This window comes from Epinephelus lanceolatus, chromosome 18 (genome assembly GCF_041903045.1).
Source record: "Epinephelus lanceolatus isolate andai-2023 chromosome 18, ASM4190304v1, whole genome shotgun sequence".
Taxonomy (NCBI): Eukaryota; Metazoa; Chordata; class Actinopteri; order Perciformes; family Serranidae; genus Epinephelus; species Epinephelus lanceolatus.
The window spans coordinates 16,197,826-16,258,773 of NC_135751.1; the positions used below are offsets into that span (position 1 = coordinate 16,197,826).

The 60,948-nt window shown below is 41.7% G+C and overlaps 1 protein-coding gene across 1 annotated transcript; it reads right to left on the bottom strand.

Moving 5' to 3' along the window:
* Nucleotides 1-22,516: 22,516 nt before the first annotated feature.
* On the bottom strand, nucleotides 22,517-60,391 carry mrc2 (mannose receptor, C-type 2). The gene is made up of 29 exons (XM_033645616.2): nucleotides 60,058-60,391; nucleotides 51,223-51,627; nucleotides 48,098-48,271; nucleotides 47,793-47,957; nucleotides 44,579-44,692; nucleotides 44,156-44,299; nucleotides 43,855-44,046; nucleotides 41,810-41,964; nucleotides 41,548-41,652; nucleotides 36,482-36,597; nucleotides 36,231-36,379; nucleotides 33,173-33,390; nucleotides 31,903-32,045; nucleotides 31,714-31,810; nucleotides 31,490-31,619; nucleotides 31,195-31,227; nucleotides 30,899-31,065; nucleotides 30,462-30,630; nucleotides 30,234-30,376; nucleotides 29,192-29,300; nucleotides 28,709-28,875; nucleotides 28,515-28,623; nucleotides 28,187-28,425; nucleotides 27,912-28,074; nucleotides 27,658-27,807; nucleotides 26,642-26,755; nucleotides 25,928-26,107; nucleotides 25,592-25,615; nucleotides 22,517-25,020 (listed from the first exon to the last, which is right to left on the bottom strand). The coding sequence occupies exons 1-29, from the start codon at nucleotides 60,182-60,184 to the stop codon at nucleotides 24,800-24,802; spliced, it is 4,422 nt and encodes a 1,473-aa protein (XP_033501507.1). The 5' UTR covers nucleotides 60,185-60,391; the 3' UTR covers nucleotides 22,517-24,799.
* Between the last annotated feature and the right edge of the window lie 557 nt (nucleotides 60,392-60,948).

The window sequence follows — 60,948 nt, forward strand, 5'->3', positions numbered from 1 at the left end:
AAATGTCAGATTATTCAGCTCGTTTTTGAAGTGTAGCACCAGAAGCAGAAGTATAAGGTCTCATCATCATCATCACATCTCCGGAGCGATTGAGCTGTTGACATTTGGGATGTTTGAGCCGTCAGACAGTTTTGTTTGGAGAGCACTGGGCTGTGGGATCAAGTGTCAGCCCAGGTGACTGCCTTTCCTTTCCTCACAGTAGCTCACCCATCCCCTGCCCTACACAGGCACCCTCCTCACCTGTCAGTCAACCAACCCCCCTGCTGAGTGACAGCTCTGTCAGCTAGTGGGGAGAAAGGGGAGACTGAGCGAGTCCAGTCACATCTGTTGTTTTACAGGCAGCCTGCGTTCAGCCCCAGGGATCTCATTATAACCCGGCCTGTCGAGAGAATCGTTCATGAAGCACTCAGCAACACAATGATACAGACACGCAAGTAAGACCGTGTGCTTTAAAGACAAAAACGCAGGCATATGTTGTCGATGTTCACTCAGTACAAGCAGGTTTATCCAACATGCCCACCCACACATACATATAGGGACCAAGGAGCCAAGAGGATGACGAAGCAAAGAAAAACTGCCACTTCAGTGCAGCACACGCCGTGCAAAACAATAAGTGACACCTCTCAGTATTCACCGCTTGTATTCTGCTGCGCAGCTGTCGATTGGGATTAAACTTCGCCTGCAAACAGACACTAAAGGTGAACGAATGCAGCCTTCAAAGTCAAAAAGGCAGCAGTCAGGAGGCAGTGAGGTGCTGCTTCAGACTGCCCACTGGCTCAGCGTCACTTCTTGATGAGACCAAATAGGCTGATTTGCGTCACAATACTGTTTTTCAGTAGCATGACGGACACGGTGTTCCATGCAAATCGACAGCTAGTTTTAGTGTATGTGTGTGTGTGTGTGTGTGTGTGGTTTGTGTGTGAGAGAGGATGGAGAAGGAGCAAAAGAGGAGAGAGTAGGAAAGGGAGGTGGAGTGTGAGGGATAGCATGAGTAAAAGCAGCATGCATGCTGGGATATATATGTTGATGCAAGCCATCGTGTCACTCTGGCTCTCTGTGAAGGCAGGTTGCCCATTTGCCCCCCACTGTTAATTACATCCTTCACACACACACACACACACACACACACAAATACACGAGCACGCATATATACACCCAAGCACTGCCCCCCATCAGCAGCTTTGTCCTTCATTCAGCTGTTATGGTGCTTTTCTATTTCACAAAATTACAAATAAGGGGATGTTGTCAGTTTCTCACATTTGAATCTTTCCTCATCATTTCCATCATTTATGATAACATTGGGAACATTACAGCATTACCACAGTATATCTGTATGTAAAACCAAAATTCACTAATGTAATCTTGGTAATAATCCTTCATCGTACATGAACACTGTGTGTGTACAACTACAAAATAAGTTTGGCTAACCTGTATGACTGTCTGTTCAACGTGGTCTCATGCGACATTGTCAAATACAGCCGCTTTGTAGGTGGACCGAAACACAATATGATACGCCAGGTAGCCTCCTGCATCACTTTAAGAAGCTCACAGATGGCGTCTCAATGGGTGCTTGTTAAATGCACTGTGTCTTTTCAATATGCATTTTCGTTTTCACTGGAAATGTTAAATTTCTGTTGTTACATGCACACAGTCTTTTTCAAAAGGAAGGTAAAACACTCTGTTTTTAAGTTTATTTCATTAAGCTTAGGCAACAAAAGCACGTGGTTAGGTTTAGAAAAAAAACGTCATGGCTTAAAATACAGTTCTAACTAACGTCATGTCACATCACGTTACATACATCATGGGATATAAGTTAATACTGTAGCATGCTACACGTACTAGCTCACTGTGTTGTTATTAAAGTGACTCTTGAATTTTGGTCTCACAAACAGTTGGCTGAAAGTCACCAGTGAAAGTCTGGTGTTTGTTTGTCCCATCTGCCGCCCCTCCCTCCCACCCTACAGGACCTTTCTCCCTCTTTATACAATGATAGTTGCTGGCAGCATCAGTGCATCAGTGTGTGTCACCATTATCCATTGACAAAGTGGCAGTGAGTTGGGTTGAGAAGAGGCTGGTCTGTTTTTGCTCTTTTAGCTATTTTAGCTATTACTGATAAAAATAATATCAAAAACTATGAATCTAAAACCCAATTTTTATGAAGTGTGAGGGGATGTGTGCCTTGTAAGTTAGGCCGTATGCATGTTGCAAAAGATTCATTCAAAAGAACAAATCTTTGGGGTGAACAAACTGGACTAAATCTCTCCCCGAAATGATCTGTTCATTTCTCAGTTCAGTTGAGCTCACAGTCATTTGTGAGCGAACGTGCAGCGACTCACTGAGTGAGTGGTTTGAGCCTGAGACTCTCACGCCATGTTCACTCTGGACGTGGATATATCAGATATCGCGCAGCAGGCCGTCAGCGGTCACCTGTCAGTTCACACCAGGGCGTTCTCTGTGCCGGTCAGCAAGCAATTCTGCTACTCTGCTCTTTTCTTATCACATGTAGAGCTCTGTCTCTGTCTGTGTTTGGATGTGTGTGTGTGTGTCTGCTCGTCTCTCTCGCTCTCTGTTTTGACATAACTGACAAGTTTGTGGAAGCACTTGATGCATATTTTATCATTAATCATAATCAGATCATTCATTCATGTCTAAAACATCATCTTTATTCTTCATAATAGATTAGCAGTGTGGTTTTTTGCGAGATTCGCTTGCAGCTTGTGAGGAAAAATAGACCAGATGCCAAAACTGGCAGCTCTGGGCTGCGGCATGTTCAGTGCGAACAGCTCAACTGGTTAACATGGGCGCCGAATGGATGGACAGCGCTCCATGGAAAATCAGTGCACTTACTGCTTCCGAATCCAGTGTGAACCCAGCTTCAGATCCTCTGGCTGCGAGGCAATGGTGCGTGTTGGGTGATTTGTTAACTTAATATACAACACAATGAATGCGTGCCGTGACTGAGTGAAGTAGGAATTGCTAGCAAATATTTTATTTAATAATTGGGTGTCAAGGAAATATATGTGCTGTATATGGTCGGACTTGAGCTTTCTGTTTGCAAACATATCCACCTACATTATCCATTCTCAGTTCCATAGTTACACGTAGCGAGCTAAACTAAATGTTCAGCCATGCTTCAGGTCAGTAAGTGGGACTACACGCAGTTTGGTGAACAAATCTTTTAATCAATTGTTTTTTAATCAACGGATTCTAGAGATTCAATATACTGAAAAGAACTGCAGTGCCCATCACTACTGACTATTAGTCTTGATACACTCGAAAAGAATCTATATTATTCACCTCATATGTCTGGCATAGTCCCCACACACACAATCTCAATTTTCCCTTGATTCTGACTCCATCTTTTTTCACCACTCTCCCTCTCAATGTCCATTAAATTATTCAGCACGCTCCTCGCTTTTAGTGATCAGCACCGACCCATGCTCCCATGTGTCTGTTTTATTGGGACACCATGCACATGCTGGGAAAGTATGTCAGTGTTTTTATAGTGTTTGAGATTTTTCAGTCTAGCCACTGGGTCAAGATCAGGAGTGGACATTAAAATTCATAAAGGGGCGCCTCGATTCAAAGGCATGTCGGGAGCCGAGAGAGGAGATGAGATGATAAACACATGAGCCTCGGGTTGACATGCACAGACAACAAGCCCCGGGCCAAAGCAAGGCCACTGTCTTCTCATTCAACTCACCTGGGCTCGCCGGGGGCATTTATGTCCACACAGACTAGTCGACCTGCCTTGCAGAAAGCTTAGAATCAAATGTTACTCCCCACATTTAACCTTTCCTGGGTATTTAGAACGACACTGACAACACTAGGCTTACTTTGGATGCTTTGATAGTTCTGCTAGTCGAGCTATCTACTGTTATTAAGGGAAAGAGGAGTTCCTGACGGCTGCTGTGCCCCAACTCCAGCAGATTAACCTGCTTGTCCAAGTGAAGAGGAAGAGAAACTTTGCGCGGACTAAAATCCTACTTTAAAAGAGTTTTAATCCAAAAAACTATCTTAATAGTGTACAGGCTGAAACTGTCCTTGATCTGATGCATGGCTGCGAGGCAGGCTCCACCACAGCTTCCTATTCCTAATGTAATCTCTCGCCAAGGGCTGCACACCAGCTTAGACAATCCTTTTTAACCAGCGTCTTATCCAGCCTCTTGTCCACCCCGCGACAGTCATTAAAATGCTCTCTGCTTACTCCTCTCAGAAGACTTTTTCTGTAGTTTTTTTTCCCTGATAATTTTTCCTGAGGGACAACATTACTTCCATTTATAGAGACAGAAAAGAACACTATATGCACGCAGAATGCCAAACTGTGGGCTGGACAAATGAATAGATTACAGTGAAACATTATTAATGTCTGTCAGAGTATGTCGGCTGTCAGGTAAACACACACCTAACAGTTCAGACTGTGTATATTAATGTGACTATGCTGTGTATGAATACGTTCTTCACCAGTAGCAAATGTTGGCATTGTACTTCCTGCAAAGCATGACAAAGTTACATTTGTACGTTTCATATGTTTCATATCCATCCTATTGTTTCTTGAGTGATGTAATATATAAGCTGAGTGTCTGGAGGTGATGATGGACAAAACCAGTTGTGATTTAACAAGTCATTGCATTGTTTCAAGCTGCTTTTTAGGCACCAAACATTGTTGTTTTCCCAGCAGTGCATGAAAAAACAGTTGTTTTTTAGCCTGGTGAAACCATCCTAATCTCGCGAGCTCATATTCTATTTCGCTCCGCAGATCAGTCTGGCCATGCAATCATAAAGGCGCATTCTGGCATCGGTTAAAGCTTACCGGGCCAATCACAACCGTTTATTACTTTGGGGAGGGCACATCATCAGAATAGGAGGAACCAACATGGCTACTGATTTTGAAACTGCTATGGTAAATGTGTTGAACGAAATGGAATATACATTTTCTTTAAAAGCAGAGCAAACAGCTGCACTGAAAGCTTTTATTGAAAAAAAGGATGTGTTTGCCGTCCTTCCTACGGGGTTTGGTAAATGTTTAATTTACCAACTGGCTCTGTTGATCGGAAAAAAGATGGGACTCGGTGAAAACCCAGTGGATATTGTTTCTCCACTAGTTGCTCTCATGGGGGAGCAGGTCAGGGAAGCGACCAAGCTGGGAATCACAGCCATGCAACTCTGAGTCCACAGTGAGGAGGAAATCCACAAAGACGGCAACACTCTTTCCCAGACATCATCACAGCTCATCTCCGCTGCAGCTTGCTGGTCTGTTTAAAGTGGCGTTGTGCAAGCCTACGTCATACATTTCGTTTACTCTGATTGGTTTTCTGTCTTTCAAATTGCGTGAAGGGGCACAGCCATTGATACCTCCCCTCGGGAATAGAGGAAATGTACACTCTGTGTCCAGACCCATTCGCGTTTTGCAAATTGGTCTGGCAACGCCAGGCTAGTTGTTTCTATGGAGATATCATTGCTTTTCCTGCTGGGATAGTTGCCCAAAAATTGTTTATTTTTTACTAAGACTTTACGGCGTTTTCTGCCGGGATAATGTCACAAAAAGCAGTTGCTTTTTAGTGAGACATCCCTGCATTATCAGCCATGACAGTGTCAACAAAACTGGGTGTTTTAAGCCAAAATGTGATCTTTGCCTAACCATATCTAAGTGGCTTCTTGTGCCTAAACCGAACAACATGTTAAAAATAGCATTGTTCAAACTTTGTTTTATTTTTTTTCACTACATAATAATGTGCAAATTTAATGTATCCATGGTTTGCAGTGACATACAATGCAGGTGGTGGCTGTGGCTCAGAGGTAGAGCATGTTGTCCACCATTCGGAAGATCAGTGGTTTGAACCCCAGCTCCTCCAGTCTGCATGTTGAAGATACTGAACCCCAAATTGCTCCTGATGATGCTTCCATCGGTGTGTGTGTGTTAAAAGCTGTGTAGCAGGTGGCACCTTGTATAGTAGCCTTGGCCACCAATGTATGAATGTGTGTGTGGATGGGTGAATGTGACTCACAGTGTAAAAAGCGCTTTGAGTGGTTGGATGACTAGAAAGGCGCCATACAAATGCAGGTCCGTTTACCAATATTTTTTTTTCTGGTAATTGGGTGAAAGCTTTAAAGAACACAGAAAAAAAGACAAATACAATGATTAAAGCACCAATATACTGGGTATCTGACATACTAAGTATAATTATGTGAAAAAAGATTTTGAACAAATAAAAAATAATGTAAATGTTTTTTATATTTGGATATGACTGTTACTGGCTGTTCGTTTTGTAGAAGAAAAAAAAACTCCAGATGGAGGAGACAGATTTACATAAAATACGACAGTGTGTGCACTAATGTGTGCTGTCATTATCTCAGTTGCAGTCGGTGGTGCAAGAAAAAGAAAATGTAGCAATAGTATATATATAAAGTAAAGCATATATATACAGTGATAAAGTCTTGCATGCACACTGATTAGTCAAATATACAGTGCAGGCACAGATAAGAGTCAGCTAAGAGCCTGGGAATGTGAACATAATACTCTTATTTTTAAATAGGATCCCTCTGCAGTTGCACACACTGCACAGAGTCAGTTAATATTATATGTCAATGTGCTGCTGTGGAGGAGACTGTGAAATGCTTCATCAGTTCGATTCATATTCACCTTCAAATTCTAACATTTTTCAAAAAAGGGGTCCAAGAGAGCTCATAAAAATGTCGCACCAGTGCACTAAACAAGCCATTCGATTGAAAATATCTGCTCCATTCAAATACTAAAATAAAGCCTTCACCTTTCTCTTTCACGGTCTTCTTTTGAAAGTTTTAAATGGCTGATGGATCGATCCGTCCTGCATTTTTGCAACAAATTGAATAGTGGAAAGGGATAAAATAAGTCGAGGAATAAGCCTGGTGCTTTGGCGCCGCATGAGGCAGGGCCGTGGAGAAATTACCTTTATTAAGTCTACAACGACCCTATTGATTTTCTGCTGTGTGTCTGCCATAATAATGAAGATGGCGGATGTCAATGCTGCCACAGTGTAATCAGCGTATGCTCTGACAGCCTTTCTCCAAGTGATGAAGAGGAGGAAGGCCAGGCTGTGACTGCCTGGCAGTCCTGCGTGTTTACAGTTAATTTGACCGCAGACTGGAACAAATGAGTTTAAATGTGTAACACAGATTAAGATGTTGTCTGTGTTTGCATTGTAATAAATACATGGCGTCTGGGTTTAAAGCTGTTGAAGGTTAAAGACCAAACCTTTCTTATATTTATGTTGAAAAATCAACTTTTGTTTTTTTCAGGGGATCAGTATAGGATTGTTTAATTTTTTATTACAAATATTGGTCATGTTAACAAACCTCTGACAGCATTAGAGAATATGAAATCTAGTTGTTGTGTAATGTTAATCTGTTTATTTAAATCATGTGCTTTTTTAAAATTTTGTGGCGGGATGCACCCTTTTGTTTCTAGTTAAATCATGAACTTAAAACACGTAAAATGTATGAAAAGATCATTTTTGCTTCCCCAACTTGTGTCTCATCATAGTTTAAGTTCTGACAGAAGTTTCATTCACCAAGGTAAGTGCCTGACATCGCTTTAACACACTCTGCCAAGGAGAGAATTGGATCATCAAAGTGAAGCTGTAAACATGCCAGCCATTTAACCACATTATCTAAACCATTTCATTTGAAGGTGAAAACGAAAATGAGCACACACTGAAATGTCTGTAATAATCCCTAAGTGGACAAGAAAACCATTTGCTTGCACAGTGAGTGCAGTGGGTCAGTAGGTTGGACTGTCTGACTGCTCATGTTTTTGCGCTCTGTTCTGTTTAGCAGTGACGCTGTGTTCCTAGATGTCAGCACTAATTAGTGTCTCTGATTTAATAACTAATGAGAATGAGGGCCAAAGCTGTAAAAATAAGACACAAGTTGTGATATAAGAACTACACTTTAAGTGATGTAATGAAGACTCTGGTTGCTTGGTTAAGACATTCTGGTTCGATTTCCTGCCAGTAAATCATTGCATGTTATTTCCCTCCCTTTGTCCTCCTGTCCACCTTTTTCCTTGTCCCATGACACTTGCGTGAATTAAGGGAGGTTATTCCTTTCACCGAACTGGTGTCTGCAAGAGCTGTGACACAGGTTTTATTAGACGTTTGGAAGGAAATAACTTTTGTGGCACACAACTTGCTCATTGTCACCGAGGGATGGGAGGACAGCAACATCTTTAGAAATCTGCATCAGAAACAGTTTTATTGATAGGTAGGTTTGCACATATAAGGAATTTGTCCTGGTGTTTAATAAAAAAGCTACTTTATTGGTTCCATTTCTACAGATTATGACGTGATGAATCAATTCCAATTTTGAAATACTGTACATTTTGATAGAAAAATGTTTTTGTTATTATTGTGTTGTGAGCATGTGAGTGTATTTATCTCAGCTGTTATCTCACATAAATCAAACATTTATACAGACACATGCAATGACTAATGAAAAAGCCTACAGTCTTTGTCTGTGTGCTGTAGGGCATCCGTTTCCCTGTCTGACAGCACTATGTGTGTAATATGTTCAGATTTTCACAAAAAAAATTTGCGGAAAATTGTTGCCGGATTAGGCATGAATGTTAGCTTGAGTGGGCTGACAAAATTATGGCCTGGTTTGTCATAGTGCAGACGCTTTATTTATTTATATTCATGTTCTTTTCTGAACCAACCTGGCAACACTGCAGTAGCCAGTGCTACTTGACCAGGCTGGTCAACCACCAGAGGCATGTCCGCTAGCTTTTAGCTGGTCAGACTAGCTAGTAGCAACAACGGTCAAACGTGTGACAGGAGACGTTGCAATGTAATATTACAGTCCATCTTTAGCAATATCCTACATATCAATTTGGGTACATTTTATGAACCTAAAAATATATGGGGATTGTTTAGCGGCATTCCCCTTGGCCCTCTGTGCCCCTGACACGGCAGACCGCACAGAACTTAGTACCACCACATAGTGGTTTGTGTAACATGAGAAATACTTTAAAAATACTATTGTTTAAAAATACAAAAAATGGCCAAAATATACAGAGCCACCTGTTGGACCATGGCCCCCACCTTGTGGAAAAGTCACACTACACCACTGCTAATCTAAGTTCAGTTCTCCAAGTTGTCCTCTTATCCTTCTGTAGCAGGCAGAGGAATGATGGGTATTATGGGGCTAGCAATAAGGTGGATATTTCCCGTCTGTAACTTCACTGTCAGACTTTCCAATAAAGGTGAAAAGGCCAAAAAAGATTCTTAAAAAAGTGATGTAGTGAGCCATATGATTGACTTCAACAATCCCCTCTAAGTCTCTAAGTCTAAGTCTCCTCATACATACACACATGTTCGCCACACACACCTTTACTCGCACATACACACGCAAATACACTCAGAGGCAGGAGAGCGTTATGCAGGCACAGATACATGGCAACACAATTCTAAATTTGTGGACTCTGATTTGATTCCTTACACATTCATATCGAGGGGCCTTTTCTATGTAAATTCACAGCTCTTCTGCATCCCTTGACATTGTCATTCACTGCTCCGGCAACACTAGCCACAGGACAAATTTTAAAAGCAGCCGAGGAGACTTTGATCCTGCTGAATACAAATGATGACACGGCTCGACAAAGAGGCCTTTCACACGGACTCCTCTGTCACGCCAGGCTGTTGCCTTGAAGGCACGCGGTGGTCAGATTAGCCACGCTTGAACCTGCTAAACCCCTAGGAGATGCATGCAAAGATGCACAGAGCATGTAAAGACACAGCAGCACTGTTTCAGATACTTGCATGGATGAAACTTAAATCAATAAAACTGTGATAATCAAATAATAATTCAATTCAGGCCTATTTAGCGAACAAAATTTACATATATTTGCTTGTTGATTTTTTAAAAACTACTCTCTGACATGAAAATCAATAACTGACAGATTAATGAGTCATAAAACAATCATCAGTTGCAGCCTTACTCGCCTACAACTCTATTTTTGTCAGTGCCAGATCTAAGAGAGCTAACACTTACAGGAAAGATAAAAATAGTGACCTGTTCTTAGAAAGTTCTTACACATCATGATTTAACCTAAAAGCCAATGCAGTCTCTTTTGTCTTTAAGTTCTTTGAAGATAACGTGAGAGGAGAAGATGACCAGACACATCGAGGCCTGTTGGACGCTGCGCGTAAAGGTTCAGAGAGGGGTGAAATATATTCACAGAGATGTTGGCTCTGTGTGACTTATTGCTCCTCTAAAGCCTTTTTATGTTGTGAGAAATCTCCGTGTCTGCTACCTTGATGTGCAGCGTGCCGGCTCTCTGGGAGATGATGGACATTCGTGTCTGTGAACCACAGGCAGCACTTCTCTGTTCAGTCTCAGCTTCTTGGTTTCGTGTTATTCATCTCTTTAGCTCTGTGGTCTCTGCAAGAGGGAAGCAGTGTTGTCTTTCATTGTTACTTTGTTCTGGAGATGTCAACACTTAACCATTGATTGGTTAACAGCAGAGATTATTTTTGACTAATTATGCGTGTCAGTCTGTATCTTAATTTTGCTATCCTTCAATTAACTGCACTTCACACCATCTGGGTCTGGTGGGAGCTAGCTAGTTGGCACTGCTAATTTGGCAATTACAGCTATGCTAACACTGTTTAAAGTGTTAGCACAGTGAGTGGTGCTAACATACTGTATTTTTCCACTCATGTGCATTACTTGTAATACTGGTATACCCACCCTGGGGATGCACCAATTTATTGTCCACACATCGATATCGGCCAATATTCGCCTTGTTGACTGCCATCAGCCTATCAGCAGTGGCCAAAATTTTTCTGTTGTGTCACATCAATTTTGCTGTGGCTAAAAAGCAGGGCTCAAAACTAAGCGTCCCAACGTCTAAGGGACAATAGAAAACGTGTTTGGGCAGAACAGAGATATTCGCCAGGACCCAGTAGCAGATCCTGATATGGGCCGAATGGGCGTTTGCCCAGGGCGGCACTTTGTCACGACGTGTGGGGGGGCGGCAGGAGTGGCAAGTGCTGAAATTTGTAATTTATGTGACAATGCCTGAACGCAACACAGACTCCGCTCCAATTGACTGTGTGTTCAGTGCTGTCACCATAGGGGGGTGTTGCCCAGGGCGCCATTTGGGCTAGGACCAGTGGTTTCCCTAGTAATGCTACATTATGAACGACAAATGCGTGTTAAAATCTGGGAAAGGACAGCTAGTTAACATTAACTGTTAGCAGCCATTGGCTGGAACTAACAGCTGACGGAGGTTGCATTGAGTTACATTATGATGCATTCAAGCTCTAGTCAGTAAAAAAAAGAATTGAGCAAAGGTAAATTACAACGTTCACATGAAAAATTCAAATGTCATCTTGAAAATTGTAGTTTTTGGTGAAAAAACAAATGAATACAGTTGTTTGCTGGAGGAATTTGTTGATGTTTCCGTAGTAATTATGATATATGATATATATTAAAAAAGCTTTTGAAGCAGTTTATTTATGTTTTTATTTGAAAGAAGGTTGTATTAAAGTTTGTTTCATTGAATTTGTGCTCATTCAAAGGTAATGTAATTAAGGACTGAATGACTTGAGAACAGTTCAGTTATTCTTTTTATAATGAAGATTTCTTTGTTTCCCTGGTACAAAAGGAGCAGTAAATGACAAGAAAAACAAAATAGTGGAGTCAGTGAAAATGTTACAGTGGTTACTTCTTTTTTATATCTCTTACTTATTTAGTCTCTCTTAAACTCAATGCAGACTAAATTTTGGACAATGCTTAACAACTGCTTGGACATTGATGAACGGTATTCTGTGGTGGCCCCATTGCATCGTGTTGGCAATGGGGCTCAAATTAGCACGTCCAACCAGGTGATGTATCTCCATCTCTGTCAATCAAAGCTGATTGTAGCTAGAACCAATAAATACCCATCACTACTGCAGAGTCATTTGTCCTGGGAGTGAATGCAGATTGTAAACTTTCCCATTAATTACAAAAGCCAGATGTCAGCTGGTTGATGTCCAGTGGGAGGGGGCTTATGTGAGTGGTGAGAATGAACCATGCAGGTAAACTGAGGGCTGGAAGACCAAAATAAACAGCTGAAAGTCACTAAAAACCTTCTCGGAACTGAGGGGACATGCAGAGATGAGTGATAAATCTCTGTGGCTTCATCATTTGAAACAGCCCCTCCACTTACAAGTGGTCATATGATCCATGGAAGATATAAAAACATTGCTTTAAACCATGTAGGAGGGCCAATAATCTGTGCCAATTTCCAATAGATTTATAGCTGAACCAATGTCAATCATCTAGCTGATCAACCAAAAATTGACTGAGAAAAAATTGTCAGTTGACTTTATTTTGATTATTTGGTAATATACAGTAATCGATGACTCTCAGTCGGGGCTTTGGGAAATTGTGATTGCCATCACTGAAAAAACAGCAACATCATTTGATAAAATTAATTTCTCATTTAGTAATAAATAAGTGCATGTTAAGTTAGTCAATAATGAAAACAGTTGTTACAGCAAATGGATCATATTCCCACACATACTGCAGCAGCCTACTCCATTTAGCGATACAATATCTTGTACAGTGCAAGACTCTCTCAGACACTGAAAGGAGAAACAGTTCTCCTCATGAAAGAACATCACCTCATGAAGGTAATCTACCGTCAGATCATAGCTTGATAACTTTGTACCTCTGTAAATATCTTTAAGCACCACCAACACCACCAGCATCCCTCATTTCTCCAGCTCCTCCTGCTCACTCTCCTCTCCACTTCATGGCCCAGCCCTCACTCTCAGACAGAGAAACTCATTATAGCTAAGGATTAGATCGATCAGTATGAGGGGGGAGATGCCCAGTGGAGAGGCAGCATGCCTGGGCCAAGCAATTTATGCCAACAATGGAGCTCATCTCTGCATATCCTGACTGCTTCACAGAGGAAAACACTCACCACTGGGTGAAAAAACACACACACATACACACACACTGACAGAGAAAGACACAATCACAGTTGCACGTTTATTTTAACTCGGTGTATTTCAAGCAAATTGACAACTATACTTATTAGTGGGAATTGCTGATGGTAACTGAGATGTGACATATTCATGATTTGCTAAAAGGCAGGTCAGTAATGAGATAAAGAAACTTTCTGATTAGAAAGCAGTGTCTCACACACACAAACACACAGACAGTCTGTATAGTCACATTGTGAGAGATCTGCTGCACAAAGAGAAAAAGCTCCCATTAATGGAACGCTTTTCCCTCCACAACATTTTATTTTCAAGGCCGACATTTTCTCCTCTAAGTGGGTTCGCCTCTACACGAAAGGCAGAGCCTCCTGCCATTGCCCTGGAAACCAGCAAGAGTAAACACAAGTGGGATTGGGTTGTTGCTCTTCAGAGTGTCTTCATAGTAGCCTCATCTCACTCCTTCACCACCTCAGCCTATCTTTATTTCCCAGAGGGGTAATATTGGCTTCAGTACCTGGTTCCCCTGACTCAGGAATCCTCAGCTCTTCAAGGTGTGTGTGCACGACAAGGTGTGCGCGCACATGCATGTTCATGTGTGTATGCCCAATGTTGTGGAGGTTAATAATGGATTAAGCATCAAAGCAGCAAGCATCGGAGCAGCCGAGCTTTCCATAAATTAACTTCACCTTTTGTCTCTATTTCCTCCCTATTTGTGCCTCCTTATTATTATTTTCGGGCAGAAAACCGTGCGAATAAGGAGGTCTAATTGTGTCCCTGGTTAGAGGTGATAATGGCACCTTTAGTTGTTTACAGTAAGGAATTATCATTGGGCATGTGGAGGAGTGGACACCTTGTGAAATGATCCTGTCACTGCTATTTCACTTTTCTTCATGTCATTTTTATGGCAGCCCAGTCGCCGGCATGGCATTATACGTTTCTGCAAAGCACCAATACATTTATACGAATCATATTACCGTTTCTAAAGTGACTTATTATACGAGCTGCATTTGTCATCATCCAAGTAGAGGGGACAGTGGATGACTTATCAGCTCAGGGAGACGGTTGCCAAGCTGCAGGCTTCTGTTCAAGATCAACATACAACAAAACCAGTTGTGTCCTGGTGAATTATTACGGTGTTTCCATAGGCTTTTAGGTTCCAGTTGTGCATGTTTTGTAGGAACCCACTGGCAAGGATAGTGACACGAAAAGCTGTTGTGTTCTACTGAGTCATCCCTGCTTTTCTTGCCGGGACTGTGGCTTCCAAACTGGGTATTTTAAACCAAAACAAGATGTTTTCCTAACCATAACCAAGTGGTTTTTGTGCCTAAACCTAACCACACATTAACCACAGTGTTGTTGACACATAAAGTTTTAATATATCTACTACATACTAGCCAAGTAGCAACCTCCTGGGCTGAAAATGACGCAACATCTAAGTGCCAAAAACTGCAGTTCCGTGAATGGCCACTTGAGGCTGGCTCCAGAAGCCAGTCAGTCCCCATAGATCCCCGTGTTAAAATGACCAACTTTACAGCAGAGATAAACATGTTTTGAACCAGGTCCAAAAAAAACGGATTTGGACTCTATAGCTAATTTCAGCATTCATGACAAGTGTACAGAGTCGAATTTTTGAAAACTCACCCATAAACATTTTACTAAGGCTTAAAATTAAGCACATTTAGGGGCGGGTGTGAGTCACAGGCCATCTGCGAGTTGTCACTCAGTCACTCCACAGCTCCACAGCTCCACCCTCTTGTCCAAATATGGTCACTTGTGGCTCAAAAAAAAAAAAATTATGACGGCCACAATTTGGAACTCCAGGCTTTGAAACCGCAGTCCACAAACCAATGAGTGAAATTATGGTGACTGCATACTTCATTTTATACCGTCTACGGTAATAGCATGCAAATGTAACGTATCAATGGCTTGCAGAAATGTTCAATCGCAACATTTTTTTCTGGTAAATGGGTTGTTTATGGTGGCCTCTGCCTTCAGTGTATGAATGTGTGTGTCAATGGGTGAATTCTGGCTTGTGTTGTAAAGCGATTTGAGTGGCCGCTAAGACTAGCAAAGTGCTACATAAATGGGGCTCATTTGCAGTCCATTTATTTTGTGACTTTGGCTGTAGTCCCAAAATAGTGCAACAAATTGTGTCTTAGGGGCAGAAAATTGGAATAAAAAAAAAAGAAGAGAAATCAACAATCTTAAAATGTTTGGTACACAATGAGGGCTGTTATTCAGTCTCTGAGCAGCGAGACACATTTTCTGGCTAAATCTCAGCTCCCTTATCGATTTATCATCTGTACATAAAAGCGTTTGCTTTTGAAATTAGCACAAGCTGTGCAGGCCCTAATTACACCCATTAAGGATGCTAATTACATACCTGAAAAATGGCCAACAAACAAGACAACCAAGTGCAGATCCCGGCTTCCCCAAAGGCAGAGAGTGGGAACAGTGTGCCCATAATCCCTTTCACCACACGGATGCTGTCCTTGGCCTGAGAAAGAGCAGCATCCCGCAGGCAAAGACATGTTCTCATCTGCACAGAGGAGATAACTGCACCACACCCAGCCTCCAGTCCTCCGCGCTCCCCCTCTGCCACCACCAACCTGTCTCTGCACACCATCCATCCTCTTGGCTGTCCAAGTTTTCTCTGTCACAATTGTCCATTGCAGCACACACACACACACACACTCACACAGACACACACTCAAGCTGAAACACAACGCACTGCAAATTTAAAGAAAGACGAAAAGGGAGAAGAAAGACGGGAGTTGAAATTAGTTTGGACAGCAAAGTGAGAGCAAAGCGTTTTTTTCCTCCCTTTCCTCCTGCTCTGGCATTGCTGCTCTGTGCGTATCTCTGCTGATCCAGTCACTTTGAAGTGTGCAGCCTTTGATTTGGACAAAGATTAGAGAATTTGATCCCCGTGTTAAAGAAGCTGGCACACAGGGGTTGTTTTCATGGCCATAAAAAATCACTTTGACTAAAAATCAATGGCCGATTCCAGATGGGGCCTTCTCTGCTGGGAGTGAAGTGCACCATTTCTGGGTCTGTCAGTGCGTCTGCAAAGTGTTTATCAGGCGACCCACTGGCCAAGGAGATTATTATATTGACTCCACACTCACAGTTCAGAGGGGTTCGTTCAGCAATGACAAGCATTGCATTGCTAACAAGCATTGCTAACAGTGACAACAGGTGGATAGAGAGCTGTCATACTGCATGATGACACACCAGAAGCAATCTCAGCCAAGAGCTCTTACCACTGCAGATAACAGGGACGGGGACATCATCATCTCTTTGGTGCCTCGACATAAAATGAAGCAGGTGCAGCGCGAGTACGCTGTGACCACTTAAAAGCAGGATATTAGAAATGCTCTCAGATGAGTGGTAGTGTGGTTCACCCAAATCTCACACCAAAATATGTTTTCACACTAGCTCCCTATCGAGTCATCCAGATAGCTTGGATTTTGTTTGATGAGGTTTTGACACATCTGTCAGATATTTTAGGGACAATTTGTTCAGGAGAAAGTAGTCCCAGTGAAAACTGTTTACAGCAAGAAATCAGGACTTTATTCTTAAAGCTTTTAAGTGTTTTCATGCATCAGTTTGCAATGCTTTAAGCACAAGAAACCAGATTTCATTCACCTTTATCATGATGTATGAGGCAGGACTGGACAAGGATGAAATGAGCCAACTACCAGAGATTTTACTGTAGAGTTTATACTGAAGTAGCTATCCCTGTAATATCTCTCGTATGAGGCCATTGTGGGCAATGCTGCAAATTAATGAGTAAAATTGACTTATAGCAACATTGGATGTAATGAAATACCTTGATCTAATTCGTGATCTTCTGGTTATTTTACTTTTAAACTATTTCTCACAATATTTACACGTACATCATAATACATTATATATCATCAGGGCTGGAAAGAATAGTAGAGGTAAAAGAAAGGGGGTGACAGGTGGTTAAGCTAAAATTATATGTTGATGACTTCATCTGATAGACCTAATAAAATAAAGAACATATATATTGGTTACAAAATGCAGCTCATTAGGCTTGTCAGTGTATCGGCCTACACATCACAGAGCCCTTATGTCCAAACCATATGTTCCCCTTCTAAAGACAACACTTTTCAGCCTGTGCATACAGCTGATTATCAATTACACAACACCTTCCTCAGGGTAACCTCACTAGAATCATCAGAAAATATACAAAACTCAGACAATTAAACAAAATCAAGGGACAATAGATAACAAGTGGACCCCTTGACAGGCGCATCAAGCATTATTAAGCTACAGAATTTCAATAGATAGTTAAAGACAAAAGCAGAAAGCATCACCAAGGGAGACAGCAACTCCATAGTAGCTGCAGCTACAAGCACACATATTAAACTTCAATAAATTAAAGCAAAAAGAGAGCTGCACATTATGTGGAGTTTGCTCTTCTACTTACCTTTCTGAACGTCATTCTGTGAGCACCGCAAAGTCCTCCTCGGTCTGATCCGGATTCAACTCCTCTGCTTGTTCATTCTGAAAATATAACCAGTCCACTGCCTCTCTCTGTCTCACTGCACTCCTCAGTGTTTTCAAACACTTAGAGCTGAATGAGGCTCTGCAGGCACATCAGGGATTATTGTCACAAACACCAGAGAGGCCTCGCACACCTCACTGGAGGTGAGGATTCTCAGTGAACACAAAATCACTGTGATCCACCTTGAGCATTTTAGCATTTAGCATATTAGCCAGACTCACCTTTTCGTGACACAGCGTCTTGGGTGTGTGATTTGGGTCACTTATACTCACCGGGTGGTGCATTAAGTCACAGCTTAAAGGGATGCTTTGCTGATTATCAGCCAGCTCTGTTTCATAACAGTGTGGGTGGTATGCATGGATGTATTAAGAGACCTGGAGAGGTATGTGGGCCTAGTGTGTGTATTTTCATTGGCTCAGGTGCTTAGAACAGTGGTTTTTAAGCTTTCTGTGCCCAAGGCACACCAAAGGGCACACCTGTATTCACATCTGTGCACAATAGCTTCTATAACGTGTGTTATCACGACAGAAGACAATAGAAATAAGAAAAAAAAAAAGACAGGTACCTTTTGTGATACTGTCTGACCGATTTTTTCTTCCTCTTTTCTTTCGGTGTTAGGTTGTCTTTGCTGGTGCTTTTTTGTAATTTGCTCTGTACAACAAAGTGGTCCATTGTCCAACTCACTGCTTTCTCCTTTTGAATATTATCATCCCTCACACTGGCTGCCAATCAGGGCTTTTGATGTGTCACACACCAATAATTCATATGCACGAATGGTGACAAATAGGTCCCTGTTAGGGTTTTTTAAATTAAATTACATTTTTAGAGTTTGCCTCTCTTTCAATTGACAACAGTCAATTAAAAATTCATCCATAACTCTTTGTACAGGCCCAGTTGAATATCAGTAATAATGTGTGGTTATCACAAAATCTCACGGCACACCTGGATTTCCATCACGGCACCATTTGAGAACCACTGGCTTTGAACGACCAACTACAGACTGTACTTGTGTATTTTGAAATGCCCATCTCTGCGAACACAAAGAGTAAAGAAGCGGATCGAGAGAGCAGGCACTTGCAGGTAAAACCAAAATGATCTGCATGGCAAGATACCAGCGAGGTAGGGGATGTGATTTGGGTGAGCGCACCCTTTATAAAAAGCCATTATAAGTACAAAGAGGAACAGAGAATGGACTTGTTTTTTCACAATGAAGAATGAATAAGACTTAACATTAGGTCAGACATTGTGTCAAGTGCTCAGACTTGAGCAATTACAACTACAGCAGTGGGAAAAAAACAACAAGTACCTGAGAACGCTAGGTTACATCTATGTCCACCTCCATTACTGCTGTTGAACTGCATTTTGCTGCACCCTGGACGTTAATCAGTACATATTGTTCTGTAAAGGACAATTAAACGAAAGTGCCTTGTTAAAAGCATGAGCGCTTTGCTGATAAGCTCCATAGTCCGTCTCATAGATCCTATTTTGGACCAGCAGCATTAAAAGACATTGATTATATAAGCCAACAGCAATTCTGAGGGCAGAGCAAGTTTTTATTAGGCAGCTTCTTTTCAAAAGAGCTCATTCCTCTGCTGGTGTTCAGAGGGAAGAGTTCATGATCCTATTCCTTTCAAAACTCTGAATTCACTTTTTTGCTCTTCTCCTTTTCTCTCTCTCTCTCTGTCTCTCTCACTCTCTGTGTCTCGCTCTGTCCCCCTCCTCCATTGCCAGCCTAACAGCTGCTTCTCCTTTGGCCAGCCTCCAAATGGATGACTGAGGAGAGTGAATGAGTTTTTAATTTCACTTGTTAACGCAGCTTTCTCTCTAGTTCTCCTCCCTCAACCTGCAGTGCCAACACTGCCAGATAGGAAGAAAACTTGGAGTGGGAGGAGGGGGAATAAACAGCAGCTTGTGAAAAACACAAGAGCCTGATCTGAACATCAAACCTTCAAATTAAGAGGACATTGATTAGGCATGAGCTGAGCTGTTTGAAGAGTTTCATTCTCCTTTCTCTTTTCTTTTGTTGGTTAATTAATCATGAAGGGTTTTACTCGAGTATATCAAAGGAGGCGGGAAGGAATGAAGCAGTGATATTGTTCTGTAACTCCCTGAGCAGAGACCTCCACCGCCGCTGCCGCTGCTGCTGTTGCTGCCTGTCTTTAAACTCCAAAACCCCAGACAGGTGCATTCAAGATGCCTCAGGCAAGATGGCTGCTGCTTTAGCTATGGCCGCTGTACATGTGCAAACAGAAGCCCACAGGCCACCATAAAATCCTCCCCATGATCCGACCCTTTTCACCTCACGCTGACACATTTACATTACCCATGTGACCTTTCAGTGAGCCATTACTGCATCATCAAATGAGGAAATAAAAAGCAGAAAGCAGTGCAACTGCTGCTGGTAAAGAATGCTAATAAACTCAAGTCATTAAAATGAAAAGTAGGTGGTGGAATGCTTCCGAGAAACATCTCAGGTGGATAGGTCAGGCCTCCTTATCACGAAAGGGAGCGGAAAAATTGTGGCACCACACACACACATACACACATGCACGCATCCCCCCCCCCACACACACACACACACAAGCACACGCACACACACACACACACACACACACACAGGCACATGCACACATTTTCAAACTGTAGGCAATAAAACATTTTAAATTTGCTTCAGCTGTTGCCAGGGAAACATTTCAATTAAATATGCTTATCAGCTGTCTTTTTGGAGTGCATTCAAAACACTCAGGTAACTAGGAAGCTCTGTGATAAATATTAAGGATGACAAAGTAATAAAACATTAGTACAATTCAGCGAACGATAAATACAACATGACAATTTATTTACACTACAGGTTGCAGCCACAGCATACAAATAATAGTGGGGATGTTTAATACAGCTAGAGCCGAGTCTGAAATTCAACAGACTGAAAAATGGGCTGTTTAAAGAGTAAGTTAAAGTTCCTAGAGGATAGTTTCCACACACCAGAGGCACATTAACAATGACAGGCGGCGGGGCTGTGAAACTTATAAACAACGGCTGGAGCACATAACCCCTGGATGCTTTAAACTGAGTGCCTGCGGCATGTAGTTGGATGAGTTGTGACATCCATCCTAAGTGAGATGGATTACAGAGAGCCAGTTTGATTTGAATAACAAGCAATTTACTGGCCGGGATGTGATGCTGCAGAGGTGCAGGTCTCTGGCAAGAAGAGACCACAAGCTCCCATTACACCAGGTGTTGAGTTTAAAACATGTACTTGTCTCCATGTTGGTGTGCCTGTTTGAACTTAGTCCAGCTGGAAAAAGAGGGGGTGGATTGTGGTGTGTAGCTGCTTTACTCTAGCAGCATCTTATCACATTATTTGCATAAAACCTTTCAACTGTAGACATGACTGCGAACACAACGAAATGCAAATTCTGCCGTTGGTTGCAATGTAAAACTGGCAGGTGTAGGTTAGATGAATACCTCTGTAGCGATTTACTGAAAAGTCACAGTGACCTGGGCTGTGAGAGACAAACGGTCAAATGAAATGACACCATGAGCAGCATGTTTCCCATACAGCAGGCAAGGTGTGCCCTCTTGTGGAACAGCATCAACATTGCAGTCCACATTTTACACATCAATTTCCCAGCTCACTGACTTACAAAACTCACAGCAGGGAAAACTTACCCCAAAGTCACAAGCAAACAGATAGTGAACTGTTTTTCTCTGAGACAGTAAACAGGCAACAATTTCACATGAGAACTGACTCCACAATTAAATATAAGTCAAAAAGGTACGGACTTGAGCAACCTGACTTGGACTCAAGTCAGAATCGAGTCACAGATTTGATGATTTTAGACTTATCTTAACAAAATTTAAAAAGACTTGCAACTTGACTGACACCTAAACACCAATGACTTCACCTGGACTTGAGCCTTTTGATTTGAAACCATGTGATACCTTCAACCAAGCCAGGGAAGAGAAAGTTATACACAAGACAAAACTGAAATATACAATATTCATTCTAGTGTGGTACTGGTTAACAGTTATTTTATGCTGTGAAAGTGTGTCAGCATCATTTTTCTTTTAATTAAGAAAATGTAGCTCCAAAAGGAAAGTGCTGTCTGACAGCAAGGTAAAGTGGTTAAAATATTGTAAATAAAGCATCCACTTGGACTGATGTTAATTTGTTTTATAGGTAGGCCTTTTTTTAAGTGTCTAAAATACTTTTGCTGTCAACTCTAATCCACAGCAATAGCTGAGCTTCTGGGGTGTCTGTTTCTGCAAACAGGGAGCACACAGACGCCATCTTACCCTCCTAAGACCCTGTATATCCTCACTTGAAGACATCACATTTTGGGTTTAGTGGACCTTATACTTCATTATGCTTACTTTAGACCTGTTGTCCTCATTCGTGGACACTTTTTTGTGCCATCTAGTGGTAGCATAACCACAATACACTAATCCATGTAAAAACAAGATGGCAGCCATCTCTCTGCCAAGTCAGTCTGCAGCCAACCCTGGCACAAAAGTGTACAAGGTCCAAAACATGCTTAAATGTAATGGCTGATACTTGTTTATTTATGATTAAAAACAGCTGTAGTTTGATGTGCTGTACAAACTTTACCAATTTTAGCAACAATAACAAGCTAAGACGTTAATTAGAAAGTCTACTTTGAAGATATTGGGACTTCATTATCGTTGACAGTGTTTAGATTTTTATACTTATTAGGTCCTACTGATCCCAAATAGCTAGGAGAAATTCAAAATGCATACTATTCCTTTAAGGACTATTCCTTTAAGTTCAGTGCACTTGTTTTAAAAATCTTGCACTTGTGATTTTTGTAAATTGAATATATCATTAATCTGTTGTGAAACGGCATTGAATTTGGCAAAAAGTGCGCTATGACTTGTTTAGGACTTGAAATATGAAGCTAGGGATCTGGGACTTGCCTCGGGACTTGTGACTTGCAAAGCATTTACTTTGTTCCAACCTCTGAAAAGCCATAAATAACTGTGAAAGCAGAAGCTCTGAGAACATAGACTTTATTTATTTCATATAAAAATGACACAAAAACTTCCAAAAAAAAAAAAGTTGAACAGGTGCTTCAGCTAATCTTCACAGGGACAAGAGCTGGCCTGCCTCACAGACATGATCTCCCTGGGGAACACACAGAGGGTCGTACCACTTTCACACCATCACCTCAATCAGCTCACATCCACTGCATACAAAGACAAACCTGTACAGTGAAACCACCAGCAGAGGCCGGGTTAAGCCTGGGACACACCGCTGCACCCTTTACACTCCTCCTTCCTCTCTTCCTACATCCCTAACTCCTCCTTGCACTCCTCCTTTTTCCCCCTTTTTTCCTAAGTCTAGGTTTTCCTTTTTTCACCCTTCTTCTTTTTGACCCTTCTTGTCCCTGAGTCCTCCTTCTCTGATTGGTTCCAGACGTGCCACTGAGCTCTTCTTGCCGACTCAACATTCCACAGCTGGAGACTGCACACACTGACACACGCACGCACACACACGCACTCACACACACTCACACTTCTTCGTAGTCCCTCTCCTCCTCCCTTCCCCCTCTATCTTAGTCCAACTCACGGAGCAAAAAAAGCTGGGTTTTTTTTTCACAGCAGCTCTGTGAGACACCAAAAGCCTCAGACTGAAACGGCTCCAAAGCATTCCTGCAAGCGGAGAGACAGAAATGCACTCAGAGGCAAGAGCTGAGGGGGAAAAGGAAAAAAGAAAAGTTTGAGGAGGCAAATGAACTCTGAAAAATGCGGTCATTACGCCACGCAAATGTGAATGAAATCTTAAAATGACGTAGAAAAAGAATGGAAGGAGGTTTTCTTGAAGGAAATAGTGAATTCACTTTTAAAACATTCTTTGGCTCTCATATATATACAACAGTGTCATTCACTCCAGGGATGTTTTCTTTAGTGGGGCAATGAGAGGTTCAAGTGTTGGCAATTATCCCATAAAAGTAGGAACGTTTCCAAATGTCTTCACCACTCGTATTTAAGTCAAAACACATCATAAAACCTGCATCATTAAAAAGACAAAGAGAGAAAAATATCCAGGAGATAAAACATACAGAGAAGTGAGCTCCATAAAAAGATGAATCAGACAAACCCCTTTACACGGTGCATACAAAGAGAATAACTGCCCTTAAAAATTGCTGAATCAGCACCAGATGGTGACACGAAGAGCCAAAACAAACAAAAACGTGCCTTAAAGGAATGACTAAAGGCAAGCGGATGATTAAGATTGAATACGCTCAAGATAATGGTAGAAAGTGCCAAAATGTACACGGAGCCCTGGAAGTTGAGAGTCAGCCAACCTCCAGTCCTGCAGTACCAAAAAAATAAAACAATGTAGTCTCCTTAAAGACCACCTTTCAATACTAAGTACAGCAACTTAGTTTAATGTGCACAATTCTAGTGTACTGCCCTCAGACGGTCACCACTAATAATGGTCCCTGTCACCCTCCACACATTCACATTTGGACTTCTTCCTCCTCTGCTCGTTCGACAGCTGGTGCTGACGTGTCAGATCAGAGAGGAGGAGAGAGGCAGACTCACAAAAACCGCACATGCATCATCAGTATCAGTTCTCTACAGCTGCACAGATCATGACAAATCAATGGGAAGGACATGAATGCGACAAAACAACAAAAACACACCTCAAGTTCAGGTAAATACTGTCATGGCAATACAGAAAAAAAAAATTCAAAAAGTGACTTTGGTCCTGAAGAAGACTGTGGCTGTGCATTTAAGAGACAAATGGTTTTAGTTAGGAGTCGATCTGCGGCTGTGATGGTACATTTTTTGCTTTGTTAGTCTTTCAATCAAAGTGGGAACGAGAAAGCAAATATACACCGAGTAAAACTTTACATTGGCACCAGGGAAGACAGCAAGGAGTCATTTCATAAAACCGATTTATGTTGAACTTTTCCAGCTGCGATAAAACTGACTTCCCAGTGGATCCATTTATGGCCTTCATGGATGTTTTTGGGGCAAAGCTGTACATATGGAAGGATCTGATTTGTCTGGAGAGACATTGGTAGAGCTGTTAAGTCTTGGCAAAAGAGGATTGAGAAGGCGGGGATTCAATTTAAAATTAAACATCTGCTGCGCTCTACACAGCCCTTCAGCACTTTAAAAATCTTTTTTTTTTCGTTTTTTGGTTTCAAAAGAGTCAACAAAAACATAAATGCCACAATGTGTATCTGAGTCAGCGCGTTAAAATCAGCCTCTCCTGTTTCAGTTCAGGTCCAGTCCTGGGTTGGGTCGCTGCGAGGCGGCTCTGCTACTCCGCCTGCTCGTTCAGCTCCATGTCTGACACCAGGATGTTCTTCTCAATCTGCTCTGTGAGGCTGGAGTTGGTGCGGCTGTACCGGGCCCCTTCATAGGAGCCCCGTGACCCAACAGTTCGCCGACGGTACAAGTAGATCACGCCGACGATTAGCGCCACCAGCACCAGAGCCGTCACCAAGACAACGATCACAGTGGGCAGGTGGTCGCTTTGCGCTAAGGAGAGGTAGAAAAAGGATGCCAGGATTAGTATAATTTATTCACTAGTCAAACACAGACATGTATATTAAAGGCACAGTTCACCTCAAAATAAAAGAATCATATTTTTACACTTACCTGTAGTGCTATTTATCAGTCTACATTGTTTTGGTGTGAGTTGCTGAGTGTTGGAGATACCAGCCGTAAAGATGTCTGCCTTCTCTCCAATACAATGGAACTAGATGGCACTCAGCTTGTGGTGCTCAAAGCGCCAAAAAAATACCTTTGTAAAACTCAACAGCAATGTCTCTTCCCATAAATCATGACCCAGTTACTAAAGATAATCCACAGACCTCGTTGTGAGCAGTTTCATGAAGGAACTATTTTCTTTCTTGTGAACTACACACACCAACGACATCACTGCGCAAAAGGAAGCGTGCATCTACTTGTAAATTCTCCTCAAAATTCAGCGTTATCTAAACTGATAAACAGCACTACAGGTAATTTGCATTTTTGATTTGGGGGGTGAACTGTCCTGTTTAAGTTTTAAAGTGAACAGAACAACATGGCAGCAGGTAATCATACTTACATGTTACAGCTGCGGTTTCAATACCTGCAAATGAAGGAAGGAACGGTTAGTAAAACTGATCACTTTAAGTATTTGGCAGTCATTTTAATAGCACTTGATCTCATCCTCCTCTGGGTGATTTTCTCTCAATGCTACAATCTATTTAAGGGTTTATACGTATGTATAGTTTGTAAATCTCTTTGAGTTGATAGGCCATATTTGATTCATTGATTGGTTTGATAAGAAATTACTTAATTTGCTCTGATCTCTTTGACTAGATCTCAAACTCAACAACTCAACTTGATCTGATTCTGAGAGTGACTGTCTCATGACTAAAGTGGTTCTGTGTGTGCTTACTGCGAGGCAGTTTGCAGATGACTCCGTGCGTGCGATTTCTGCAGGAGCCTGGCTTCCACAGGCCGCTGTTGCTCTGGATCCAGAAGCAGGAGTTTGGAGACAAAACAGAGAGGGCCACATCATGCGTCTCCCAGTTGGTGTACGACATCTCCATGTCCTCGCTCCACACTAGACCTCTACCTGCAGCAGGAGCACATGCACACACACTCAGAGGAGCTTCAAGCACACTTAAGCAAAACTGTTTCCTTAGTTGTATCTTTAGGAGAGCTAATTTGTCATATCGTGTTCTGCCTGACATCTGTTTAGTCATAGAGGTTTCCAATATAGATTCAGTTCTTCCCATTAGCTTACTGGGTATATTTCAGGGCAATTCAGCCAAATTATCTAATTGCACTGGCAGATAATAATGCAGCTTAATGAATTAACTTTCCTGAGATAATGTACCTTGCTTTATCACATTTTTTTGACACGAGAAAAACAGTCTTAATTAGGTTTCCTCTACTTAATTAATTGTTTTATAATTAATATATATAAGAAATCAATCTGGTAAAACTCATTAAATTAATAGAATTATCTGCAAACAGAGGAAGATAATTTCACTACAAGCAGCCTCAACATGGATTTTTTTTTTTTTTCTTAATGAAAATCTGAGGGTTTTAAGTTTGCTGCTGTAGAGAGAGATGGAACGGACTGTCTGATGCAATGTTGCTGGACCTTTCACGCTGATGCCCAGCCAAGCTCCATGTGCCTGCTCTGCATAGCTCTGGATGTGTTCCCATACAAATCCGTTCTCCGTCTCATCTAAGATGGAGAGAAGTTCAGCTCCCGCTGGAAGAGAGAAAAATAAAGAAATACACAAGAGATGGGACAAAAAGAGAAATGAGAATTGATCATGTTGGAAGATTTAACAATAGTGCAGACAGTGAATAACACCTCTAAGTTTAGATATATTGATGCATTTTATCAATTATGTTTGCAGCAGAGATGGTCAGAAGTATTGCACTTCATTGGCTTTCAAATCAGTATCATGAACTGTACGAGCAGTAGGGCTGCTCAATTACGACAAAAGTAATAATCATGATTATTTTGGTTAATATTAAGATCATGACTACTCAACAACTTTGAAAACATCATGCATTTATTGAGCTTAAAACTTCTTTTTAACTGTGTATTTTCCTTAACTTTAAACATAATTCAACTGAAAATCAAATAAAAAAGTAAATGTACAAAAATCAAATAAATAAATAAAATAAATAAATAATATATCATATATAAATGTAAATACAGCCAAGAGGAAAGGGAGAGACCCTGCGCTGCTGGCAGATGAGCTCTGGTCTGTGATCACTCCAAGCAGCATGCATGGTCATGAATTACAATATAATATGATTGAATATATTCCAGACTTTTTCCCTGATGGTCTGAATAAGTTGCCAGATTTGTTTTTAGTCGCTTTTTAGAAATTAAGTCACTAAGAGGGTCTGAAAAGTTGCTCAATCTAGCAATAAAGTTTACAAGTTGGCTGCAAAGGCACTGGATTTTTGACACAAGACAAAATGAAAGCATCCGTGTGAAACAGAAAGTGGCACAAAAATTGAACCTCAATTATCTTGTTATAATAATCGTTGGAAGCCAAAATCATGATTGAAAATAAAATTTGACCAATTAACCAGCCCTAATGGGCAGCACAGCAGGAAAACAGCAGAGGTGTGAAGGGGTTTCTGAAACTCTACCTTTTTTACAGGATGTGCGAGCATCCTGCTGCAGTCTAAGAGTTTGCAGGTTGAAGGCGTAACAGTGGTTTCTAAAAGGCACCCACGCCCACTCTCCCAGAGAGTGAGGGCACTGGCCGGGGTAGATCCACTCGTGAAGCACAGGCTCCTCTGGCAAAGTAAAAATAGCAGAAAAGATGTTTTCAGTGATTTGTTATTTGCATTTGTGCAACAAGTTAATTAGCAGGTATTGCTGTTACATCACACACACATACCACCAATCTGACAGATAGCAGCCTCCAGTTTAGCCTCACAGGAAGTCATAGTCCACTGGCCAGTAGTGGTCATGTGACCACATCCAGCCGTCTGATGGGGCTCCCCATCTTTCCAGTTTGTATACGACAGTTCTTCTTCACCCAGCCAGGTGAAGCTCCGTCCCTGGAAACATAAAAAAAGCTGCTGTTAACTGCAGTTTCCCTCAGCCTGGAAAACAAAATCGCACTTGTTGACCTCTGTTAATATGAGATATACTGTAAATTAATAGGCTTACTCCATAATTGTAGATACCGATCCAGGCAGGCCGGCGCAGGCTGTTGATCAGCAGTGTAAGGTAAGCCTGCTGGTAGGGATCCCTCACCATGGCCAGGGTCCCATTCAAAGACTCACAAAGGTGCAGAGCCCCGGTCCAGTCCAGACGCTTCTCCACAACCCGGTAAGTCACTCCACCCAGTTCCACAGGCTTTGACAGGGAGGTGGGGATAAGAGCCGGGGCCGGAGGGATACCTGAGTCTGAAGAAACCACAAAGTCGTTTGTTTGTGGTGCAAATATTCTTCACTTTTAAAGCAGACATCGTTGCGGTTATTACTCAATATCACACCTTGTTGCCTCTGACAGAGGAAGCCATTACTTTCCATCTCACAGGCTCGCGAGGCCCACATGCCCGTGTTCTTCTGTGGGTTCCCATGAATCATCGCCACACAGTTTCCCTGAGAGGTGACAGTGAAATGAGAACAGGAACACATCGAGGGCAAAAGCATGACACATGAGCTGATAGGTGAGTGCTGTGGGTACCGGGGTCCTGTTGTGGTGTGGTCCGCTGTTGTCGAGTGGCTCTCCGGGAGCCCAGTTGGTGTAGCTGAGCAGGCTGGCCTTGGCCCACTGGAAATGACCTTTAGAATCTGAGGTCAGACCCACCCAAAGGTCAACACTGGCATTGCGAAGCAGGGTGGTGACAAAGGCTGTGAGGAGAATTGATTGCATCAGTGTGCATGCGTGTGGTGAGACACTTATAAACAGTGATAAATATGGGAATAGGTAAACACAAACATGAATATCTAAGTATCAGGCAACTGACTCCTATTATAATAAAGTGACTCATGATATCATACTGCGACTCACAATTATAAATCCTACACATTTTTTACCATGTAAAATAATTATAACTAAAAACTAAGTCATCTACATTCGAGCAGAGAGGTAAGCTCATTAACTTTAGTTGGGTCCGGCACTGCTTCCCTGCTGTTAGCTGTGCCTGCAGTATTCTGCTGTAATTACCTTGCTCCAAATGATTGGACACCACTGCCAGTACACCTCCTTGAATTTCACATTTCAACTTGGCTGCAGACCATGTGACTCGGTCTGGCTGATCAAATACTCTGAAACACTGCAGACACACCAGATGTCAAAGCAAATATCAACAAAACAAGACTGTTCAGGTTAGGATGCTTCACTGCCTGTATGCTATACTTATTTGATGCATTCTAGACATCCTGCATAATTTAAACAATTCAACACAATATAGTTGCATTGTGCTTGATTCTTGGGGCCAGATGCATAAACAATGTGTACGCACAAAGCCATGAGTACGCCTTTTCTCTCACCTAAACTGGTAATGTGCTCACCTCACACAGATTTCAGACCAGGTATGATTCAGGGTAACATGATGAAAAGGAGAATAAATATGACTTGAGAGACAGGTAACATTTTCTTAAAGTAGTTTTGACAGTATCACAGTTTGTGTTATCATTTTTGCAGGCTACATGACGGTCTGTTAACTGTCAAAGGCACATTTAGAAAGTTCATCTTAAATGATTTATGAGTGATGGATTTCATCATTAATCTTATTTACTTTGAGTTCCCTGTTTGTGATGATGATTGAGATTTTCTGCAGAAACATGATGAATTCATGGTACAAACGCTAAAAATATCCACAGCTGTGCATAATGACAGTTGCTCTGGCATCGTTGGAGAACCTTGCCGATGCGACACAGCCAGTGAGACTGTACTTTCTTTACTGTATTTCTCAGTGACAGGTCTAATGAGGGGTGGAGCGGGCACAAGTATCGGCAAATAGATCTTTAAGGGTATTTCTACATCTATTTATGGCAAACTATGGGAGTGGAAATGAGGCTCGTGCACATGTGCCCAGCACCACTATGATTGAAATTTATAAAACCAAATCAGACCTACACACGGCTTCATAAACCTGACCTAAAGAATGCATGTGCATATTTCTGCCTTTGTGCGTACACACTGTTTTAGTCGTGAATCTATACACAGTTTTATACATCTAGACCCTGGTGTGCTGTAGCTCTACCTTATGCTGATAGGAGGACCATCCGTCAGGACAGCCTGCAGGTGGGTGTGGGGATGATGGAGTTGGAGGAATGGTGCCTGTGACATTCACTCTCTTGCAGATGTAGGGCAGGTCAGAGTGGCACTTCTGGTCAGCCCAATCCGCTGTTTGGGAGCGGAAAATACAAGCTCATTTTGTGTACTGCATTTGATTAAGTCTCATGAGGTCTCTTACTTTGGCTGCTTTTACCTTTGCTGGCGGCCAGGCGGACACATTTGCGATCACGGCTGAGTGGGTGCGGCCTCCCGAGAGCCCAGGACACATAATTGAGCACAGAGTGGTCAGACCAGCGGAAGCGGCCATCATTTTCATAGGTGTGAAGCCCCAGCCACCAATTATCACCCTCCACTTTCACCATCTGAAAATGAGAGAGAGACTGTGATGGGGCATGTTGAGGCCACACAGACGTTCTGGAAGGCAGGGCTTGCCTGTTGAAAATGCTGCCAAGCTGAGTATAGACACAATAATTACACAGATCACACACAGGTTGGTGCTTGTTAGGTATTTCCGAGAGTTTTGCTCTCATAAAGCTGGATTGTCTGCTAAATCATGAGTAATTAACTGCATTTTCAGATTAAATTAACTCCTACGAGCGATGATGGACTTATTGATGAAGTGTGCAGTACCTCGCGTAAAGTGTTGGCCAGGAAAGCTTCTTCCGCTGCTGAGTGGACAGACGCCAGCGAAGAATCAAACCAGGAGCAAATTCTCTGGGCCTGGTCCCAAGTGGTGCGGTGGTCAAAAAATTTATACTCAGCCTCCTGGAAGCCAATCCACTCTGGTGAAGTGGCGCCTGACAGATGAGGGATGAGAGGAGAAGGAAAGAAAGTCAGGAGACATAATCGCAAGGTTTTGATATAAGCCCTTAGGAGATCAGCTCAGTATGCGGAGAGAAGTTCAAAGCTAAGAAAACAGGACTGACCTTCAGAGACGTCTGGTTCCTTCTCAACAGTACCTAAAGACACACACAAGATAAAAGTGTATTTAAGACATCCAAAGCACAATGAATAAAAAAAGGGATGTAAGCTTGAGAGACTTAAAGAGAGATGATGCTGTAGGTGGAAACGGGTGTTTCTAAAGAGGAACAGAAGATGTGCAACATGAAAAAGAATACAGAAAGCAATAATTCCAAAGTATGATTTAAAGATGTGCAAATGTACCAACACAGTACTGGGATTTCTACATAGCTCTAGAGAAAATGCCCAGCATTGTTGTACCTCTGGGGATCTTGCAGATCCAGTCTAACTCAGAGTCACAGTGCATGGCCAGCCAGGTCATAGTGCCCAAGTCTGCTGCAGCACATTGCCGGATGTTGTAGTAGTAGCGGCCAAAGTTCTGGTATGTGAACTAAGACAAAAGCAAAGAGCAAACAGATTGTGCTTCAAGCATTTTTTTTACACAGCATCTGTACATCGTTAGGCCGCATAGTGTCTTCACTCACAGCCAGTCCATCACTCCACTTCCAGCTGCCATTGTCCATTGGGTTTCTGCGGTTCAGCCCGATCCAAAACCAGTGCTGCTCATGCTCCTCTGACTCCCTGTAGGGGGCAACATCATCATCATCGTCATCATCTATCATCGTTATCATCATATTACGTCTCATGTCACCTGGTCAGAGGTTCACACCCACCCAAAGGCCTCGTGGAGGACCTGCAGAATGAACTGCTCCTCATCAGGGCTGGTGATACTCAGCAGGTTGGCTCCGTGTCTTCGGCAGGACAGGTGAGCCTGCAGCCAGCTCAGCTTCTGCTCCAGCTGGGAGGAGTGAAACACCTGCACACAAGTGACAAAGGTGTAATAACAGTCTGATTAAATATACAAGTAGTATTAACAGTAATTTCTATAAACAGATATCCACATATGTATGCAGAATCTGCAGGCAGCGGGACAAGTTTGTGGTATCAGAAGCACTCTAGTGTTCCTTTGTAGTAGTTGTTGAGTATTGACCAATCATGTTTGAGCGGGTTTTTGTTGCCTGCAGGTAAACTGTGTCTGTGTGGAGAGCAAAAGATGCACAACATACTGGCTGAATACAATCTCTGAAACCAATCAGCTAGCATCTGAGCTATTTTTCTAATTTATCTGTATTCATATGCTGATATCAGATTATAAAGATTAGCCAGGACATTGTCTGGACCAAGCTGTGAACAATAACCAGCGCAATGAAGAGGAAGTCTTGGCTGGGATATCTGTTCACGACCAGAACCCATGAAATATTGCCCATTGCCATCAGTGGCTTTATCGTCATCAGACAAGATTGTATTGTACCCTATAAAGATATGCCTTTCTCACAGTTGAATAACAGTTGAATGCTATACACTATATAAGCTTTTGAAAATACATTTTTAGATATGCCAAATGTTACAAATATCCAATTTTCTCTGGATCAATTTACATTACATTACATGCAATATTTGTTTCAGCGTTTCATAATAAATTACTTCAGAATTACATGAACAAAGCCTATCTGTTAATAATAGAAATGTAATTAAACCAACACAGGAGCAATAAAAAATGAGAACACAGGATAAACCCTAGAGTCTATCTGATGAAACTTTATGAAAGTCCATCCTCTACATGTAGCTGTAATATTATTAACAGACTGAATAAGACACTTGAAAAGCATGAGGCTAGATTATTTTTCACTCTGAGGAAGCTGAAATTTATGTTTCCAAATCAGCTTGAAAGCATTAGTTATTCCACTTTGTAAAAATCATATCTACATTCCGCACATTCTAAAATGAGAAAAGGGTAATTAACTACTCAAATATTAGCCAAGGCCATTTTAGTATACAGGACTGAATTAATGATTTAATGAAAGCCAAAGTGTGACTGAAATTAAAAGACACTTCTGGCAGAGTGGTGATGGTGTGAGACTGTGAAACATCGCTGGGGTGAACCTTGTAACAGTAGCGCAGGTTGCTGTTGCTCTTCCAGCCGCTGGGACAGGCGCCGCTGAGGCTCGGGGTGGGCTGAGGGGCGGGGGGCTCGGGGCTCAGAGACGTGTCCTGGTTCTGACGGCAGATGAATTTCGCCTTCGATGACGCACACTCCCTCACCTCCCACAGACCTGTTGCGAAGCCCGTCGCCATGGAAACGCAGCCGCCGCGGACTTTAACTGAAATAGATACAGGGTGAAATGTAGGTGAGTGGAGAGAGAGAGAGAGGAAGACGCTGCACTGATGAAATGTGTGAAAATAGAGGAAAGATGAAGGGGGGGTGGGGGTGGGGTGGAAAATGTGATTACACATTTCTTATTAGACAATTATGAGTGTCGGATGCTGCTAAAACAAGGGCAACAGAACCCACACACTGGGAAAGTGTTCGCTATTAAAGATATTAACACATATGAAACCAACAATGTGATATACCTGATGTTATATTATCCTGTGGACTTGATACACAGGCAAAACTTCCAGACTCCTCAAAAACAGTCTCAGAAGACAGATGTACCATCAGAAACTAGACCAAAAGAGCCCTGTGGTGTGATGTGATGACCCACTTCAGTGTAATGAACCACACTGTTGCCTCTTTCAGTTATATTGGAAGAAAACAGGAAACATGTCCAGTTACCAGCAACCAGGGTGCAAACATCAAATCCTTCTCTTGAAACAAGAACTAGTCTGAAACTAAACTCTGAACACTGTGTCACCTAAGGATCTCACTGAGGAAATGAAACATTCACTTGTTTGGTGACTCCCTACACCCACTACTTGTCAGTTAGATCCTTTGTGTATTACTTGTCATTTGGTCTCTCTACTGATGGTCTCTGGCTGTAAGTATTGTACCTTATATAGGCTAGGAAAGGTAGAGGCACCTCTTAAGTAGTTTCCCTTACTTGATGATGGCCTATTAGCTTGATGGTGGTTAAGGACACCCTAAAGAGTATCTTACTCTTAATGTATATATATATATTTTTTTGTACATATACACCGATCAGTCAATGCAATGTTCTGTTGGGAAACCTCGGGTTCTGACATTCATGTGGTTGCCACCTGACATGCTCCACCCACCTGAACACCAGTGCAGAATAGGAAGGTGACAAAGAGTTCAAGGTGTTGACTTGGCCTCCCAGTTCCCCAAATCCCAATCTGATCAAACATCTTTGGGACGTGCTTGTACCCCACCTCACATCATTCAGGACTCACAAGATCTTTTACTTGGTTTACTTGGTCTGTAATGGTGTTCAGGTGGGTGGAGCATGTAAAGTGGCATCCACATGAATGCCAGGACCAAAGGTTTCCCAGCAGAACATTGCATTGTAAAAAGATGATCAGTGTTAACCCCTTCACCCACCAGTGGTTTTAATGTTTTGGCTGGTGGCTGGGGATGTTTATTGAGTGTTATCTTACAATACTGAATGCAAAGCTATGTGCGCTATATATTAGTCTGCTATGATTCAATTTTGATTCTACTCAATTCAGGAGCCTGTGATCAATATGAGGCGATATCAGTAAATATCCTCATTGTCACTGTCTTGGCTGCTTGGACGGAAATAGTGACACAGTTGTGCCATGGGAACTTCAAAATAGAGGTCTCTTAAAGATGACGATATGTATTGAGTTTTTTCACTTTATGCGTGTGTGTGTGTGTGTGTGTGTGTGTATGTTTACATGGATGTGTTTGTTGATGTAATATATGCATTTTCTATGTCACAACAGTCACTGGGGTTGTATGACTGCATCATGTGACTATAGTGTATGTATATCTAAGTTGGCACCGTGCACTGTCAACTTTAGTAGTTGTGCTCAAAACGTCACCTAGGTGTAATAAATAAGTGGGCAATGGAGACTTGCAGTGTGCGAGCTGTTTCATATTTCGTGATCTGCTCACTTTTCAAACAGCACCTGCTCTCTTTTGTTTGGATATGTGTGCATTCTCCTACTTCAGCATTTCCTGTAAACCCAGTCTGGGCTCTATTTCTCTATTTCCCCTTATGGATCCTCTTTATGAATCATATTTTAAAAAAGTGGTGCACCAGAAGTGGAGTTCTCCATGACGATATTGTTTTATTTCAATATAAAGACATCATTCTGTAAGTGTAATGCTCTTTTATCACATAGAAATACTAGGGCTTTTCTCTTATCACATCATGATACAATCACAGGCTTAAGAGCATTAAAGAGAGCAAATAGAGATGTTGGATTTGAACTGTAATCTCTGCTACAACTGTGCCTCAGGTGCAATCTTGGGTGTTGAATTCATGAATATCATGAGAATATAATAAGGGTTCATACTATGAATATTGTCATCCAACAAAAACCCACAGATTACTGTAAGTTAAACATTTTCAGAAAGGTCCTTCAAACAGACAAGTCAACAAGCGCAACAAACCTCAGCTATAATCTGTGCAGAGGTCAGGCAGTTCATATCTTTGGATCTATCGGTAACTGTAAAGCCAGAGGACTCGCCCACAACTGTTTTGTGCGCCTCCAGGTCTGGTTTAGAAATTATGGAGAATCCAAAATCCATGATAGCCTAAATTCTGTTTGCTGCCTCATTCCTGTGGTGCAGCAATGACTATTCGTTTGAAGTGAAAACTCAAACTTACAGTGTCCTCAACAAACTGCTCCAATTTTGATATATTACATTTAAATCAGAATGTACCCCCACTGGCTGGTTGACTGCTGCTGATAATTTTTGCAGATTGTCAGCTAATCAAAGCTACTTTAGGGCCAAATCAGGATATCAGGAGTTGTGAGTCTGTATTTTGGCCAAAGCAAAAAACACCTGGGTCTGATTTCTTCTTTGTAGATTAAATCCAGAAATGGCTCTAGTTCAGAATGGACCTCATGTTGGAAATTTCCAGCTATAGAAGTGAACCCACACCGCAACAGAAATGAAAGGAATAGGCAGTATAATGACCCCAATCTGGTCATTCTGTAATGAATTATCAGATAATATTTGCAATTCAATTTGTGATTAAGCCCATTCAAACATGACATTTGTGACCTGCACCTGGCTGGTCGCGATTCCAGTTGGTGTAGGACACTTCATCCTTGCTGAGCCAGTGGAAAGAGCCGGGGCTGCCCTGGTCATTGAGGCCGATCCAGAAGGAATCACCAGAGCGACCGAACACCAGGCTGTTGACAAATGCCTGCTCGAACCTGTAAAGATTTAAAGGGACTTTAAGAAAGGCAGCGCTGACAAAACTCACTGTGATGTCTGTGTGTGTCGGTCAGGGTAAGTGTGCATTGCTGTACACACACCGATTAGTAATGGTAACAAGGGCGGCTCCCTGGTCCTCACAGGACTTCCTGGCTTCATCAAAGGTAAACAGATCTTCTCCCACCCAGTAACAAGCTGGGCTGCGCCACTTCCAGCCCTGAGAGGAGACGAGAGTTGGATATGGAAAGGAAAATTAAAAGAATAATGGCATGGCATTGTTATATGCCATGTGGGTGTTGCTGTAAAGAAGCCACAAATTCTAAAATGTGGATGCTTCACACACATCTTCAACCCGGCAGCACAGAAGATATATACAATCAGCACAGTTTCAAGATGGACACCGATTCAGTATCTGACCAAATGTCTCCCCTTCTGTTCCTGAGTTACAACATAATGGCTAGAAAAGTGGTACCTTTACCCTCCAAATTCTAGTTCATCCTTGAGTCTAAGTGGACGTTTGTGCCACATTTGAGAAATTCCTTTAAGGAGTTCCTGACATACTTTCACAAGAATAGGATGTAGGGACAAACTAAAAACATAGTGCCTCTCGCCACGGCTGTCGCAGGCATACAAATAAATGAATAGCACAAATGTCTATGAAGGCCTTGCTACACTTTGAATTCACTAATTCAGTCATTTAAAACCTGGATCTGGCTGTGCATCAAAAGACACTCAAAGCCAGACAATCATGCAGATTTCTGGGTACTGTCTAAATCTCAGTTATATTGGTGCTCTGTAAATGGAAGGAAAGTGCAAAATTTCAAGTGAGTCAGGCATTTAAATCGGTCATGTTTCAATAGCACCACCCACCTAGGCAAAGTTTAGGAGCTGAGGCAATTTACAGGCCAAAAACAAATTGGAACAACTGAAGGAAAATGGAAAATCAAATAACTGAGAACTATTTTGGCGAGGGCATTCTGGATATGTGAAAAAAATGTGTTTGACCAAAAAATTGAGAAAAAAAAGCCTCTCAGACAGACAAACAAGCAAGACCTAAAACATGTCCTCCTTTGCAGTGGTAAAAAAAAACCCATAAACTGTGTATCTCAGAGGGTAATTTGATGCCATCTTAACAGTCAAAACAGAAGTGAATCCACTTAGAGCAGTCAACTGTATCCCAAACGCAGAATAAAAAGAACACGTCTAAGCATGCAGAAATAACTTTTCTCTGGCCTCGGTCCCTCCTGACAGCCCGTGTAGGCCCACTGTAGTTGCAGACGTGTACAGATGCAGAGCGAGCCAACACGCAGAAGGTCAACAGGGGTGAGGTTTTGCAGAAGAACGATCGTGAGAGACAGTTCGTATACAGCTTTGTGTGAATAAGCCCAACCTCGGGCTTTTTGCACAACCACAGTTTGGCATCCAGACAAAAACCTCAAAGATTACAGCTGCTGGAGAGGTTTGATCTGTTGAAGCTCACATCTCCTCAACACACTTTCCCATCCCTCCTTTGCCTGTCTTACATCAGTTTTGACTTATTGCATGTTCCCAGTAGCGTGTTTTGAAACATATTTCAACTCGAATCAACTAGTATTCATGTCCTCAATCATTTGAAAACAACATATTGAATAAAAGGTGCTATGAATTTTTTTCCTTCCACTTGGGGCAGTGATACCAAGCTGTAAATGCAACATTGACACATCATTACCTTTAATGAGGAACTTATCATAAAACAGTTGCAGATTTACATTTAGCAGTTACCTAGCAACATTATCACTCAGCCCTGTTTTTGGTCTCCACCAACTCCTGAGGGGAATGTCTGGCTCTGTAGCTGCTAAATGCTCCACTGTGTTCACCAGCTAGTCACTAACTGTGTCTGTCTGCTGTTTGGTGCTGAGCAGGTCATGTACAGTGGGGTTTTTAGAGCTTTTATGTTGAAAACAGCTGCGGCCAAAAGCTGCACTATGAGACCGGTGAGAGTGAACCAAAACAAGTTGCAGCCTGACAGCTAAACAATGAGCTGAAACTCACTTTAAAGTGTCGTAAAGCCGAGGGAAGCTGCAGATTTCAGTGATAATTCTTTGTAGGTTCGCCTACACGCAACCCCTTTCATACTGTCACATTGTTTTCACATTGTTTAATAATACTTTGTTATTATTTTGTTAATTCTAGTTCTGTTATTATCTTTATTGACGTTAATTTCATTTTTGAGAAATACTGTACTTTGACTGTCGGTCTGTTGAGGATATCATATGTCTAACAAGTCGAAGCTAAGTGTTTTTCATATACTTTTACAGCAAAATGTGTTGTCCATAAATTTGTAAGGCAACACTAAAACTCTGCTGCAATGTCAGGTTTTAGGAAAGTGCAGTAAATAGGATATTCTATTTAATGTGTAAGTTATAACAAGTAGTTTGTGCGCAAGTAAATATATTTATATGCTGGCAAAACAACGAGATAATATTCCTCATTTTTCATTCTTGACTAATTTAAAGGACACAGATGCTATGTTGGGCATATCCAAAGTCTGGCCTAATTTTAAAAGGCCTGCAGCTAATTATTCAAAATATACTATATGTGGCCCACTGCAGAATATTGGTTAATGAAGCAAGTTCACTTAATTTTTATTTTCACCTCACAATGGCGAGTCTATTACACAGTTTGTAGAGATGCACCAAGTAGGAACTATACAGGTGGAACTAATGTGTTCTCATAAACAGATGGTACACAAGCAAACAAATGGTTACCTAGCAGTAGACATTTCCTGCTAGATGTGTAAATCACAACTTTTCCACGACACAGTATCGTATTGATTCTTTGGACAAGTCTGGCACGATGCGATTTTGATTCAATTTAATTCAGAGGCCTTTGTTTGATATGACACAATGTTGTAAAGTAAACTGTTTGAATGTTTAGGAAGGAGGTGTACTTGTACGGAAATGGTATTTCAGTGGTAACACAGCCATGGGAATCTTACAATAAAGGCTTATCTTACAGATGGAGATATTTCTTGATGTTTTCACTTTGCATCGATGACAGACTATTGGATCGTTGTTCATTGAATATATGTATTATTACATCTGTTCTAGGTAGCAGACATGGCCACAGCACAGAAGCTTAAAGTCGACAGGGCCGCTGCCTTCAGGAGTGGTGGAAAGTTGCAGCTGCTGCAGTTAGCTCATTTGTATGTGATCTTTATGTTTTTTAACAACCTATATGATCAGGAAGCAGCTGGCCCACAGTTATTTTCACACTGTCTAATCTGGCTCCCATTTAAAAAACTTTGGACACCCCTGTGCTATGTTAACTAGAGATTATGTATCTCTCACACTTGTCACTTATTTTGCATTGAATATGTAAACACCTTCAGTAGAGGATGAAAGAAAGGGAGGTGGTATATGTTTTAGGAATGCTAATCTATTTGAATAAAATGTTAACATTGGTATAATGTTTTTAAAGCGGTGTTACAAAGAACATTTTAAGAATAGTGTCACAAAATATGTGATTGTTTCTACTGCACATTCGCCTACTTTAAAATAACTACATTCTTGGAGCATTAAAGAAACCTTGCCACTGAAAACATATTTTTAGGATATTTCTAGACAACGTTGCCCTGCCTTTAAGAAGAGCATTCTGGAAAATAAGAGCAAACTTCCCCCTGAACACATCACCAGGACATTGCATTGTTTGTTTAGAATGTTTTTAGAACTTAAAATTTCTAGCTAGGAGGGGCGCTATTGGACTCAAATCAGAGGCTGTGTCTTCAAGCAGTTAAATAAGAGAGAGCCCTCACATTGTCAGTCATTGTGGGGGCCCCCTGATGAGTGAGGGGCCCTAAGCAGCTGCTTACACCCCAGGCCGCCGCTGACATTAGACATCAGTGTTGTCTCATCGCTCTGTTTATTCACACATGAAGCAACTGAGCCATCCTGATAATAAAATCACTGAATCTGGAAGTATGAGGCAGACAAATGCAACACTACTGTAACGAGTGACTGACCCAGTGAGTAAGTAAAATGACAGCACTACAGTGATGAGCACTCTGTTACATTTTTTGAATAATGAGCACAGCGCTGGATGGGGTATACGGCTCAGGGTTCATGTGGTGTAATGTTGCTGAAGCGGTCAGCGGGCTTTCTGTCATTGTTGTTTCACATGTTGCGTGAAGTGAGCTCATCCGCTTGAGACAAACTGCACCGCCGCAGGACCCTGCAGCATGTGCCATGCCAAATGACCCCCGTCACGTTACCACCCATGATGCCTCGCTCCCCAAGAAGAGGGGTAGACATTCATTACACCAAACAGTCCATACAAAGATCTTTGTTGAACGTAACAGCTGAGAAACAGCATGACTCAAAACGTCAGATCGTTTACACCGTAAATCAACGCTTAGCAAAGATATACACAAACACACGCTATGATTACTCAACATGTCACACATGAAACCCTATACTGTCCACTCAGCAGCATTGGTCAGGTAGGAACGAGTCAGGTATGAGAGGCTTAACGTCTCATATGGAGAGAATTATGGTCTGGGAAATCAGAGACAGATGAAGATAGATCCTCCAGATGGGATTTAATTCAGCATGTGGGTACAAGTAGTGGGCGTCTTTTTTGTTGTATGCACTGAACACACTTGTTGAATGAAGACACAAACAACATGTCTCAATTTGTATGCTTTAAAATCTATTACCTATTGTGTGTTTTGTTTTTTGGGCCATGGGAAAGTACAATTTGTGTTCAGCCTAGGGAAGAGTGTATGTCCAGAGTTCATTTTATCTGGAGTGCCTGTTCCAGCCTTATAATGGAGTGATTTATATTACAGTTACAGACTGGGGGCGGACTAGTGGACCAGTGGAAGGGTGAGAGATGAAGGGGAGTGCTGGGAGAAGGGGTTAAAGGTGAAAGAACGGCTGAAATACTTATGATAATAATTATGCCCTCAGCAACACTGCTGACTGTCAGCAGCTGGAATAAGAGCACAGAAATGCTGCAGGACTCTAAATAGAGTCTTTGTGGAGTAAAACTGAGATTTAGACAAGACAAAACACAGAAAAACGTATCTAGTCGAGATTAAAAAAAATCAGTAATCTTGAGCATAAGCAGTACACATCGAGGAGAAAATGAAGTAGTAGCAGTAAATGCAAAGAAAGAAAAAGAGTAGTACTTGTTTGCAGTCTTGGTGCTGTGGCTTCCCATCACTCTTTGTTCCTGGTTTCTTGCAGATGGAGGCCAGAGTCAGATTACAAGGGCTGTCATCCCAGCGGCCCTCCTGCACACGTAAGCAAGACACAAACAGAAAGAGAGAGCACAGCTGTTAGATATATACAGACGGAGGCAACTCGCTGACAGTGAGAGTCCATTATTTTGAGGTGATTAAGGCCCCGGACTCTGGGGGTCAGTGTGAGGGTGAAGGAGGGGTCACTCACAGCTCCCCACAGGGAGACGCAGTCTTCTAGGGTGTTGCGGAAGTTGTTGGGTTCAAAAGGGTGCCAGTAGGTGAAGATGACGGGCGTGTGGTCAGTCCATTGGAAGTCCATTTGCATATCAGTGTCATGGAGCCCTATCCAGAGCTGGTCAATGTCTGACAAAGGCAGTGGGGGAAGAGGTATTAGAATTTCAAAGTTCAAACACTCTACTACAAGAAAAAGTTCTGCATTCAAAATGTAACTTAAGTAAAACTACAAAATTATTAGGATAAAAATATTTTTAAAGGAATACTTAACCACCCAAATTACCATTACCATATATTACCATATATCAATTACTCAGCCTGTGTTATTTTGAATTGGTGAAGAATGTTTTTTGTTTCTCGCATGCCTCAATGGTAAACAAAGAATCCAAAAATGAAGAAAACTTGTATTTCATACAATAACACAAACTAACTGATCGAGGCAGTGGTAAAGTAGCAGGACTGGATAAGGGGCCGTACACATGCCGCATCTTTAACTGCCTGGAAAAAGGCGAGGTCGGACACTGGGCGCTACTTTTGTGCCTCTTTTTAACCACTTTTGTATTGAAGCCTGATCTGATTCAACTGATATAATTTGGTTCAGGTACTGCATAGGTTTAGTGAGAGATCGTAAACAGAGTAGTGGGGGGTAGTGTAGGTACAAAAATGATGCAGAATGGCCCATTTCAAAATTGCATATATTATGTAATCATTTATAAATAATGTGTTTCACTTTAATGTTGCAGCTGGTAAAAGTGGAGCTAATGTTAATTACTTTACATTAAGGATACACGATAATATCAGCACGTTATTGGTATCAACCAATATTGGCTTTAAAATGAACTATTAGAATCAACCAACACGCGTTTCATTATTTTGCACAATGAATGAATAACATACACAGAAAAGCACTCTATTTCATGTATCTATCTGCCAGTAGGTCATCATAATTAGAGTATGCATGCATAATATGATTAGAAGAGACTTGATGATCACTAAAATTAGGTGGGGAAAAAAGTGGATATATCAATATTGGTTATCTCTCAGAGGGGTTGTTACATATTGGCATATCGGATATCAGCAAAAAATCCAATATCCTGCTGCTTATCTGTAGATTAACCTATAATAATATGTCATCATTAATAGGTTGATTGATGTTTGGTATTAATGATCTGTCAAATGAATGTAGTGAAGTATAAAATACAATATTTCTCTTTGTAATGTAGGGGAGTAGTGGTATAATATAGACCATAAAGTATATCACAATTTGGGAAAACAGCAGTAGGGTTAAAAAGAGGAACAGGGTTTCAACTATGATCATAATGCGAAACTGTCAAACTTTTCCATGAGGTTAAATAACTACACTGGAGCAATTCCATGACCTAAAAATTTGATTCCTCTTTTCATGTGCTGTTTTTCAGCTCAGAGGAACGGCTGAACTGCCTGGTTTCCACTACATTTGAGCTCCTGGAGATGAGAGCATAAAATGTAGGAAAACTGCTGGAAAATACCACTTAATGTTCATATTTGCCTTTCTTTAACAGAAATGTTTACTTTTGTTTTGTTTTTTTTAACAGGAAATACATCCAAATCTATTAGAAACAGTTTTTGAGAGCTGAGCAGAGCTGAACCACCAGAGCAGTCTGCTCCCCGTGCTTAAAATAGAAACTGAAGAATAGAATCTAAAGAGCGTTGTGATAGATTTGAGTGTGTGAACTCTATGCGAACCCGTTGGACTTCAACATTTGTTACACACACTCCTGTTCTTTCTTTCCTCCTCTGTTGAGTGTGAGGATTTCTTTCTTCTATATTTATACAGAAAAATATCAAAATCCCCCACATCCCCTGGAACAGTTTATCTTTACAAAATGTTTATTATCCACTCAGAAGTCTATAACTACTGGGTACCCTGTGGTACAGAGATTGAACTCGGATTTGAGGGAATTTCATTCGACTTCTGGCTCCTAATAGCAATGCCATTCAGAGGAAAAGACACAGTACAATAAGAAATGGACAAATTACCTTTCTTCAGGTTGCGTATGATGAACTCTAGCTCAGGTAAGGTGTGGATGCTGACCAGGTTGGCCTCCATCCTCTGACAGGTTTTCTGAGCTGTATCCCAGTCGATCTTCTCAGAAGTCAGCTTGTAGCAACCAGCCTGAAAGGCCTGCCAGCCCACATCACACTCATATTTCTCATCATCAGCCCACGAGTCTGTGGGAGCAAAAAGATAAGTCCCATCAAAATCTGGACTTTGGCACTGTGGCAGAACTAACGACTATATTTCACTTTAGTGGATTCATGCAAGTGTCTGCACACTGACCGGTAGTGAAGGGGTCCAGGGTGGCATTTGGTCTCTTCTTACAGACATACGGCAGAGCAACAGAGCAATCACGGTTTTGCCAACGACCGGATGACTCAGTTCTGATCACAGCGCAGTTCTCTTCCTCAGCATGGTTTGGCTGGTCTGGAGAGTTAAGAAAAGAAACTCTTCAAAACATCACTAATGCCAAGGTGTCCTTGTTGAAGGCACTTAACCTCCGAATACTCCAGCGCGCCGCAGCAAAAGATGGCGAATTTTCTGGAAGGCCACCAAGTTTGTATTTGAACTCAGAGCAGTGTGTTGCTAAAAATGAGTAAGCAAGCTCATTCAGCCTTCTGTGGGAAATAGATGTTTAAAAAAAGACCAAAGACACTTCAAGCTTTAAAAAAACAAGAGAAGGTTGGGTTGTTTTTATAGTCTAACCTGGCTCCCAGTTGAGATATTTTAGCGGTGAGGAGTCGGCCCATTGCCAGCCTCCCTTGATGTCCAGGTCATTGAGGCCGATCCACAAAGCAGCACTGTAGCCTGTCAGTAAACCTAAAACAGCAGAAAAACATCTTTCTCAAATGTTATGAAATATGACAAAAACCCTCTGTTTTCTCCTTTACAAGATACAGTAAAATAAGACACTCAATAGTGTGCTTCTGATAGAAACCCTACACTTCCACTCAAGCCTAACATTCTCCCCAGTTAGCCATGAGTTTAGCTATCAACACTGTATTGGGTAGATGACATAATTCTTGTATAAGACCAGCCAAAGTGTGGCCTAATATTGACAACAGTGTTACAAAATCCCTATAGTCAATTATTTCTGTCGGGAGAGTGCATGTGCACAACAAATACTTGTAAAAACTATGCTGCAGCTGTGCAGGAAATTCCACTTTTCCTAAATGGCCAATGACGACTAATATTCGACATTCTGTTATGTTTGTCACTAAGCCACCTTTGAGCGGTCAACACACTGCAAATCAAAAACATGTTTTCACCAATTCGACAACATATGTGCAGCAATTTGAAAAAAAAACCTAAAATGACCACCTCGCAGGTGAATGCCTCCGTGAACCAGTCGAGTTTTTCTTATAGCTTACATCCATGTCTGTGAAAACATGGATGCTTCACACACATCTTCCCCGCAGCAGCACAGAAGATCTAAACAATCACCCCAGTTTCAAGTTTTCAATTCAATATCTGGCCAAATGTCTCCCTTTCTCATGCATAACATTATAATTTCACAATGTTGACCTTTGACGTTTTGGAATATATATTTTCATCACTTCATCATGTTATCCTATCAAACATTTGTTTGAGACTTTCATTTTTAATTTTCATTCATTTTCATAATTAGCATATGAATTCTTGAATTCTGGCCAAAAAACATGTTTGTAAAGTCACAGTGACCTTTGACTTTCAACCACCAAAATCTGTTCACTTCATCATTAAGTCCAAGTGGACATTTGTACCAAATTTGAAGAAATTCCCTTCAGGTGTTCCTGAGATATCGTGGTTAAGAGAATGGGATGGACCACCCAAACACAATGCCTCCTACCACTCCTGTCACCTCCATGGAGGCATAAAAACACTGTTAACAGAGAAGACACAGCCAAATACGGAAATGTGCTGCAAGTAGCACACACAACAATAAAAAATGTTTCTAGGGGACGCTAAAAAGTGATGCACATGGCCTAAATCAACCTAGCATCCACCTGTTGCTTTATATTAGCCTGCCAATTTAAAAAGTCTGACGAAATACACACAATAAATTGTGAAACAGGCTAAGGTAACATTAGCCAGATATAATGCGAATAGCTACTGCTATTCTACTACTGCTATTCGCATTATATCTGGCTAATAGCTACTGCTGCTTTAAGAACTTGTAAAAGCCGAAAAGCAAGTTACAGAAGCTCTATACAACATTCAGGGAAGCTAGTCACTATTTACTCAATCTGGAAATCCATCGGTAAAAAAAAAAAAAAAATTTCTTCCTTTACCTCTGAAGGTACAGCCCGGAGTTTTTCGACTAACCGGAAGTGCAGGGGCCTCATGCCCTTCACTTCCGGCGGTGCCCCCAGGGAATTGCCGTGTTGTTTACAAATACTTCGGGTAGAAAACCAGCAGAGTTTAGCTATATCACATTTTTCACATCACTATATCACTGTGTAGACTAATTTGATGTTTGTTAAGTCATTAAACACAATGACTGAACAAACGTTACTATTTCTGTGTGCACGTAATTAATATGGTTATCGTAGATTAGCTGGGCTAACCGTTAGCTGTTAATGTTAGCTGTTAGCGTTGTCTATAGCCATAGACTATAAAAATAAGGTAATAACTCAATAAACGGTCCGTGAATAAAATATTTTTTTCCAGCGAATATCTTAGTTACAACATGATTGAGCTAGCAAAGCAGTTTTGTGTTGATAAGTGTGGTATTTATTCAGTTATGGGGAATCACGATGTCTAGAAAGCATCAGTGGCTGCAGCTGACAGGGACAGTTAGCAAAGCTAACATCAGGACGTCATCTGTTAAAAGCCTCCCATTGCCGGATACAACATGAAACTACTCCAGTTAGCTCAATCATGTTGTAACTAAGACATCCGCTGGAAAAATATTTTTTTTCACGTTGACGAGATGGCATTACTGCAGCGGTCGCTATGGACGCGGAGCTTGCTGTTTCTGTAGGTACACATTTCCTGGGGACACCTGCACGTCTCGGCCGCGCCCCCTCCATTGTGATTGGCTAAAGCGCAGCATCGTTCAAACTCAAAGCCCCGCCCTTCCCCCCTCTCTAGTCGTCTTTCACACAGGGCTGCCGACAGATTCTACAATGTAGATTGCAGAATCTGTCTTGAGAGATTACTATTAACTACGCAAAGATATCGTGAAGTAATGATGTCCTGGTCAGAGAATGTAGTCATGAAGCACGGTGCCCCCCATTACCACCATTAGCACTGCCAGCACTATCACCATTGTTAGCACTGTTCACACTGTTAGCACCATTAGCTGCTAGCCGCCAGCTCAAGCAGGGCAAGTTTATCTATGTAGCACATTTTGGCAACAAGGCAATTCAAGTGCTTAACGTGAAGCGTAGTGCCCCCCATTAGCACCATGTTAGCACTGTTCGCCCTGTTAGCACCATTAGCTGCTAGCTCAGGCAGGGCAAGTATATCTATATAGCAACAAGGCAATTCAAAGGCAAAAGAAACACAAACTCCATGTTGAGAGCCCTGTGCAGACAACTTTTGAATCATAGCTACGTTCTGAGTAACATAGAACTCCTTTGACATAGAACTACTTGTTTTAAACCATTAATTAAGTATTTTGTAATGTATTGTTGCACTTGATTCTGAGAGCTGATTTGATTAGGGGTTATCCTTACAGAAGAAAAAAAAACATTGAAAATTCCAAATCATCTAAAATTTCTTTTAATTTGTTGTACGACAGAAGTAAATTAGAAAAAGGTAACTGTGCAACTGTTTGCTTAGTGCTGGTTAATTTGCGTGCCACATATTTATGAGGTTTTATGTCCTAACCTATTATGTTCAGATAAACTGCTATTTGCAATGTAGTCGCTTTGTGTCTACCCCAAAAAATCAATGCCTCTGCACACAAACGCACACGTGTGCGCATCGACTTTACCATTGATGTATGTCTGCTCATGCAGCTTGGTGATGCTTAGCAAGTCTGCTCCCTGCTGCTGGCAACTGATCCGAGCCTCGCTCCATGACAGCGTAGCCTGGAAGTTAAACTGGTAACAGCTGTCTGTCAGCGGGTCAGTATCCCAGAATGTCTCACAGCCACTGCCTGACAGTGAGAGAAGGAGATAAGGCATCAGTTAGACCAGAGGAGAAAGCAGGAGGAAATAACACTTAAATAAACAGTTGGGTGAGAGGAAACTGTGGTTGTGTTTCTGGCACTTTCTCCACTGCTAATGGATAACTCACTCTTTACAGGACAGAAGCCCCAGCGCTCGTCTTTGCCGTAGTCGTAGGTGGTGGCACACCAGAGGTGACCGTCCTCGCGCCCGATACTGGTGCAGTTGTGAAACCACTGACCGTCATACAGGAAGGGCAGGTAGCAGGGGCGCCCATGAGAGTTCCCCTGGATTGTGTAGATCTCTGGGGAGCAAACAGAGGAGAGACTCTGAACCCCAGCATGCGACTGGAGAGGCGGACCATGCTTGTGTTGCCTAAAGTTGTGGCTGTGAACTGTGCTGAACTGAAATACTTTGTCTGTTTCCTCAAAGACTTGTACAATCAAACAAATGGTGAAAAACAGGAGGATAATGTTACAGTCAAAACAGAAAAGTCAAATAGTGGTCAGAGGACGGAAGAGAAAAGAAATAAAATAAGCAGTTTATCAGGAAACTTTTATTATGAACTTTATTTGAAAACAGATCAACAGCTGCACAATAAAAATCTTGGATCTAAATATTTATATATGATCTTTAAGATATCACATTTTTCTTTTGATCTAGTTTAATTAATTAACTTTATCTGATTTCTACAGTTTGATAAAATACCCTGAGGCTGCTGTCCTGGTCTCCAGATTCAGCAAGTAGTGTAGTGAAAAGAAAAGAGCAACAGAGACAGAAAGAGAGGGGCAGAGGCTGGATCTGTGGTGTTACCAGAACAAGTCAGGCCAATGGAAAGTAGGGCAGACATGTTAAACGAGGGAGGAAAGATTTGTGAAGCTCCCTCCCTGACTTCCCTCTCTGCTCCACCACTGGCTGGCTGCTGGCTGCAGCGGAGTTGCTCCTCCGCTGACTAATGTCAGAGGCATTCCTCTCCAGCGGCGAGTTGACTTCACAAAGAAACTTGTGGAGATCGGCACTTAAAAGTTGAAAATGTCTACGCAACTCCCTTTCCACAAAAAAAGTAAAAGAGGCTGAAGAGAGGAGGGATAAAGAAGAAAGTAAAGGGAGATTTTCTGGTCTTACGTTTATGGCAGATCTGGTTTTAATTGCAGTCAAGCGGAGCCTGTTAACTGCAGACCCGTACAGCTGACTGAGCCTCGCAGTATAGTTTGTCAATGAGCAACCGTGACATTTGATATCAGTAAGAATGGCACTGACAGCGGAAATGAGGCTTAGCTGTGAACCACCATGGTTAGATTTAATCTGGACTGAAAACTATATATAAATACAAATATACTTGAGGGCAAGGGCGACTCCGTGTGTTTACTGGAGTTTACAAACACCAGCAATGTTTTCCTTGGCTTTCTGACTGGCAGTCGGCCACTTGTCCTCAAAGATGCCCTAAAAGCAACATTTTGCTATATCCACTTGATCAGATACAGCTGTGGCATTCACAACAGTGAGTCTATCTGCCGCAACGAGGCAGCACAACATACAGTGAAGGAGGAGAAGCTCACCAGGTCGCTGTATCACTACAGCTAGGGAATGATTTACAGACTCCAATAATGGGTCCAATGTTTGTGATTTTATTTCTCATATTTTGTGGATTTTATTTGGTTATTGTGTATTACTTTATTTATTTGTTATAATTGTTACTTATTTGTACATTTTTCATTTCATTGCATTTTTAGTATTCCTTCAGTCTTTGTTTAAAGTTTAAAGCTACAATTGGTAACTTTTATGATGTAACTATTTGTCGTATTTGCTGGAGAAGTATTGAGACAGATAGTCAATGGGAAAAAAAATCATGTCCCTCCCGCTCATCCCCCTGCTTCCTTGTCATGGATGGATTACTGAACAGACCTACCGGGCACAGGCCCAGTGTCAGAGGACCCTCTGGCCTTCCCTTCTAAAATGTCAAACCTGTCAAACACATACTGAACAGGAAGAGACTCAAAATGACCACAAAGAGTCACAAAGCCTGTGTCTTGCTCCTGAGAAGGTGAGGTGGTGGGGCCCTTTGCATGTCTGTTCCAGGGAGCCCATTGTCTCATAATCCACCCATGCTTCTAACGGCATTCACTAGAATCTACTTCATCACACCAAGAGCAACCAATCAGAGCTGAGGAGTCTCCAATGCATCTGTCAATCATGTCAAACACGGCTAGTGAACTGCTGTCAAACTGTCAAACTTGGCAGCGTTGATCAAATATGAATCAAGATTCTGTTATATTGTTCATTTCTAGCCTCAAATGTTTTCAGAAACATATTTTGAGAAAGTTTATGACCCCGCTGCCATGTTGGAAACAGTCCACCTAAGCCGGACCAACTTTCTCATTTTACAGCTAAACAGTACACTTAATAAAGTATGTTTCTTAAAACATCTAAGGCGAGATATAAGCAATGCAGTAATGAAATCTTGATTCATACTTGATCAGCACTGCCTTGTTTGGCAGTTTGATCAGATTTCACAGAGGAATCGACATGATTGACAGCAGCGTGGGAGACTCCTCAGCTCTGACTGATGGATGCTGACCGCACTGCAGTCTGATTCCAGTAAAGAAAGTAATCATGAATAATTGGATTTGCTCAAAAGCACTCAGAAACTCAGAAAGAATGGACTGCACTGAGGCAATAGAAACTATAAACTTGGAAAAAGTAGCTATGTTGGAACGTGGGCACCAATGGAAAACTATTTAAGGTCAATATGATACACATGTATATGAGTGTATGTATGTTTTTTTCTCTCTCTTAAACCTCTAACTCGGTTGTTCTGACATGAACTAAAAATGGATGTCTTTCTTTTGTTGGCTCTGTTCTATAAATCCGAGAGTTGTTTGTGCTGCGGGATGAAGAGCAAAGAGAAGAGAGGGATTATGGTGGTGATTGAGACCAATACTGCTTGAGGAGTACTTTGATTAAGGAAAGAGGATGAGGGTAGGGTTTGGATGTGTAGGCTGGACTTGAAGGGGTTGGAGATAATGGGGTTTTTTTTCTTAATGTGTCCAATTTGTATGTCCTTGGTTTGTTTTGTTTGTATTTTGTCTGTCAATTATAAATAAATGTCTTAAAAAAAAGAGAGGCAGTAGGTCTTTTGTCTATTGTATTGTTGATGTAATATTCTATGTTGCTCTGGATTTTTTAATGGGAATCTGGACGTGAAGTTATCTAGTATAACTCGACCACCAATCTGAATCTGCAAAGCATGCTTACCCTGATATGTTTTCGAGCACAGGTCCTGCACAGCGCCATGCAGTCTCCATTTGAGCTTTGAAGTAGAAGAGGTCGAGGAGGAGTTCCAAAACGAGGGCGAGGGAAGGTAGTTGTTGAGGTTGTCCAATACCTGGCCGCAGTTCCAGGTCCAGCGTATTCTGGGTGGCTCACGGTCACAGGTGTACACGCCCAGGGGTGACCCGTCCCATCTGGAGGTGAAGTTACCAGTGGTCACGCCCAGGCACAGCGAGGAGCCAAGGTTGAACAGGCGACCCCGGTTCACCCACTTCCAGCGCTGGTGGGCCTCCTCACAGGCGGATGACAAGACGAGAGAGTGATCCCGCACTCCCAGGCACCCCTGGGCGCCCTCATGGAAGAAAGCAAACTCGTCAGAGTCCAACGGCGCTGTGCAGAGAGAGGGAAACAATGGCATCAGTCGATAATCCCGATAAACAGGATTCCATGTTTGCAGCTAATGTGGCAAGAGAACAGGTCAGTGGCTAGATCAATATCTCCATTAATGGATGCAGAGCTGGGTTAGAACTAGTTTGAGTCGTGGCCTCTAATGTTTCTATGTAATACACTAAGTGTTATTATAGTAATAACACTTATATGAAAGAGCCCTCAGCATGAAGTGATTGCAGAAATCTCATGCAATAAACTGTAATAAGTGGTTGCACATGTTTTTAATGCGAGGTTAGCAGTTATGACTGAAGTATTTCAGCATGCACCAGGTGTCAAGAATTCATCCCATTCCCAAAGTCTGACCTGGAAATGCCTCCCACCTTGTTTACAACATTTTGTGGTGTCTATTTCTGTTGGGTTTGTCTGAGGAGAGAGCAGCAGCTGGTGGTTTTGGGGGATAAATATATAAAAGGTCTTTATCATGAGGATCTGTAGGGTGACTCGTTACATTTGACCCACATAACTGAGTGTTTACACAGGTTTGAATTTGATTATATTGATGAAACTGTAATGATCCTCAGGGGTGAAATGGGTAGCTGTTTTCAGTCTGCAGACTTCTCACTGCTGTACACTGACGCCTTTATTGGCATTACTTCAGGGTGATTCTCTGAGGAGTTATAGCTGCCTGCGAGGTGTTAACCTACAGAGCTTTGCAGTATTCTCATATACACTTATACCACATAAAAATATCAAAATAAATAAAATGTTAGCAGAAAACTGGGAGTTACGGGGGAAAAGTGTTGAATTTAACACATTCAAAGCAGTGGCTGGCTGCCAGCCTCAGTGACTGGAATTTCAGAAACAAAACCCAACACCCCTTCTCAAAAATATATGTGGTTTTCCTTCATTCCTTTTTTTCTATTCTATTTTTTTCTTGAAGGATTTCAGAGATTGGTAACCTAGAAGCCAGGATTGTGAGCATAATGGTGTGTGGTTGCGAATCTGTGTGAAGGTGGGAGAAAGAGAGACAAGTCAGGAGTGAAGGAGTGACTCTAAATTAAGGTCCTGCGAAAATGATTTTTTTTAAAAAAAAAAATATCCCCCAAAATACACATAAACCCCTTCTCTCAGACCTGAGAGTCAGCGGAGAAAAAGTGAGACCCTCAGCATTCCTACTCGGCAGGCTCCCGAGAGAGGCCCGGAAGTGGGGAAGGTGGGAAAAGATCACTGGGTATTTGCTTGAAAAACACAACTCTCCTATGTGGATACTTCAGACCGCTCAGTCTGTGGCTATCCCTCGTTTCCTACCTCTCAGCTAAAACACTCCAAACCTCCTGTGCTGCTTTTATAGACACAGAGACAATAGAGTCTCATCAAGAGCCCTATATAAACCCCTGTAATCTGGAGGAGATGACTGACACGCCCCTCTTCTTGCTCTCAGCCTCTGTGGTTGAGTTTCTCAGAAGCAGTGTTAGCTCCTTTGGTCGGTGGCAAACACAGTAACGGAGCACAGTGGCACAGTGCAGCATGAAGGGCTCTGTACGGTGTAATCAGATATAATCACCACCCTGCTCTTTTTATAACGGCATCCATCTTACAGTAACACCCAGCTGTCTGTGTGGCGTTTTTACTGCCAGTTCATTGTTTAAATCAAGAAAGATTGAAGTTAGAGCGAGTGTGTTCCCTGACAGGGACACAGAAACACGAATACTGTAAGCAAACACCCGGTCCAGTTGACACAAAACAACTCAGTTGCTCTTCGTGCAACTTTCTTTCCATGAAGCTGTTTTTCACTCTTATTAACACAACATAATCCAGAGCAGGATCAAATGTAAAAAAAATGGCAGGACCTTTGGAAAATCACTGTCTGGTGTAAAGTGGGGGAAAAAAGTGTTAATTTCAGATTTTTCAGAAAATCTGCAAAGGAAAATGTGATTACGTGTGCCACTGCTGGAAACTTCTGAAAACTGGGAGTTAGTTGACTGAGATAAGCAGTGGGCGGCGCTTACTCTCCAGTCAGGTGCCACTGCAGGAGAGAGCACAACTAGATGACACAATTAAAGGAGTGTCAGACAAACCTCAAACAAAGGAAAACAATGGATGTATAATTACCGGAGAGTTTTGAACAGCTAATATTACAGCTCTGTGCTTTTGGAAGAGTTCTGGTAACAGCTCTATGTGCATAAGGGTGTTAAAAAGCTATCCAGCTATGACGAGGGGAGCTTGCATGGCCTATGTAATGACAGAACATCATGACTGTACGTCATCATTTATTCACTGAATCTGTTCCCATTGCACTTATTCGCAATGACCTTTAATCAACAAACAAAAATTCTCACCTCCCCCAAACATAAAACTTTTTTGCAATATTTTGAAATTTATTTTTCAATTGTTTTTTTAATAAACAAATCTAAAATGCGTAAAAAAAATAAAAAAAAAGGGTGAATGGAACCGCACCTAATGACTTGTGACTTGTTTAATCTGCTAATGGGGTATGTGGATAAAATCAAATATCAAACTATTTTTGACCAAATACCAAGATATTGATATTGCAGCAATATTATGAGGTTGACTACTGGTGAGGGGCGGCACGGTGGTATGGTAGTTAGCACTGTCACCTCACAGCAAGAGGGTTCCTGGTTCGATTCCAGGTAGCCCTTCTGTGCGGAGTTCTCCCTGTGTCAGTGTGGGTTTTCTCCAGGTACTCCGGCTTCTTAATTAATTGGTGACTCTAAATTGTCCGTAGGTGTGAATGTGAGCATGAATGGTTGTCTGTCTCTATGTGTCAGCCCTGTGATAGGCTGGCGACCTGTCCAAGGTGTACCCTGCCTCTAGCCCAATGTCAGCTCCAGCCCCCCCACGACCCTCAAGAGGATAAGCAATTAGAAAATGGATGGATAGATGACTATTGGTGCTTTCACAAAATATTTACACATAAGATTAGTAATGTGGATATAATAACTAAGTGGATAAAGGCAAATAATACATCAGAACAGTCTGGTAAGTTCAGAAAATGACATCCCTTCACTGTAATGCAGCCTTTTAAACCAGGAAAAGACAGCACCAATCAAATTTCAATATCCAAAATCTAAGACGGTATATAGTCTCATATCATGATATATCAATAAATATTGATATATTGCCCAGCTCTCTGTTCTTACTATAAAACACCAGAAAATAGTGAGAAATGTCCATCATGAATTACCAGAGCTGTAGTTGGCTAACTCACTTTGCTTGTTTTGTCCATTCAACAATCTAGAACATATTGCATATTCAGTTTACTATCACGGAGGCCAAAGAACTCATATACTCACATTTGTGAGGACAGAACTGGTGAATTTTTGCTTAATAAATCACTTAAATTCAAATCGATTATCAAAATAGTTTGATGAATTTCTGTCATTCTGTTAATCCCTTCAGTTCTAAAAAGTATTTTGCTTTGAGCCCTCAGGATAGTTCATACAAAACCCTCAATGACAGACGTCCTCGGTTCTCTGCTGTGATTCATCTCTACTCTGCAATTACGGTGGGGTGTCTACCACAACAGACAATAAACTGTTTATCTGCTATAATCTTAGCTCAGGATTCAGTTACACTTCTCAGTGCAAGTAAAAACCTTACGGATAGTTGAATAGCTGAGTTACACAATGCTGACTTTTTAACGAGGCGAGGCATGCATGCCAATAAATCAGTCTCATGCCATTTTGTCATTTTCACAATGAGAATTAAAGCCATTTTTAAAAATAGACCACTGTCAGCTCCGACACTGCCTGTGGGAAGATTTTCACACCAGAACCAGCCCAGTAGAAATCAGCATTACACTGAGTGTTGAATTCACTTCACTGTGTGAATATAAGCTCGGTATTAATATGGTGACAATATGAGAAGTTCCTGGCATAAAGCTTTTGAACCACTAGACAACCTGAAGCTGAAGTTCCAGACAGCAAGAAGCAAATTCAAAAAGAAGTTTTAATTCCAGTCTGGAGGGGACACAACTGGATGTTTGATGTGAGGAAACTCCCGGGCAATCAGAGAGAGTGCAGAATTCCAGATTAACTTTAAGCCATTGAGCCCTGTGAAAGCTAAGTCACAACAGCTCTCCTGCTGTGATCTCATCCTCTTCTTTGCCCTGTCACCCCTTTTTTCAACGCCAAGACAGTTTCCTGCTGAAGAGAGAAGCTGAAACACACGGCCAAGGACTCTCGCCAAGAGAGGCAAGATATTCCCAGAACCTCCACCTCCTCAATACGGTCATCTGTTGGACTGGGTTTGAGCACAATACTTGCAAACGTGGGTGATGAATCAACAGCGAGTCTTGGCTTGAGACATTCTGAGTTCAACAAACTTCTCAATATCACATTGTTTCTGTGGAGTGTGATTCACTGCTGTGGCCAGATAATTAAAACTACGTGGCCTATGTTTTTTCCAATCACTTATTTTATATACTTGTAATCTAAAGATCTACACTGATGTTGGAGCAGAAGGCTTTTCCCGTAACCTCGTCTTATTTTGACAGATGTCTGAGATTAAAAAAACAGGCATTTAACTGGCCAGTGTGATAAAATGGCAACCAACAAATAGGCAGGAAATTCCAGCCTGCTGTGTTTGTTTCTTTGGTGTTTTATGGTGGTCTGGCCTCTGAAGCAACTCAAACTGTAGATAGGTTAACCTCATTCAAGAGGCATGGGAGAGGGGGGAGAGGGCTATCAGGAGAGATAGAGGAGCATGTTTGCATCTTGCAGCCACACGCAGAAACAGAGCTAACTGGAACCTTGACGAAAGTGTGTTCCTAATTTAGAAACTGTCAAACTTCTCCATCATTCCCAATTACGCATGGGATAATGGGGATAACGACTTGTCACAGTCTTAGTTAAACTGTAAAATCATACAATAGTAGGTCCAGTGTGTAGGATATATGGGCAGAGGTATGTTTTCAATATTTTATAATTACCTGAAAATAAGAATTGTTTTTGTAGAATAAGCCCACTATATCTACATAGTGAGCAGGTCCTCCTTGTTATGAAGAAGTATAATGATTACAAGATACCGGACTCCAACATGGTGTCTCTTCATTCCAATGCATGTATGCCGAAAAGTTTCTAGCGCCCAGGTCTACTTCCACAATATGCAGCCCACTGAATGTAGGCAGTGTTACACCTGAGTTCTGGCACAACTCATACACTTTACATTGTGATGACATCACAGATTTTTAAATAGCTTTTCTTGGCTTGAGGAAAGTTTAAACAAATATAAAACCTCCATAGATGAAAAATTCAAAGCAGAAAGAAACCTAATTGACCTTGTTTGCAGTTCGGGATGTGCTGTCAACAGTTTTACAGATGTTTCTTTTATAATGGTGGTCAATGGGGAAAATGCCTTTTGGGCCACAGGGGAATTTTTGAGTGGCTTTCCTGGAGGTGAATTTGCAAATTCTGGGATAGCAAAGGAATGACCCACTGTACTCTGCCTTGCTCTGCTTTTGATTAGCTTATTGTGACATTCTCATCCTTATCAATTCCACTCCTCTTGCCTAAACCTAATCAAACCAACCAGCAAATGTGACAAGTACTAGCCAATCATAGCGTTGGTTGGGTCATTACTCTGCTATCCTGGGATTTGCACATTTGCTTCCTGGATGCCTCATCCTTGTCACTATTTTTTTTCCCCTGCTATAGCGAAGGCATGGCTCACCCTACTCTCCCTCTGACTGGCAAGTAGTCATTGCCTTTTTTGCCTGGATTGGTTAGGTTTAGGCATGAGAAATGAGATTGGTTAGGGTTAGTGTAACAATGTCAGGGTAAGTCAATTGGAGGCAGAGTAAGGCAGAGTAGTGCGGGTTTTGCCTTTGTCATCCTACGGAAAAAAAAACATGCGTCCTTGTCCATGTTGCACTGCCATGTTTCTACAGCAGCCCAGGATGGACAAACCTAACACTAGCCCCTTTTACACTGCCAGATTTTCTGCAAATGTTGGGCCATTTTGCCGGCAAGCTGCAAGCGTTTAGACACACAGAGCTGGATTGGCGAGTTGATCTGAGGTGCCCAATTTTCCGCCTCGTAGGGGTAAACATATTGGCGGAACCCTTTTAGTTTAAACATACCGAGGCAGCCTTCCGCAACGGGAGGGGCTGTTGAAGATGCCACACGTGCGAGCCACTGACGGTGGATAAACAGGAAACAGCTGATAGCAGAGATTAGCGAGCAGCTAGTAGCAAGAGGGAAACGCAAACCTGACAGACACTACAGTAAAGATGAGCAGCTGGGGAGACAAGGAATTGTGCGCCCTCCTTGCCCTCGCAAATGAAGAAGCCATTAACTGTGACAGCACGTCACTGTTTATGTCACACGCTGAGCTACACATTTTGTTACTTGCTCACGCCCCCCCATTGCCCCGAAAAAGGCACATTCTGTATAAACAAAAGTAGGTAGGCGGCATTTTGGCTACCTGTAAAAATCTCCCGAGTTCACACTTGGCACATGGGATGAATTTCAGCTAGTTGCAATCTGTAGTCCTCACCACTAGATGCCACTAAATCCTACATACTTCCCCTTTAAAGGAGAGCAGTGATTAAATTAATTTTGATGGACATTTTGTGTGAACAACTTTTGTTCAGAGGCTTTGCATCAGAGACCACCACAGAGCTGGAACTGTCTCTGCACATAATGAATGGCAAACTTGTTTTGCAATCCAACACCGTGCTAGCCTGAACTTTCATCCAAACAAACTCTGTTGTGTTGCAGTTCTGCCAGTCATGAATCAGGGGAAGAATATTGCCTATAAATCATCTTGTGCCGTCACTGTCACACTTTTTCTTCCCTCCACTGACTACTACTTATATTGTTGTCCTGTACCAATACATGGCACAGGACAGCATAAAACTCTTACGTGTCATGACAGTGCAGGAAAGGTCATGACAACTTGCTGAGCTGTTCCTGATCAAAGTGTTTTCCACTGTTAAACTCTGGTGGCTGGGAGCTGCAAAAACAGTTCACATAACAAATCCAGAGAAACAACATTTCATAAAACAAATCAACAATGATTATTTTCCCCCTTTAGATCCATCTGCAGCTCATCTGTTTGGTCCAAAAGTGATTGAAAAGGGATTCTCAACTTTGGCAACAGGGGAATTTGATGGCAGATGGGTGCAAGTCATTTTAAAATTAAGAAACTAAGCCTCGTCAAAAAAAGAGCTCCAGATTATTTAGGATGTGTATCTAGCAGTGTATCCTCTGGGATAAGAGTAGGAGTGTAAACCCACATAATCTCAGTATCTTATTCTAACGTCAGGATCAAACTAAAAGAGGTAAATTAATGTATTAAGGAGCAGTATAATGTCCTGAGTCTGGTCTTATGATACCAGGATAGATGTGGTTACTTTAAACTCTCTTTTTAGGGCTGCACAATCGTGACATTATCAAAATCGCAATATGGCCAAGTGCAATATCCAAATTGCAGGAGCATCTTTTTGATAAAGGTAAAATGTGTCAAAACATACCATTATAAATGAGGCAGGGAACATGCTTGTTTGGCACAGACCCCAGAAAACTGGTGAAAATGAAAGGCATAAATTGGCATTCTCGCTAAAATCGTGACCCACATTGCATTTGCAACATCTGTCAAAATAATCACCATATGATTTTTTTCTTTTTTTGGTATATCATGCAGCTTTATATCTCTTTTTTGTAATCAAACTGATTCAATAAAAATCGAAAATATGAGAAAATGTGTGGTTAATGCCCAGTTTAACCCCATCATTTCATTCACTCACTGTACAATAGAGAAGTCACTGACGGTATAATCAGGTTGGCACAAACATTGTAAAGAATAATTATGTGGTGAACGCAAGGATAAATTCCATAAATATCCAATCTAATCTTCCTGGAAATGATTGTTGAGGTGGGTTTACTCTGCACAGCATCCCATAACATGCAGCGTAATGGTCTAATAGCTGCTCAGGACCGGACTGAATGTGTTAATTGCAGCCTGTAACAGGATGTAAAGGTCACATCTGCCCGCAGGGTGCCAAATGAAGCGTCACCCCACGTCAGTTTTACAATGCAGCCTAAATAAAAACCCATCCGGTACTAAAATAGACCAATCAAAACGAAAAAAGTGCGTTGCTTTGCAGCTTTAAATAAACTTCACACATAAATAGAAATCACAATAGAGACAGTAAGCCAGCAGCCCCTTCCCTCCTCCCCCCGTTTTTCTCCACATCTGGTTCCACTCACTGCTCGGACTTTTGGTTCGTGGCATACCGAGGCACCGAATCCCGAATACACAGAAATGATCTTTCACTGTCTGCTTTCTGATGCATTTTATAACTGGAAGTCGTCACTAAAACAAAAGCATGCACAGTAGGTTAAACGTCGGCCCGGTTTTTCCACTTTTACATCAGTGAAATTCAGCGAAAGTTGATGTTTTTCTCACCCGTAACGCTCCTCTTCAGTTCCAGACTAAAGATGAATAAATATAAAGTGCATTTGTAAAATACAAGTTGCCGATTTGTCCATGTTCTCCTTGGTTCCTTGTTTCGGTGACGACCGTTGCCTTGCATGCTCACAACTACAACACACGCACACACACACACACGTTGCAAAAAAAATAAAAAATAAAAAAAAACAAACCAGAGAAAAAAAAGAAGAAGCCGGAGCAGCAACTGCCCCAGTGTTTCACTTTGAGGACGGATGATGCAGAGTTGGTGGCGAGTTTGAACGCTAGAGCTCCGTCTGCCTCTCAGTCAGATGAGACTGGAATGAATGGAGCAGCATCAACAACGTGTGAGTGTGTGAGTGTGTGTGCGTGTGTGTGTGTGTGTTTGTGTGTGTTTCCCAACATGAGGTCCGGGGACCTCCAGGGGTCTAAAGGACCCCCAATAGTAATCAAATAGGCTATATGGAGGACTGCAGTAAAAAAATAAGAAAAAAAGTAAAATAAAATAAAATAATAAAATAAAATAAACTTGATCTCTTAAAAGTATTCATAAACCTGAGAAATCAGAATTTAAATATAAGCTATTCATTAATTATAGCTGTCAGGTAAAAAGTAAAATAATAATAATATAAAAGATAAAAAAAATCTGATTTTTCCCCTCCAAAATATTTAAATTTATTTGACAACCTGCTATATCCCCTTTTTTACATCATTATTATTTATTTAATTTCTTTTTCTGCTTTTATTTTCAGAGTTTTGCCTCTTTTGCATCAACACCAACTCTCTAGGATTTACCCTCACAGGTGCTGGTGGGGAAAGATAATTGGGTTGCTGGTTCAGTCCAATTACCAACCCAAAGCATAGGTAATTGACAACCTGGGGCTAAGA

What these genes read in the sequence shown, in the direction of transcription:
- mrc2 (XM_033645616.2), bottom strand. Translation starts at nt 60,184, where the DNA reads ATGCAAGGCAACGGTCGTCACCGAAACAAGGAACCAAGGAGAACATGG. An exon ending in CTTGTTACCATTACTAATCG is followed by an intron (nt 36,380 to 36,481) that starts GTGTGTGTACAG and finishes AAATCTTTACAG; the next exon opens with GTTCGAGCAGGCATTTGTCA. An exon ending in CCGCCTGGCCGCCAGCAAAG is followed by an intron (nt 30,377 to 30,461) that starts GTAAAAGCAGCC and finishes GCTCCCAAACAG; the next exon opens with CGGATTGGGCTGACCAGAAG.